Source organism: Anas platyrhynchos, chromosome 1, assembly GCF_047663525.1.
Source record: "Anas platyrhynchos isolate ZD024472 breed Pekin duck chromosome 1, IASCAAS_PekinDuck_T2T, whole genome shotgun sequence".
Lineage (NCBI taxonomy): Eukaryota > Metazoa > Chordata > Aves > Anseriformes > Anatidae > Anas > Anas platyrhynchos.
The window spans coordinates 5013075-5085163 of NC_092587.1; the positions used below are offsets into that span (position 1 = coordinate 5013075).

Consider the following 72089-nt stretch of genomic DNA (forward strand, 5'->3'; position numbering starts at 1 on the left):
AGACAGAAAGAAGCCAAACTGGGCCCTGAAGTTCTATACCTCCATCAATTTACTGCTGACCACAAATAGTCATCTTACGGTGTACACCAGTAACAGTTATCTTGGAGAGGTAGCAGTGGGTCTTCTGTGACTTACATGAATCCACAGAAACCTACAGTCAGTTTTTCTGCCCCTGTTTGTACATGTATTATAATCAATTTTTTTTTTCTTTCCAGATTACAAATTTGCAGCTACTTGTTCTGTGAGCTTCTCAAAATTGCATTTTATCTTCATTGTTCAGTGGGTGGTCCCCTCCACCATTATTTATTACCTGTTGATGACAGAATGATTGGTTTCCTCCTGGGCTTTTCCTTGGTTTTCCTTACTAAAAGTTGGATATATTCCAGTAATTATTATTATTTTTTCTCAGAATCTTCTGATTTTTCAGCACTTATATGGTTTAGAGACTTGAGGTGGGATTCTTCTCACCTATTGCTGGAAGAGTATGCTTCAGCTCACAGGTTAAGGCATCTATTTTTAGTTTTTTTTTTTTTTGTGTGTGTGCAGGTGTCTCCAGGCAAAGTATTTGATCTTGCCAGGTAAATGGAGATCCAGACTACACAGCTGTTGGAGCCTACAGCGTGATGGCACACATAAGTCTCTGCTCCTTTCTCTTTCTGAACTCACTGAAGACATTGTAGGGATAACAGGGAGCCCACAGACCCCACATTGGCAACCTTAAACCATCTACTTCCCTGCCATTTCAGTTCAGCATAGGCTGAGCCATGGCAATGGCTCTGTCATTTCAGTGTACTGGGTTAAAATAAACAGGATCCACCAACCTAAAGCTGCCAAAGTAATGGCTTAGTGACTTCTTAATAATTCGTTCTGGCCTTCCCAGTTAAAATTTGAAAATTACAGATAATTTCAAGCAACAGAAAAGGAGTCTTGCAACAGTAGGTGCTGTATAGTATTAATAACAGGCTTCATTAACACATCCACTTATCTTTTATAAAACAGATGCATTAGGTAAAAAAAAAAAAAAAGGAAGGAAGGAAGGAAGGAAGGAAGGAAGGAAGGAAGGAAGGAAGGAAGGAAGGAAGGAAGGAAGGAAGGAAGGAAGGAAAGAAAGAAAGAAAGAAAGAAAGAAAGAAAGAAAGAAAGAAAGAAAGAAAGAAAGAAAGAAAGAAAGAAAGAAAGAAAGAAAGAAAGAAAGAAAGAAAGAAAGAAAGAAAGAAAGAAAGAAAGAAAGAAAGAAAGAAAGAAAGAAAAATTAGAGACATGGAAAATAAAGAAAACACAAGATTCAGAAGATCAGAGACATGGAGATATGGTGCAAAAGGTATTAGGTAAATATACAAGCAAATTGTCCACAAAACTGTAAAAAGAGTTCAGCTTCTTAAAATCCATGTTTTAAGCTGTAAATAATGGACTTGTGGGAAGGTCACATACATTCTAGTAGTTATGAAAGAGTTTTGTGCAAAAATCTATAAATCAAAGAAATAAGCTAAGACCTTGAGTTTGTGAAATATGGCAGGGCTCTACCCAAGGCAAGCAAATTATCTTTCTGTACAATGGCTATGAAGGTATCTCATAGACTTCACTGATGAACCAATAGCTAGTCTATGATGAACCATCATAGACTATAGTTTTAAAATATACTTGCTTTAAAAAAAATACTCTTTAAAAAAATACAAACTGTCTGATCAGACCAAATTCACCAGAAACTTAGTAAGTTCTATTCTTTGGATGCACAAAATCCACAAACTAGATTTTGTCTGGTTCTCTCTTTGCTTGTTGAAAGTAGTGGCCATACATATTTCTCTTAGATAGGCAACACAGGGTCCATGTATTTCTCAGTGCCCAGCATGGAGCAAAAAACAATGATCTTGTGTAATTTTTTCAAATACCACCCTGAGACAGCATCCCACTGTCAGGAATGCTTTACTTCCTCAGCATCTTCTGTTTCTGTTGTAGAAGTAAATTGTAAGAAAATGCTTTGAGACATGGATTCTGTTACTTGATAGATACATAGCTGCTTCCACACTGGAACCTTCGTGTAATATACACGATTCCTTTTATTCTGAATTTTTTTCCTTTGTATCTGTATGATTGTATGTGTTAGGGACTAGGTGCAGGTGTCCAATATTTTCAATTTGCTGAATTAAACTGCAGTGTAGAAGTCAGTGTCAGCCATGTATGGTGGATATGTTGTTAACAGAGAACACTCAGCAAGAGCACTGTGTATATGTTTGGTTTTACTGTCTGTATAATTTATAACTCACTCAAGGCTCTGCATCTCATTAGTTCTGGGTGGGTCTCTCCCACCAAGATGAGCAAGCTTCATTTCATGATGTTTGGCCTATCTGATTTAATGCTAAGTGGATGCAATGAGATTGATGACATGTGAAAGTCCATAGGCAAACCTGACAGGATTATTCAGATAGTATAAGAGGGCTGGTAGGCTGCTTCCTTATTCCTCATTAGTTTTAGAGTGAAATTGGTGCAATTTACATTCCCTTAACAATGTTTGACAGATCAGTCGTATTCTAGTAAACAGAACATAACACAGGCTTGGGCCAGGACTCGAAGACTTGGGTCATTTTGGTCTGAACTTAGTATTTCAATCTCGAAGAAAAAAATAAATAAATGATCGTACAATATTAAAAAAGGAGCAAACAAAAAAAGCCCAGCAACACCAGAACATAAAGAAGAGTAAGGAGGAAGTGCAAGAGAGAGCCTTGAAACAACCAACCTTTGTCTTTTTCTTTCTGAGCTCTGAGGACATTGCCCATAGACAGCACAGCCATGAGCAGTATCTTGTCCTGATGTGCAGGACTCAGTTGACAGAGTGTATTGAACAGCTACTGAACACAGATAGCCATAAATCTGAAGGCTAAATGTTGCTTTGATGTGAAGAATTTGGACAACTTCCCCTTCATAACATGATGTGGGGCATACAGTGCATTAGGGAGCATCAATGGGAAAGGTAGTGTGTGTGGGGAAGAGTCATAGCACCTACATCGATTTTGATTGTCCAGGGTGCATCATGGGCTAGGCAGTTTTAAATCTATGGGTGTGCATCCATTATAGGTATGATTTTTCCCTTCAGGTATGAACCCTTTTTTCACAACTTGGTCACTCAGGGGAGTGATGAAATACTGAAACAAAGACTTGCATTGTCATGAAAGACTAGATGAACTCGATCTTTAGCTTTAGTATAGTGTCATAGAATGGTTTGGGTTAGAAGGGACCTTAAAGATCACCTAATTCCAACCTCCTGCTATGAGCAGGGACACCTCCCACCAGAGCAGGTGGCCCAAAGTCCTACCCAATCTGGCCTTGAGCACTCTCAGCAATGGGGAATCCACAGCTTCTCTGGGCAACCTGTGCCAGGACTTCACCATCATAACGGCAAAGAATTTCTTCCTTATATCCAATCTAAACTTACCCTCTTTTAGTTTAAAGCCATTTCTTCTTGTCTTATCACCACACCCCCTGACAAAGAGTCCCTCCCCAGCTTTCCTGCAGCCCCTTCAGGCCCTGGTGGGCTGCTGTGAGGTCTCACCAGAGCCTTCTCTTCTCCACGCTGAATGACCCCAACTCCCTCAGCCTCGCTCTGTAGCAGAGAGGCTCCAGCCCTTTGATTGTCCTTGTGGCCTCCTCTGGGCTTGTTCTAATACATTGCTGTCTTTTTTCTGCTGAGGGCCCTGGAGCTGAGCACAGTATCATAGCTGCACAGTGATTTGATTTTAGCTTGTATACACCTACATGACAATAACACATTTGATGACAGTTTTCTTAGGCCAGTAGTCTGAAATGTGTCCAATAACCAAAAATAAGAGCCAGAAAAATTCAGATGGAAAAGAAGCAGATTTTAACCATGAACCCATTTAACAATCAGAATGGTAAATTGAAGCTTCCAAAGATGTTTATCTTCTATTGCTGAGCACTTAAAAATAAGGGTTTATTTATTTATTTATTTATTTATTTTGAAGGACATGCTCACCTTCAAACTGAATTTAAGACTGCATTATGGCATGGGCTATGTGGTATCCATTAGCAACTCAAGAGACTTTCAGCACCTTTCTTCTGTGAGGGAATGCCTTTTCATCTAGAAAATATGAGTGGTAGAGGATGTTGGATGGAAGTTGATCATGTGGTTTTCCTTTTTTCTTTCCCTGTTTCTACAGGGAGCAGAGGTAGCAAATAGTGCCTGTAGCTTGTCCTCCATCCTCTCTGATTACCCTTTCTGCCAAAGATAGCAATGAAGTGGTGGGATCAGGAAGAAAACTTTGAGTAAATGTCAGGCACTGTACTTTCTCCCTCACACACAATTGTACTTGAAAACCATAAACCCAGCCAGTATCTGGTAGTTCTGAAAACTGGACTATATAGATGGAGATGAATGAGCAAAATGGTCTACAGCTGCCTTGGAGAAGGCAAGTAATGGACAATATATCAATATATATCAAATATATATTGCCGATTATTTGATTTCTGGTGCAGATTGGATATCTTTGGTCCATTTTTCAACTTTATTACCTACACTCCCTGTATCCCAGATGTGCTGACATCTGTTTGTGACACGTTTTTTGGCACATCCTTGGGGAGGCATACAAAGGGGGAAGATCACCCGGCTGGATGTGGCAGAAAGGAACAACCTGTAACTGGACAGGGTTTGGGGTAAATTCCCACAGAGCCATCCACCACAACCTGCTTTGGTTTGCCTTCTGTCTCTGTCATCAACTTGCTATGGGGCCATGGGGGCATCAATATCTTTATGTCTTACACCCCCAGGCATCCTATGGAGATAGCAGTATTTCTCTGCATTTCTTCAGTCCAAGGATGATCTGTGAGAGTACATACAACCCCAGCACAAAAGATAACTGTAAGGGGACTAATATTCTGACTATAAAAAGGCACATATGGGTGCCTTGGAAACACGATGGCTGAAAGACTGCTTTCTCCTTGAAATGAAGCAGCCTGGAATCCCTTCAAGGCTCTTCATGCTAACAGCATAACAGTGCAAAAAGCTTATGAGTGAGCATGCACTGAATTACAACCTCCTCCTACAGGAACTCAAAGTTCGCTTTAAAAGAAGTTGTTCATTTTGCTGCTGAGCTAACATGATTAAACAAGACAGGTCTGGCAGGGCTCTTCTACATTGTTAAATCTTGAACAAAAGGCATAATTTTCCTATTTCTTACAACTCCAAACAGCCTGCTTATAGAGATGGCAATTACTCACAGGCAACGTAACTCAAGATCTTTCTAGTGTTTATATCTCTGCATGAAGCATACATTTACATGGCAACGGCATGGGACAAGACATGTCTTTTAATTTTCCCATCATAATTCATAGCAGGGTCTTGCCAAAAAAACACTGGAGCTGATTACCAAGTGTGACTACAATTGGATCATTTAGCAATTTTAGTTTCCACACCTTTTGTGTAAGGCTGGGCTTTGTTTTACTTAAAGCAATAATTGCATTCTAATTTCATAATATGGGCCATGGTTGCTTCATCTCTCTTTGCCTTCAAGGAAAAGAAAAGGTGCACAGAACACAACAAACTTTTTTTTTTTTTTTTTAATTAATTTTTTAAAATGAGCTAATAAAAGTTTACCTGCTTCACAGGTGTGCTTGGTGCAAAGTAGCTTAATTATCATTCCAACAGTCCCCATAAGAAGGATCACAAAGGGATTAGCCACTGGTGTTATATCCAGTAATAATGAATTACACTTTTATGAAAAACAGAGTGAACAAAGCAGTGTTAGGAATATAAGCATGGAAAAGATTTTTGAATAAAATGTGTTAAAAAGGAGTTATGTTTTAATAGTATTTAATTCAGGCAGATTTTCAAAACATACTGAGTGGAAATGGATGATAACAAATACACTTGAACTCCATCCTGCACAATGACCAAGTTTGCCATAAAAGCTCCCTCAATTCATAAGATGAACAACAGAGAAGATGAGGGCATGTGTCACATCCCAGGAAGATGGGTCTAAAGCTAGTTGGAGACTTTTCACCTTTCTTCTCATCCAGAGCCTGAAAATGTGTGTGTTAGTTTGAGTGACATGGCTACATCAGTTTATCAGGTCATTAACATGTGACAGGTCATAGCATGTCCCAGCTGGTCTAGGTTGCCATTAGATTACTCATCCTCATCTCCAGTGCAACATGGGCTCCCACAAGTCATCAGTCCCAGGTACTTCATGAAAGACCTAGTCAATCAGCTTCTACCTCCATACCTAAGCAAAACTTGGAGCTGCTGAAAAGGGGCAAATGGGTTTTAGGGGCCTACTATGTGTCTATATATTATACATGATCCTTCCTTTGTCATGGGCTTCAGACTAAGTTTAGTTCTGAGTTCTCTTCTAGAGAGCAATGGAGATCAAGTTGTCTGAAAACAAAATACAGATCAACCCTTATGTAAAACTTAAAAAGGAGTGCTTTAAAAATTTTATAAAGTGCATGTTAAAAAATGTAGATGCTTTTCTCTCAGTTAGGAGACTATGGGTCCGATCTTATTTTTGACATACATTTTCAACTTTATTCTGAGCACTTGCCACATTTATAACACTTACTTTCTCTGAGGTTACCAAACAACATATTTTTCTGCATTGATCTCTGCCACGAACCTCATTTGAGGTAATCTGTATGTTTGTTTTTTTTTTCCCAAACAGACATAGTCACATCTTTGTCTGTGGTGCACTCCTATCATAAATGATGTCTGGAAATCAGGTAAGACTACCTCTCAGGCTGGATCCCTCATGTTCCCAGTTGATCAACCATTTTTCAAGAATTAAAACTGCATTGATTCCAAGAGCTTTTAGGTCCTAAAGGCTCCTTATGATGTTTTGGAGTTTCAAGTGTCTTTTCCCGCATTCAAAGGTACGATGCAGACAGCTACCATATCAGATGAATGCATGTACCCTGAATTCCCTCTAATGCGGTTTTGCACCTTCAAGACCCAGTAGGCAGACATTTCTGTACATATTAGCTTCCTGCAGCCAATTCTCTGAAACCTTTTCCAAAGCGTATAAGTAGAGATCATGCATGAAGGGTTGCTTCACTCGGGGCTGCACAGTTCACATGATGTGCTCTATGAAGTGTATTGGTATGACTTAAGACTCAGTAGCTCTTCTTACAACATGTTCCATGACCACTTTCATTAACAGTATGTCTTATCCCTTTTAGGACATTTTTTGGTTATACTTCAAAGGGTTCTTAAGTTACTGTATCTCTAATCCTTGCCAGAACTTGACAGGGAAGGTAACTGTGCTCAGTCACCTTTTTTTACAAATCAGCAATAAGTGCTTATGTGAATTTCCCACAGTACAGGAGGAGCAGCATCAAATTTAGGATTAGGAGTTCAAAACACCAAGGACCATCTTCCTTGTGTAGGTCTATAAACATCTGTGAAGGGTTCAATCATTTAAAAAGTCACTTTTCCAGATCAGAGGAGGGCCACTATTTACAGTCTGACCATAGCCATCTAGCTCAGAGCCTATTTGATGCAAAGAGTTTGTTTGTGTTCCTTTGTAGCCCCAAGGAAAGAAAAGATTCCCAAGAGCATCATTTAGAGCATGGAACAGGCCTCCCCTTTGAATCATGCACTTCTGTTTCTATTGGCTATACGGAGAGTTCACAATGATTAGCTTTCTAGTACAGCTATCTAAAGATATGTAATGTACATTTTCTAATGTTTTATGACTAAAGGCAAATATTCCATTGTGCTTCAACCATTGCACAATGCTCATGATGTATTCTACATTTCATGATGCACAATTTGCACAATTGTGCACTTTGATGGTCATTGCACAATGTTCATGATTCTATTATACATATGTAGAATATCTTTTAATTCCAAATAATTCAGATTGGATATTAGGAAAAGGGTGGTTGGGCACTGGGACAGGCTTCCCAGGGCAGTGGTGAAAATCCTTTGGGTGAAAGGATTTGGACCTGATGATTACTGTAGGTCTCTTCCAACTCAGGACATTCTGTGATTCTGTGATTCTATAGTGGCTGCTGTTTGGTTTTGACATACTGTATTCACAGAATCAAAAATTTATTTGCACAAACACAGGCATTTTGGGCACATATGAGTTCTTGCAATATGAACAGCTGTTGTGACTGCAGGGGTACAGGTCTCCCATAAATCCTCCAGCAAATCATGGATATCTCTTAGCTCCTCCAGGGTACTCAAACAGCACAGGTGCCTGTGTTTAGGCAACCTTGATCCATCTGTTTGTAAACAAGCTCTTTAATGTCATCAGAAGGCATCAACAATTCTTGGAAGTTTGATATTCCTATTTCTTCATAAGCTTTCTGCATACCAGTAATTCAAACAAATAGAATAAGCTTGGTTGCCATTTGCCAAGTCCTCCAAGCAAATTCATGTATCTTTACATTGTGTCAATAATTATAAAGAAAAACAAAACAAACAAAAAAATCCAACACTTACAAAACAACATTTTTTTTTTCTTGGTTTTAAATTCACTATGGAATCAAAACTAATTTTCACTCCCTTTCATTGTTTGAATAATAATTTGGTCATTTCTTTGTTTTAGGCTTTGGATTTCTTGGGGCCTGAAAAAAATAACTAAATGAAGACATGGGTATGTGTTTTAACTGTGATAGGCAGTTAATGTTTTATGATTTGAAAAGAGTTAACATCAGGCTAGCACAGCTCAACACTGGAAGAGAGACCTTAATGGCGGATTTTTTTATTTCTGCCACCTCAGTGGCAGATTTTTGTTTTATTTTATTTTTTTCTCAGAAGGCTAAAACTACCACAGAATTACACCTTTTGGGTAAATAACCTGTCTTATAGCAGTTATTTCCATGTCTCTAGCTGAAGCATGGCCTTTTCTCAGTTGCTGTCGGCTGTGCCCTGTCTAACAGGAAAAGAGAAGCCAGACTGAACAGAGCAGCATGGCCATACAGTGCACCTGCTTTGATGGGAATGTCCTTCAGCACAAGGCATCTCCCGATGTCATAAAGTAAGCAGACAAACAACAACAATACACACACACACAAATAAAAAAAAAAATAAAAAAAAAAGGAAAGGACAACTCATTACCAAATTTCCTTTAGTTTTAATTGTCTATACAGTCATTCAGTCTTACCTAATCTAAGCCTGTGGATGGCTACAAAATAAGGATGAATCTTGCCCTTAATGACTTGCCAAGGCTTTTCAGGAAACCAGCAACAAAGAGATCTGCAGAGTCCTAATCCAAGCCTGACCAAAAATGGAGCTCTCCCATGCCCTCCAAGAAGAGACAGCAAACTGGCATTAAAAAATAAAATAAAATAAAATAAAAATAAATAAATAAATAAATAAATAAATCCACATCCATTCTATCAACCACTGTCTATCAGCCAGACAGGTGAATAAACTGAGTAGAACAGTGAATCTACCTAGCCATTAGCCTATAAGGAATAAGTGATAGGCTGGGAAGAAATCTAATGTCTTTTTTCCTTTTTCCAAGCTTATTTCCATTGCCACAATTTGTTCCTCCAGAACCCAGCTTCTCTTTAACTGGGGAATATACTGGCTCTTCTCCCATTGTAACTGGAAATTCAGTTAATTGCTTTTCACTTGAAATGACAAACGGCATCTGAATCATCAAACAAAAGAAGTGATACAAAATCTAGGGGAGACCCACATCTTTCTAGAAAGGGGATGCTGAGAGATTTGGGACTGTTCAGCCTGCAGAAGAGGAGGCTAACTAATGAAGACCCAGTGTTTAATTCAGATATCTAAACATAGCTGTTATTGTAGTGTAAATTCAATATTATCTGTCTCAGATTGGAAAACAAACAAACAAAAACAACAACAATAACAACAAATACTTTACCACATTACAAGAGATTAAAACCATGCAGATATTTCAATACTGTTTTCTATGGCATGATAAACAATTATAAACTGTTTTGATGCTGCTTTCCAGTCAAAGCAGGAATCTGCTCGGGGATAATCCATACTTATGTGGCTTGCAAGTGGCTCTGCAATATGATCAAAATGACCCTTGCTGGCCCCTGTATATATCTATTCAGTCTACAGATTTTACAATACAGAAAGATAGAGACAGAGAGAGAGTAAAAGAAAAAAGAAAAAAAAAAAAAAGAAGAAAAATTTGCATGGCAACAGCATTGCATAACTAGTAATCATTGTAATAGAATTACTGGCATTATGGGCTGCTCAAGGAACAGTTAGTAGCTTGTCTCACTTGTCTGCAATTTACTCTGTGTCTATTTAGCCTTGATGTACAACCTAGGTCAATTGCTCTGCCACTTTTCTATCTTCCTACTTCTGAGTTATAGAGAGAAATGTATGCCTCATGAATGACTATCTCTTCTGGTCAAGCTTGTCTCTCATGCTGTTCGGCATTGCCATGTGCTAGTAGATAGTGCTGAACAGTTAATATCACCAGCTAATTGGCAAAGCACGTGTGAAGCAGATGTATTTAAATATAGAATGTGGAGGCTGAAGGAGTAACTGGAATGCATAAGTGATAAGGATTTATTATTAGAACAGATTAACAAGCCCACCATTTCTTTCCCCCTCCTTTATCTCTCATCCTTTTCCCTGGTCAAGTATATTTTTAATTCTTCCTTTTCAGGAAGATTTTAATTGCACTGTTGAGAAAATTATGATGGCTAATTTTTTGTTGGTTGTATGGCAGCACGTGGAAGACCAAAAAAACCCTTATGATATATATTAATTTTGTGGTATTTGTGGAGGCTCAGGTCTGTAGTAAAACAGTGGCAACCAGTTTATAAAATGTAGACAAAGAAAGGATATGTGAAGAAAGGAGGTAGAGATGCGTATTTATTATAGTGCAGATGTTATCAATTGCCTCAAAGATCCAAAACCAAAATATCCTTTTCTCTTTAAAAGACCTTTGGCTTAAGTCTCGGCCCCATGCTTGCTGTTTCCTACTTGAAAGCATCTTTCCACTGCCTGTGCTGCGAGACCACTCAGTGCTACAGTCCAGTCTCTTCCTGAGTGTAGTCTGCAATGAAACAGAGGTGGGTTTGAATGTATTCTGATTCCCACCTTAAGTCCCTATGTGGCTCCAGAATTAGAGACTGGCTTTTGGACTTTTGTCAAGATGTATATCCTCCAGTTTGTCCTCACATGGGGAGGTCTGAGGCTCACACCTTTTCCATGGAGGCTCCAAGATACTTGGATCACTTTGTAAGTTTCTGCTATATCCACTGAAGTTACTGTGTGTATATTTGCTTCTCCACTTGCAGATGTAGATATTGAGGTCCAGAGACTGTAAGACCAGCATTTCCTTAAGATGAAAATTAGAACTCAAAGACTAATGTTGAATGAAAAGCAGACAGAAAAATACATTTTCCCAACTCTGTTCTACCCAGCTACTGCTGCTCCCTGCACTGTTTTGCGACAAGGCAAAACATCATGTGAAATAAGTCATGCACTTAAATTAAACAAGAATGGTTGTTTAATATATATATATACATATATGTTTAATAACAAATTTAATTTAAATGTGTTAAAAACAAACTAACAAAAAAAAAAAACAACAAACAAACACAAAAAACACACGCTTTTATTTGTTCATGGCTTAATGCTTACTGTTGAGAGGTCATGGTCCAATAGCTATTTGATTCAATAGAAAAACACGTTTCTTGAAATTCAGCATACAGCCAAGTAAATGGAATTTGTTCACTGTTAAACTGGACAATTTAAGATTGTCTCACTTCTCATTACCAAATGGATTGATTTTAACCATATTTTTATGTGGCAATATGTCCCTGCAAGGCATTCAAGCTACATCTAGTCTAGAAGATCTGAGGATGCCCTAGCTGTGACATGATGCTGTACAGACATGGGGACCAACTACACACAGATCTCTTCATCTCCACAGTTTTCATATGAAGGAAATCTGTGCATGTGGATTAAATGGTGTGTGTTTATGTGAAACACACTTCTTCCTATCTCTAACTGGGCCGGGAGGGGACTTGGACACCTTGGTACAACATGGAGTACTTGTATCTATTGCCATATCCATTGCCTGAGCTACACACAGACTCAGTAGACTTTCACAGGCTTATGAAATAGGCATCATATTAAAATAATTTCAAAAAAGGTCAACAAAACCTCCTCCAAATAAAAAAAATAATAATAATGTGGGTTATTTCATCTTTAAGATAAGTGACTGCATGTATGTGGAAAACCACATAAGGATCCAAATCACCCTAAGTTATACCCATGTGACTGCATGAAAATGAAATGAGGGCAGGATTTTTCCAGCAGAAGTTTCCTTGGTTTATCCCAACCTTTGCAGCTTCTCATGGTTTGGTGACATGATGTGGAGTGTTATCCATTCCTGGGTTTGCTTAACTGAGCTTGCTTTTCTACAAACTGCAAACCAAAACTGCCCTAAGCTGCAGTTTTTGTTTTTACTGTTTGGTTTCTGTTAGAAAGTTATTTACAGTTATTCTAATATTACTCTTCATAAACAGATTACCATTGTGCATTTACTATGGGGAAGTGGTAAAATATTTTGGACAGGATTAAGGTAATCCTAGAACAAGCTAATAAAAAACACATACAAATAATCTATTTTTAAACAGAGAAAATATGAGACACATAATCTCTTTCAATAAATTTTCTGGAGCAATAAACAATTAAGCCCAATATACAATATATATGTGTATTTATGTATATATGTGCCTGTGTACAAGGTATTTTCTTAAATTTATCTTTGTCAAGATACAAAATCTGGTTTGTGAAAGTTACATCATATTTGTAAATCTATTGAGTGAAATTTGTCTAATACCAGCCTTCTATTCTTGTAAGCAGAAGTCTTCTTTGTCACATGAGTATTTGAGTTTCCCTTTTATATTTATTTATTTTTCAAAATCTGTTTCTTGAAAGATATTTTTGTTATTATTCTCTCATTTTTTTAAAGAAATATACAATCATTTAAAAAACTTGCCCTCTTTCTACCTGTAACCACATCACCAGTAAATAAAGGGCAGAATATTTTTCAAAAGTATTTATATAGATTGTTATTTTTTTCTCTTTTGAAGCACATAGTTCTTCTCCAATGACTTAAGAGCAATATCTTTGCTCATGTGAATGACAAAAACCCTGCTGGTTTCAATTGAAGGGAAAGATGTGCTTAACGCATTACGACCGCAAACTCCACCTGCATAGATAGTTTCTAAAACAAGGGGCAGATCTTAATGCAGATAAAAAATGCCATAGTTGTATGGGGCAATTTATACTACCTCCAAGGCAGAACTGTCATAACTCAATGGTGTAAACTGTTGCACCTTGAAAGTGAAATTGAAGGCAATTTATACAGGTTGAAAACCTCCCCCAGTGATTTAGATCCTGATCTTGTTTACACCAAGGCTGATGGCAAAATTGCTGGTGGATTCAAATGAAAGCCAAAGTCAAATGCTGCTGAAGCCTCCAGGAGTATTACAATTGACTTGAAAGGCAACAAAGAGAATGGCTGCACTTATGAATTTGCTATCATGGAAATCACTTGAAGGAGGCAGTTCTGCCCAGGCTACCACCATATGACCTCATGTGGTCACTCAGTTTTTCCTTTTTTTCCTGTAAGATCCAGCCTGATTTCAAACAAGCTCAGATGGTTTGTTATTTTTACGTCCCTGCTTCTTTAGATCTGGGAAGCACAATGATTTGTGTCTTGTGAGGAATTTCAACACAATTATTATTATTATTATTATTATTTTTCCTTGTTAGGTATGGCTTCCTATTTTTTACTGCAACCTCTTTAAATCTGAAAAGATAATACACTGCTCTCAAACTCTGCTTTAGGTGGCAGCTAATTGCATATTTGGCCAAACACTGGACTTCCTTCCTTATAATGTTTGTCTCAAGTGCTACATAAAAGCAATTTGTGGTGCATTTTGCTAGCCAAATGTATATAATATTACATATTATTAGAAGGCTATTAAAGCAAAGACTTTTGTTGTTCTTCAGCCAAACACAAAGAACTCTTTTCCCTTGTATAAAGAAATTTCAAAGTTAAAACTTCCTGCCTCTTCAAGCTTCCAGCAGTGTCCTGACCTTAATGAACTGGGGAAAGCTATTTTTCCCATTCCAGGAAGAAGCTGTAGATATTTTCCATTCCTGTGACTTAGAGCAGGACAAGGTATGACTACACTGTGTATGGATACATCTGAGCTAATTCCAGCTAATTTGTTGGCATAGTGCACGCAGGAGTGCTTAGAGAAAAGCCCGAATTGTAAAACATACTGGAGGAGCAAAGTTGTAACTGCTAAACTCCCTGCTGTCAGCAATGCCTGAGGAAGCTTCTTTCAAGCTAAACATGCTGTAGGTACATCTTAACCTTGTCTGAGCTGTTCTTTTACCTTTTCACCTCCTTTCAGTTCTCCTTGCAGGAACAGTCTCTGACTTTTACTTTCCATGACTCACAGTGCAAGAACCTTGCCTATTCCTGGTGTCAAAGCTATAATGGCAGAAGCAGGCATTCATTCAGGACCCAGAAACTGTTTAGAAAACAAGATCATTTTCCAGATCAAGAAACTGAAGCAGAAAGACTGTCTCACCCACAAGATGGTTTCAGGTGGAGCAGAACAGGAACCGTATAGAGGGGCTGCAGATGGACAAAATGACCTCAGTCTGCAAGGGGGAGTGGACATGGGACAAAACCATGGCTTCATGCACAAAATTATTTGCAGGCCAACCTTTACGTTCCTTATACTGGGGGATTCTTTTGCTTTTCCACCCCACCCCAGCCTTGTCCATTAGACCTCTGTACCCATTAGGATCACTCTTCATGGCTCATACATCCCTCACTCATCACTGCCTTTTCTTCAAAATATCCCTGTAGCACTTCCTACTGTTCTTCTGTTCTGGTGACATTAAAATTAGACCTATTTGGAATAGGGAAGAAAGAGGGACTGGATAGTATTCCTGCTTCAAATTAGATCACATATACATGCCAGAAATCACTTAACATATCTGCACATCCGTGATCTACTGAGGAAATACCAATGGCCTCAAGTTTGCACCATAAATGTGTCCTGTAAAGCTTGGTTATTTATCCTATTTTTAGCAACTATAAATACGGTTTTAGGCATTCCTACTGGAGAGTCACTGTAGACAGTTACTCTGTGTGTGACAACATTGAAAATTCAGAGAGGACTGCTGAGGGCAACAGAAGATATGGAATATACACCAAAATAATGACCCATTTTAGCTAGTTTTCATACACAGGAGCCATGGCGAACTGTATTATCCTTTACTTTGGCACCCATGTGCCATACTGGAATCTACTCAAGGCCACATCCACAGAGAAGGGTGGCTTTGCACATCAGAGCAGCAGTATGGGGCTGGTGTAGGAGAGATATAGCCATCCACCTCATTACTGACAGCATCCATAGTGCAAGTATCATTCACTCCACAGACCCATCCCTGTCCCAGGCTGGGGGATACAGTGAGAACTTTGTCCATGCTGCTCAAACTAGTCTTCACCCAATGGGCTACAAACGTCCATGCTACACTGTCCATGGCCCACGTTTCCTTTGATGAGGAACCATGGTAGCCCAATTATTTTTGCATGCGTAGAAATTCTAACATCACACTGCTCAAAAAGCTCTGAGGACACAACCTCAGAGGTGGACAGGTTGTTGTAGCTACCCAAAGTTATTGTCATGGCATCATGGCATAATATCCAGGTCATAGACCTGCTGAAATGGCGTTGGAGAGGAGACATCCGAAGTTGCTGTGATCTTATCCATACTGCTTCTTTAGAGCAGTCCCTGAAGTGAACTATTCCAGAGCTGTGCTGAGGGGAGCTGTGAGTTTGATGATGCAGACATATCCCTGGTGTCCACAGTATGCTTTTCAACAGCACTAATGGGTCTGTGTCACTTCCAGCTTGGGGCTGGCTCTTTGCCAAGCTGAGAAATGCCTTGACAAAGTGAGCTTGGGTTCAGGGAGAAATGCAGTCTCTGTTTGCTCACCTCCCACAACAGTGTTCCCTCAAACACCGGGAGATATGTGTTTCTGAGTCCTGTTTTGTTTTGGATTTTGTTTTAGATAAGTAACATGAGAAGGGCTCACAAACCCATCTTTCTGTTCAGACGGCACAAGACTTGAGTGGAAATATGATGTATTTCGCTCATCACTCAGGCTTTTAAACTAGTGTAAAATGATGATTTTGAAACATTAGCTTTTTTTCCCTCCCGCTTTGCCTTGACCTGAATTTTGGAAACCGACAGATTCTTTCCACCCTCCCTGTCCCCTGCAAGAAAAAATAGAGTTTTGGATTTCAGCAATTTTGATGTTATTGTACTTAAAAGATCCAGTTGGAAATGCAATGAATATCTTGTTGATGACATCCCAGTGACAACTGAAGTTAATAAGGGTTGTAAAAAGTCATTTACTTCAATTGACTTATTGAAAATGCACAAGGGCTGTCAGTTTCATTAATGCAAAAAATGTAGGAAAACCCCCGCTCTCTTTCCTTTCTTCCTTTCTTTTTGAAGTTGCAAATATGTTATGAATAAACTGCTAAATAGATTTAATATTTGACATAAAGAACCTCTGTCCCAGATGTCTGACATAATTTATAAATTACTATGCTTACAGAAAGTGTGTTATTACTATGTGACTTTACCTTATTTCATTGTAATGACTGGATGTTATTCCTTGAAGAACCAGGAATAAAATAAATCAGGAACAACTAGGTAATGCCCTGTAAAACACGGATATAAACACAAACTCCTGTACTCATATTTGAGTGACACAGGTCAAGGTTCACTTATATAGCAAAATATCTAGCACACTCATTTTAAGGGTCTGTCCTGAACTATTTTTAAGCCATTGCTTAATTCTGTTAATGTTTTGGAATTGTGTTTTCTAGAGTAGACAACTCATCAGAGGCCACCCTGTCCCCTGCTCTTTAAAGTAAGCAAAATTATTGTTGCACTAAGTCATTCACAAGGATGAGAAACAATGTCTTTAATGCTGAAGATTTCATCCATGACAATTAGGATTCCTTTTTCCAGTGACTGCATTTTCACCTTCAAATCCCAAAGGTCACCAAGAGGTAATGTTTTCATTAAAACATACCTGTTAAGGTGACCTAAGCCTTAACATAAACAAAGTCTTTTAAATGCAGACACCTGAAATACCTTGGTTTTCAATTCTGGCTCCAGTGTTTGAATCTCAAAGGTGAAGAAGGCATACCAAATTCCTTTGAAGCCCAGTTTTCTAACCCTAAACTACTTGAGGTAGATTTCCACTTGAAAACAATTAATCATGCATGTAAAAATTACAGTTTTAATGAGCTTTAAATATGCAGTATTACACATGCATATGTATATTTCCTATTTGTAAAGACGTGTATTTTTTAAGAAAAAACATTCCAACTTTTATTTTATATATATATAACTCATGTTTTTATATGGATAGCTAATATACATTTCCTGTTAATTAAGGTAAAGGGAGAGTAAGCCAAAGAGGCAAACTTTTAGTACAACATAAACTCATAAATTATTACTGAGCAACAACTGATGAAGACAAAATTGTGTCAGATTTTTAAAGGTGCAAATCACTATCAGACTACAATGTGAACAATTTACTTAGGTTAAGAATCTGACCCTCAGATCTCACTAGTTTGTGAGGGGATGAAGAAGCAGCTTTTCCAGGAGCTTTATGTTTTAATATTGTCAAAGCCTATGTAGTTCAACAGAGGTATCATCTATGCTCCTGGCTGACCTGCAGCCTGTATCATGCTTCCTCCAAACTCCTCTGGGAGGCAGCTGCCAGATTCATGTTCCTTCTGTTTGCACAAGGAAGCAGGATAAGTCTAACCTTAAGGATTTTCTGTCCCCACATCCTCACTGACCTTGTCTCCAGCAAGTTCTATTTTTCCTTTAATTATTCTGCTCATCGCTATACAATGTAAATTCTGTGCATGCATATTCCTGTATTCTTGTCAGTGGATGGGAAGCACAGAGCATTCAAAATCTGTGGTAGTGTAATTGATAGGTAGTGAATGCAGGCAGCATTGGATTCAGATTTTCTTCTAAGATGTTTCACATACCAAATTTGCACAAAACTGCTAAGAATAATGGTTTAAAAGGGAAATACTTACAGTTCTATCAGAGCTGATTCACATCTTACTAATAAAGTAAAATTATTTTTATTATTATTTTTTCTTCTAGCTGAGATCTAATCTGGATGTTTTCACCATTTTGCTAATAGAGATTTATTCAGTGGCCTATCTCAAATAGGCATGGTGTTTCTCAGGGGAGCAACTTCCATGATAAACAAACAAATATCAATAAAACATGCAAAGCACCTGGAAAGTTTGCTGTTTGAAGGTGAAAGTCACCATCCTTTAGTATATAGGGATGATTTTGATCTAAGAAAGCTTCTTTGATACACTTTATTTAGGACCCAGCCTAAGCGTGACTTCAAATTTGCATCTGTACATTAGGTGTTCAGTAGATTAACCTTCCTCAGATAGGGTCCAAGGTGGATACCCATTAGAGAGGAGGACATTTGGAAGAAGTCAGAGGGTAATGCTTTCCCAGTCTTGGTTTCGAGTGTTTGGTGAATAAAGCAATTTTCTTCTGGCCTCAAACGCACCTATCTATCTTCATTGCCTGTACAGCCAACTTAGTTACGGGAAAGTTCACATAAAATTTTAGATATCTAAATATCATCAGGTATTTTAGTCAAGTGAAGTGGAAAAATATAGTAGCTGGCTGAGGTCTGAAAGGACAGACAGAACAGCAGACAGATGTGGTGGTGTTCAAACTGAGGAGGAGCATACTCATTAAATGTATAGTGTCTTCTTGTTAAATGTATCAAATATTCAGGTAATCAGGTAAAAGCTGAAATCATCTTTTCCAGTTCAAGCTTTCACACCACTGTTTTTTGGAAAAGCTAATTCTTCAGCTTTTTTAATAGCACGGTCTTTTCAGTGTAGCAAATTCCACTTCTGTTTAGTCAAGCCTGAATCTTCAAGAGCAGTAAAACTGCTTAAAAAGAATAACTACATAATTATAAATTAAATATTAAAACAGTAACTGGCCATATCATTGAACCAGTGTGCTGTGGAAAAAGTAGAAACTTGGTGAAACATTTATTATTCAGTTAAACAGTGTAATGATTTAAGGAATTAATAGGGCTGCAAGAAAAACAGAATTGTGGGGCTGTCCTGCAAACATGAACAACTCTCCTTACCTGTATGCTTACTTTGTACAATAAAAAAAGGATTGCCCACATGTTTAATGTCTACAAAACTGCATGTTGCATATAGGAATTGGGTCCACTCAAGGGAGGAAAATCAAGCAAAAAATTAATTCCAAGGAAAGGAATCTGACAATTCAAGTCAGTATGCATTAAAATAGTAACTTAGGAAAAGACTGAGTGAAGGCATGTGTGACAAGAATGTCAATAACAGGTCACAGAAATGTGCAACTACCTTAGTTCTTGTTCCAAAGACAGTGGAAGCCTGTAGACTCCTGCGGGGTTTTGCACCAAGTCCTCAAAGATCCCTCAGAGTAAGTTCAACACCTTGCAAAGAAAATAAATGAATGGCACAGCCATTGCTGGTTTTCTTTTCAGTAGGTGATCACGATCATCATTGGACCTACATCAATCATGCCAGCTGCATATCCATCTGGATCCCAGATACAAATTTATAGTGGATTTGTTACACTGGACAAGATTTGAAACAGGAGTCTGCACTGGGATCATCATCCCTGGCTTGTTATTTCTGCTTCCTTAATGTATGAGAGAAAGAGAGGGGAAATAAGGTGATCAATCCTAATCACTGCAATTAATGCCCCATTACACAATGCTTAGACAGGACAGTGATGTAGGAATGTGATTGTATGGAAGAAGACTTAAAGACTTCATGCAGCCACACAGAAGATTCTGAGCTGGGAGTCCCTTGAGAAGGTCTTTGGGAATGACAATGAGCAAGCTCAGGTTTGAAAACTGAAGTTCTCATCCATTCCACACAAACTATTTGCTTTAAAGAGGAACTTTGGTTCATAAAATTGTTTCTCATATTTGTTTTGATTTGATTTTCTTGTAGCTTTTCATGTTCTGAGGGGGGATGCACTCTTTGCTAGGGTCTTTTCTTATGTTTCCTACATTTCACGCTTTCAGTCTCAAAGGTTCTGAAAACAGATGTCTGGTTTTCAAAGCAGGTTTTGTTTTTTTTTTATTTTTGGCAATGCCAGACATTTTACAGTAGAAAATAATAATAATAATAATAAATAAACCAAACCAAACAAAAAAAAATTACCAAAGCCAGTGAGTTCTGATATCTTCTGTTTCCTTATCACCCTTTGTTATGCTTGTTAATCACTGGTGACTGGGTATATTTTAAACATTTAAAATGTATACATTTCCCTCCTCCCTTTCCAAACATCTGTTTATTTTACAACAACATGAACCTCAGGAAGAAGAAGAAAAAAAAAAAAAGCTGCTATTATATGCTTTTTTCAAAGTGGAGAAGTAAACATGGAGCTTTCACATTTGCTACATCAAATGGATGCTATTTATTTAACTGCTTGAGGCAGGAGGCCTGATCAGAGGAGAATTTCTTTTATGGCCTAAGGTGTTGAACTATTTTTAATAAGAACAATGCTTAAGGAAAAGAAAATTCCTAAAAACCCTCTTCAATCAGTTGGAGAAGAGAAAAGGGAAATTCCCTCTTGTGGTAAGGAGAGGTAACAAGCTACTGCTCCATAAGAAATCCAGCTTGGGCTACTTTAACCTTCTTCTGCTGGAGGAGAGAGATGTGCCACCAGGCATCATCTCATCCAAAAGTAAAAATGAAAATGTATCACAAAAAATTGCATGCCAAAAAGTTCCTGTTTCTTTCATATGTAAGGGCTGAGGCAACGACAACTAGATCAGCTCTGAATTGCAATGCTGGAGACACCTTTGAGCAGGCAATGTCCAACCGCTTCTTGTTTTCCAGAGCTTTGTGCTTGTTTTGCTCAGTGATGCATGTCCAAACTTTCAAATACTCAAGAGAAAATAAGAAATGTTAAAAATATTAGACATGGAATTTTATTTATTGACCTCCCACAAGCAAATCAAATGTCCCAAGGCAGAGGTAGCTGTCTGGATGAAAGTCATCCAGCAGCCAGCTCAGGCCTTGTTCCCTGGCTTTTAGTTTACTATTAGAGATATAGCCCAAGGTCTCATTTTTTCAGACTACTTGCCAACAACATGCAAGCTAGAAATTAGTATCAGATGAATGAAAGCTCATGTAAACAATTTCAGAAACCAAGACTATTGAACCCATCATCAAGAATCATAAGACTCACAATAAAAACAAGACATAAAAGATTCCTTTTTATATTTTTAGCGTTAAGACTTAACTTTAGGCAATGGTTTATTTGTCACTTGGTTTCTATTTCAATGTGAGCAATTAATTAGGAGTGCAAAACCATTAAGGATGACTGATTAAGCACAGCCGAACTGAAATACACAATTTGAATGTGCAACAATGCCAGTATTGTAAAAATATGATAGAATCTGAAACTTCACAATTTCTTTTATACTCTCATTACTATATTTGGATAATGAGAAAAACTGTGGAAACTATAAACAGAATTTTAAAATAATAAATAATTTACTCTCTAAACTTCAGATTTCAGAGTATTTTAAATGGTTTTGTAACCACAGTGAAAACTTTGCCTTGTGAATACATTTCCCAGAAAGAGTTTTGGTTTTCTTCTGTGTTCAAAAATCTCCAAATAAGCAGATACACTCTGCCTTGCAGCCCATCCCTTTGGTGAGAAAATGCACTCTTATTGTCCTGACTAACAAATAATCGTCAATGTTAATGTGAAAAGATAAAACAAGACAGTGAAATGCTCATTTGGGTCAAAATGAGTTTATTTCCCAGGGCATAGGAAGTCCCAACTGAATTGGTTGCTGCAGTGACACAAGAAACATGCAAACTGTACCCTTGATTAGAATCTGGAAGACAGAGATAAAAGGTTTATCTGTGTGACAAGAGCTGTTTGATGGACTATTAGATGACACTTTTCTATGTCTGCTTACATCTCACAGCTTCTGTTGCTGCTTTGTTACTGAAATAATAATAACAACAATCTTGTCTTTCAAGGAAGGCTTTCTGGCAAAAAAAAATAATGATGTGAGCAAATATGCAAATATCATTAATATTTTGCTTCTAAACACATGCAAAGGCATGCATGCACGTGTGTGATTTTTAGGCACCATCACAAACTGTAACATGTAAACCTGTTCACGTGCCTTTGTTTTTCCCACGCCCTATAATATATCAAAGTTTTCAAGTACTCATATGTGATTGTAAGCTGGCATAGCTGTAGATAAACAAGCGATTACTGCATAAACCTATGAACATAGATTGAGGTACAAATACATACATGCTATACCTATACATACCCAAATATAAATATGTGTGTGTATTAATTCACACATAACTCTATGTATACATATACACATGATCAGACTGCCTTGTTACTGCATATATAGCATGTATATGTACTCATGTATATTTCTGCCTGTAATACACATAAATGTATATTTTCATTTGCATAATATATGTGTTCATTATATATACATATATATTAGATAATACATATATTGTGTGCATATATAAAAATATATCTACATACATATGAAAACCTAAGTTTAAATGTAATTTGACATACTTTATCTCAATTTAATGCTTTGTCTTGGACAATGGGCACCATGATAACCTGATGCAAATCAGCTGTGTGACTTCAGAGTAGGCATAGTCACACTGTGGTGGACTTGCACAAATCAGGCAGATGGTTCTAAATAGGGATGAAATGATAGAAGAAGAGCCCTTGAAGAATGTGATAGGGACAAGGAGACGTATAGTCAGTCCTTAATCAGGTCTCCCAGATTATCATATTATGTGTTTTTTTTGTGTGTGCTCTCAGGTTGGACAAAAAGCGCTGCCTCTTCTGCTGACATTCCTTCAACCACTTCCTGTAGCGTGCAATTATAATTCACTCCCACTCATTCTGCAGTTAGATGTGGAAGGGCCTACAAGGAAAGACCTTTGCTTCAGACAGCTTCATAAATTCCAGAGGAGAACAATCTTCCCAGAGATTAATTTGGCCTTTGTTTTCCTTTAAAGACATAAATCCAGGGGAATTTCCCACACAAAGAAATGTTAGAGTTGAAGCTGCATATGGACATACTACATGTATTCCATTGCTAAGCATCTATCAAAGCAGAATTAACCCCACAAACAGCTCTGAGGCATGTACTTTTTGCAAAATCTCATAACCAAATATATTTACAGGCTTCCCTTCACCCATTCTTCCCCAAGCTGCAGTTCACATCCTGTTCTTCAAGATTACGTTCCAGTACTTAATTAAGTGCACTAAGCATTTCTCATTGCTGATTTCCTTGTATTTTAGTGGTTGCATCATGCTTGGACCAGAACATGACAACTGAACAGATAGATGGAAAGTCAGCTTAGACCACCTATCTGATTCTTCAGTGAGCTGGAAATGACAGTATCTTCCCAGCATAGCTAGCAGCAAACCAAAATTACTCCAGATCGCATCAAGAACAGTTTTACTTCCTAAGTAGGGTTATGACTCAGAGTCTTTTTGGATTTTGATAAAACTAATGATAATGATGACACTGCCTTTCTCATCTCTCCTTGTCTTCTGCCTCACCTGTCTACCAGATGTTGTCTTTCACAGAAACAACCAGGTTGCCTGTTCATTTTGCTGCTTCATAGCCTCAGGTCAGCATGGTTTAACTTCCCAGATAGAGCTATCTGGCTATAGTATCCAAGGATCTAATTCTAATTTGCTTCTGGTATCTCTGCAATCAGGGAGATAATCACCAGCTAAGGGCCTGAGGAACAGCTGGTCCTGGTGTGGCTTCAGCTGCTGCAGCTAAACGGGAACCAGATGGGAGGTACCGAGAATACATGTATATCTATGCTCTGCATACCCATCAGCAGCTGAAATCTATGTCTGTGTTACATTTCCTTGGTGGTTAGTGGAAGAAAATATTTGCTTTTAGGGCAAAGTTCACCCTATCATAAAATTGTCATGTAGAATAGGCAATAGAAACATATTCCTTGACTATCAAGGGATCTCAGGAAGATTGGGTGGGATGTAGATATTTAAAAATAAGTGAAGTGAACTTCCCCAGTAAATTGGAATCACAGGGCCTTTATGTAGTCACAGTGGTAGAGAGCTGATGACCAGAAATATGTTAATTTAGAATAATTTATCTGGGTTACACTGCAGGTTTCTGTCCAAGGTGCTCTGAAATTCTCAAAGCTACATTTTTCACTGCTTAGTTTCTAGAAACGTTATGAAGAGAAGGATAGTCTTAGAAAAAAACAAGCCACAATGTTCCTTGAAGGTGAGTAATTTTTGTGCTTGAGCTTTTCCTGTTTTTGTGCAACTTTATGATCTTTTAGATATGTGCATACACATATACATACACATATAAATAGGAGAGAAAACTAAGTAACTTAAAATGAAAATGCACCAGAATTGAACTATCAGAAGTTATTCTACACACAGTGATTCCATTCTCCATGTCTATCTTAATCCATGCATTACAATTAAATCCACTTCTCTGTACCTGAGTCTATTCACTACATCAAATCCATCACAGTAAAAGTACTTATTTCACAGTAATTCAGCTATTAATTTTTATTTTCTTCCCCTGCTCCCCCCATGCCAGCCCTCTTACTGTCCTCCTGGAATGATTTATCATGAGCCGTGAAAACTCTCATGTCACCTTGTAGTGTGGAACAACTGAAAAGTGTGAACGGTGTTTGGAAAGACTCATTGTCTGATTTAAGTTACGCTAAAAATAAGCACTTCTGCTCAGGCTCTGCCTTGTAACAATTTTCTTCATCTGTGTGCAGTGCAGGCACTACTGCCAAATTGTGCAGAAATGCAGAGTCAGCAGGACCAGTTCTTCTTCAATTCATAATGCTACTGATTTTTCTTTATTTATTTTTTTATTTTTGTATTTACTCTTGATTTGCATCTGTTTAAGGGTAAGTGAATGAGGTCTAATGACAACCAGTAAGGTTGCTTTTGATTTATATTGCTGACTGAGCATCAAGCAAAGTCCAACTGAGCTGTACTAAATCTTAAAATATTCTGGATATTAAAATTACAAAATTTGATTTTCTTTTTCTTTTAAATGGAACACAAGAAGATATAAAAAAGGGCTATAAAATTATTTAAAGTGTTAAAAGATGTCACTTGTTCTCATAGGATATAAATAATTAGAATGCACTATGTAGTCAAGAAAGCAAAATTACCTATGGCTTTAAAAATATTTTGCTTTGTAAGCCAACTATCCCTCTGCACCAAAATATTTACAGTGTCACTGTTAAAAAATAGAGAGGCAACATACCCACTGGGAATGTCCAGAACACCTGGATGTTGCAATCTGTGAGACATGGGAAGGACCTTGACACGAGTACTTGAAAATGCAGAGGCCACCGTGAAAGAAGTGTGTAAAATGGGAAGAGTGAATCTGCATTAAACTGCCATATAGTTTCTAACACTTTGACTCTGATATCAGTTGCAGGGTCAGAGAGTGGGAAAGCTGTGATTAGAGTTCATGGTTTCCATTCTTGGGGGAATTCCAGTATTTGGAAATGAGACCCTGTTCTGAATCACATCATAGATTTTTTTTTTTTTTTTCTCTCATGATTTTCTGAGGAACTGAAATGAAGCAGCAAGAAAAAAAAAATCAGATCAATCTAATCATTTAATGCCTTTTTTTTTTTTTTTTACATTTTCCCCCTCTCTAAATAAATATTGTGTTAAATAAATATATTTTAAAATTATTTGAAACACAAATATAAATATTACATTGTGATACAATTGAATATATATATATATTTCTTCTTGTAGAAATGGTAAAAAAAATCATACAGTTTCATTCAAAGCTTCTATTTTGACTAGAGCATTTTATGATAGGGGAAAAATGTCAAGTTTGAGGAATTTTAAGCTAACTTCAGCTTTGCCAGGAAAAAGCAGAGACTCGTGGGTTTCTGCAGAAGAGTAGTTCGTAAGGTATTCATTTGATCTGGACTTACTATCTATCAAATATAAAAAAAGAAATTATGCTTTTAAAAATGCTCAGAAAAAAAAAAAATCACTGCTTTTAAGTAGTGGGTGTATCACTTTGGTCAAAGGTCCACCTTTTATTTGTGTACCTGTGGCTTTCTTCTGTAGCACATTAATGGTACTAGAGCTTTTATTATTTGCTTAAAAGAGTTCTTTGCCTAGCTTCATCTGTTCTCTAGAAAGCTGAAAGACAAAATTCCTGGACAGAATTATGCCGTTGGTTCAAACAAGGTAAATGCAGAGAAACAGTAGCATAAGTGCAGAGTCACCTACTGGTGTAAAAGGAAAGCCAGTATCCTCTGTGAATGTATTGCAACACCAGCATGGACCTGCCTGTCCTGATCGCATGGGTTAACAGCAAAACAGTGCCAGCCAACACAAATACCTCTCAGTTAGACATGAACACAGATAATTGTTTGTGGAATCTCTTGATTTGTTTGGTTCTGAAGAGAAGGATGTAGGTACTTTTGGAAATTGTATGTAGGATGTGACTGGAGCTGTTTGTTTATCCATTGATTGGGAGTTGAGAGACTTTTTTTTTTTTTTTTGGCTAAATTTCAGTGTAAACAGGTCATAATATGTGCTGCTTGTATGGAGAGAGCATGGATCTCTGTCCCAAAGCTCACTATCATACATTTTCATGTCTGTGGTGGAAAGCAGTAGTGTTCAGCTTCCAAGGAGGCTGATTTTGTCAAAGTCACATAATCTGGAGGAATAAAAAAAAAAATAATTTTTCAACACACAATTTATTTGGCAGCCTTCTGCCTCACCACTGACACCAATAGCAAAGCCAGGAGGAGCGCCTGTTTATGGTAAGCACTATTCAAGTGCCCAAGAAAGAATTATTCCTGTCCCTGAAGCTCTCACAACCTAACCAGATGGTTTGCAAAGGCAGTATTGCTACCTGCCATTCACTAAAAGAGGATAAATGCGCACAACATATCTGACAGAGATAGTCAGATCTCCCTAATCCTGTGTCAGTAGTGAAACCGAAAGGCCTCTTTGCTTTCTGCTTAAGCTTAGTTGAAGTTTGTGCTGAATTGGGATCTAGGACTTCTTATCCAGAGACTTTGAATGGCCCCATGCCTCAGTTTCCCTATCAGCAGTGAAGGTAATAACATGATTTAAATCAGATTTTAATTTACATCAGGTTAGTCATTAAAACATTATAGAATTCTTTAGCATTTGTTAAAATGCTACAAGAGAACAAGATACATCCTGTTCTGATTACTCATGGTTTAGGATTACTCACAGGGTAGGTTTTTCTCCTGATCAGATGCCCACTGTTCTTTTAACCAAAAGAATAACGTGACTAACAAAAAGTACTGTAATGTTGACAGTGAATACCAAATGCTTCTATTCCATGAATAATTCTTCATATGTAAAAGAAATGACTGAATGACTTACTGAAAATGCTCATCTGAGCTAAAGCCACTTACTGCAAAAAGGCACAAGCAGCAAATTAAGAGTGCACAGCAGATTTTGATCTCAGTTCAATGAGTTTTGCTTGGGCACAGGTCCATTGGCTTCTTCACCCATCCAAGTGAGACACAAATCAGGCTGACATATGTATGCATGTCTGATAAAAGTGCACAGGGTTATGTCCATATTAGTCATGCGATAACAGGACAGATACATGTTAAGGTGGAACAGTGTTAGCAAATTATCTCACAAAAGGCTATTTGTCTTCCTTGGGATGTGTGCCACTGTTTTAACAAGTCTGAATAAATCTACATTCCTGACTTCCTGTCATGGAGACTTAATCCAGCTCAGTCAGCGAAGGGATGCAGGCTACAATAAAACGCTTGGAGAAGGAAAAAGCAGCAGTAGGCCTTGTGTTCTTCCTCCTGCTGATCCACAGTTCTGTTCTTAGGCCCACACAATTGGGACAGTGAAGGAAGGGACTCATCAAACATTGCAGCTGTGATGTAGCCAGCTGGCTTCCCTTCATAACCATTGGCCAGATGTTGAAACATAATTGACACATTTCTTATTCAAAAGTAATGACCCAAACAGGCCGTACTGTGGCAGTAGCTATTTCTGTATTGACCAGCAGCCTTCAGCAAGGTGTAAACCCTTCCAGTTTACCTGCTCCTGTATTAACTGTGGTAACACTGTGACATGCCAGTCCTCTGCACTGTGGTTCACCTCTCTGTGACACAAAGAGAATCATCACAGCAGAAACAGCAGGAATTTAAGCTCCCTGTTGGCTTTGCTTAAACAACCACTAATGTGCACTAGAAACACTCCTGTGTTCTGTCTTTCAGCAGTAAAACAGCAGTATACATTAACTCCTTAAACTTCAGATAAATGCGCAAAGCTGGCCTGCCTACACTTTAAATTAACCAAGGATTTATTGGGAGGAGTAAGCAGAGAAAAAGACTTACTGTCCCCTCCACTCCCCAAAACTCAGCAGAGGGGAGCAGAACATCCTGGATTGCATCTGTCTGTGCTCACAATCTTTGCCTGTCTGCTGCTTTCGGGTTTTGAGCTCTTTTGTAACCAGCCTCTGCCATGTAGGTATTTACAAAACAAATTTATAACGACGGGACCCCATTGTCAGCTACCAGATATTATTGCTATACTAATTTGAGGACAGCCAGTGATGGAAGAAAATAGCTCTGTTCAACTCCTAACCCTGTTTGCTGGAGCAGGGCCTAAACCGTGAAGTTTACATATTGTTTAATACCGTGACCTCTGTGCACTTACTAATCCCTCATCCACCACTCTGCAGCTTCTTTCTTGCCCTCAGCCTCCAGACTAATACCCAGAAAGATGCTTGGATTTCCAAAACTGCAAACCACGCAGTTGTCAAATTGGCAGGGGACGTTTTGCGGAGTCAGCACACCACCATGTCATGACCAGGGCTGCAGGATCTCTCCTTCCTGTGGATAATCACATCTTCAAGTGCATCAAGCCCCTTCCAGCTGCATCAGGATTTTGATGCCAGCAGAAAGATTGCTTCTCACTCTCAGGGCAAGCTGAAATACTGCAAGTGGGAAAAATACTTTGGAGGCTATTATGTGGATAAATAATTTTTCCCAAATCAATGTTTATATCCTTTAAATCACCAACTATTCCCCATTGTGATGTTTCTTAAATACTGTCAGATTTTATTATTGATGGTTTTACACTCTGGAATATTTAATTTGTGTTATAAACTCAGGAATTTTCTCTTTTAGTTAGGAATGCCCAGTGCTTCTTTGGTGCAGACTCTGAGTATGGGCTTACAGGCAAGTAGAGAGGCCATAAACCCAGGGTGTTTCACTCCTCTACAGTACCTGTACACTGACATGCCCTTATCCTACAGCATACAGCATAGGGTGATTCATCCCTCCTTTGTGGAGAGTTTAGCTGCTTCACATTTTTTCTGCATGCATGACAAGCAGCAATCAGGACGCAGCCACTGGGTTGAAAGTTCACATCCAAGCTACATCTTAACCATTGCTTGTATAACTGTACCTTAAAAATCAGTGTTTAGGAGACTGGCTGCTCACACTTTCCTTCTCTTTAAAGTTTCTGGGGGAAAAAAAAAATAAATATATATATATATATATAAATAGGGAGACACTTGTATTGGCATGCCACTAAATCTGAACCAAAATTTCAGACCCCACAAAGTGAGTTAAAGAAGAAGACCTTTCCTGGAGGACAGTCACTGACAGAGAAATCAAATCAGGTAAGCACATAGATCCCATGTCAAAATGACTGTATATAGAAATGACTTTTTTTCTAAAAAAAAAATGTGCCCAAAATAGAGCACCTGGCACTGCTTGTCATGCAGTTTCACTGAGGAACACTGATTCAGCAGTTCTGCACAATGTGTAAGAGAAAACCCCTTTCACTGCTTCTACAATTAAGCTCATCGGAATACCTGATTATCAGGAAACACTGAAAATACATGCATGCACATATTTAGTCCTAATGTAGAATACTTTGCCTCCAAAAAAGTGCCTTTTTGCCCTTCCATCTTAGAAAAAGTTTCCTCTCTTCTTAGAAATAGAAGTTCTCCCCCTGGAAATTCTGCTGTTTAAACCTCAGTTTTCCTGAAACATAACAAAAAAATAATGACATTACTTTCAATGCTTTGACATAGTTCAAAAGGAAATGTTTTATTTGGAAGCATCTTATTAAAAATCAAGCATCTCTGAACATAAACACTTTCCAGGGGGAAAAAAGTGACTCAGCCTCATACCATTGCTGAAAAAAAGAAAAAAAATAAAATAAATCTGAGTTTGTTTACTAACTGTCCTTGTGACTTTTTTTTTTTTTTTTTTAAAAAAAAAGCTATCAGTAGGAACAGTGCTAAATAGGTGTGTAGGAAATGAAAAAAATTGATAAAAAATTCCCGAGAACAAAAAAAAAACAAAAAAAAAAAAACACAGAAAAGGAGGGGGAGGCTTTGAAATTATGTTATATAAGATGCTATGCTACAAAGAAGTATTAAGCAAAGGACTTCCCTGAAAGAAAACCATGTCCATATTGAAATTAAGAACCTTTTAAATATAAGGCAAATACTTCACAATAAATATTCTCCCAGGGCTTTGATTATGAGGTGGCAGGAAAAAGCTTTTAAATAATATAATATGGTGATTTCTGTTTAATGCAGATTGTTCCAAGGGCTGCAATCACATAAGCAAGTTATTCTTCAATAAGTAAGAAAGAATTAGGAGCCAGAGTGAAGGTAAGTATTTAATTGTTGGCTTTTTTCTTTTTTCTTCAGTATTCTAATTGAGCCTGGAATTTGGATATTTCTGAATAGTTCTAACAGTTGCAGGTTAGATCCTGTCTTGAATCCAGACCTTTTTTATGCCTCTCAGGCCAACATTTATTCTGTATAATGAAACAAAATTTTCTTGAGGAAATGATACCTTCAAAAACCTTTGCTTCAAAAACAGGCTTGTACCTTTGGCCTGAGGCATCATTTTTGGAGACCATGCCACTTGAAGCAAAGAAATAGCATCTAAAAAGAGCTGTGAAAATCACAGTAACATTAAGTTTGTTTAATCAAGTGTTCTGATATAGGGAAATTTCTCTGGATCGCAAGTTAACCAGTTATTCAAATAGGTGTACAATCTTTAACATGAGTTGAAGATATTTTCTCCACTTACATCCCACAGCAATGCATTCCATAAGTTAATTATCTTCTGTCTTAAAAACAAACAAACAGCAAAACAACAAACAACAAGAAAACAAAAACATCCCCCTCTCCCCACCCCCCTTTTAATCCATTTCACAATAGCTATGCTGCTCAGCCTTAAACATTTAACATTTTGGAAAGGATATTAACTCAGGTCTTTTTAAAGCCATAAGGATTTATTTTCTCATCTTTCTTGACCTCCTTAGTGACAGAGGTCATGGGACTTCTCTGAAGTAATTCTTGCATTAACTGTTCTATGTTGCTATCAATAGATCCAGAATTCAGAGGACATCACTCTAGATTTGAAAGTGGGCAGTGGTGGAGGGAGTTGTTCCATTATTTAATTACCCTGGTTTGTTCCAGCCCATGTTTGTTTGGTTTCTAATTCTACCTTTTGGATCATGTTATAACTTCTTTTGGTAGAACAACTGTCCTTGTCCGTTGGTGATTTCTGTTTGAAATGTAATATTTGTTTGATTCAGATCCTGATTTGCCCTTTTAATTTTTCAACTCTCTTCTACTCGTCGTATTACTAATATACTTTTATCAACACCGACTTAAAATAAAATGTCAAATAATAATTTCAGGTCCACAGTGCTTAAAAAAATAACTTTTTATTCAATGACCTTCTCAACCCACTTGTTCATTTCAGGGCTTCTGCACTGTCCCACATCAGAATTCTCTCCAAAGCTAAGGCATGGGGTGTTCCAGATACCACATCTCTTTCCCCAGGCAAATTAATTGTTAACAAATACCAGTCCAACACAGATTTCTAAAATTTGTAATCCCTTCCTAATGGTGTTCTGTCAACCTCTGATGAAACTTGTTCTCGTGTTTGGATTATTGAACTTCCCTTGAAAGAGCAATGCTACTGCTTTTTTTGGAGACAGTGGGTCTGTTAGTGAGGGCAGAGGTATTTCCTAAGATCAGCTGTCTCACCCTGATAGGGGTATTGCATGACTAAATTCATTTTAAGCAAGCCAGAACAATTCTTTCTATCTGGAAATTTTGACCTCCTGTGTGAACTGGATCCTGAATGACTTCCCATTCAAACTAGGGAACATAAGTTCTGCCAGAAAGGAGACCTAAGGAAGTAGGTACGGAGAAAATCAAGAAAGGAGACATCCTCAGAGTATTGTGACTCAGTTAATTATATTTTGGATTTCAGGTGGCCAGAACTTTTGCAACCAAAAATAGTCAATGTATTCCTCAGTATAAAGATGTCAGGAACTCTCCCTAGGGTGTTGCATGTCCCAGGCTGTGGGACACTATTGGTGTTTGCAGTCACTGAGATCTTGGCTGAGATTCTAGGTTGCTCTCAGAAGAGTTCAAGGGGACAGACAGGACCAGTTTTAGGTCACTTGGTGTTTTGAGACTGTGTCCTTGATGGCCCTTCACAGATAGGCTGAGGCCCAAACTCTGTTATCCTCTCACTGTATACAATTTCATATCTGAACTTTAGGTTTTGTTTGTTTGCTTGTTCGTTTTTCAAACAGAACAAAACTGAGAAATATAGCACCGTAGATTAAAAGTGATTATGAAAAGATAAAACAGCTTTCACATTCGTGATCATGTTATTTTGTAAATATATTATGCTAGATTTTTTTATTTTTTTTTTCATTCTGACACATCTAGAATATAAAGACGACCTTAAAACACAAGTTTAAATATCCCAACAAAGTGTGATTTGATGCTTTAAAAGAAGTAATATCTCATTAAAAAAAAACATATATCAGAGATATTGTCACTTAGATTATTTTAGAATATCATAGGGAAATAAAAACTTGTGCTTTCTGTGACCTGTTACAGCAGATGGAAAGATAACAATGGTGACCATACATTTTGGATATGAAAACACCTAAGAGAGCTGTTTTCATTCCTCTAGCAACTGACAGAGAAATGGTCAAGTCAGCTCTTCAGCATATCAGTCTACCTACAGTTTTGGAAAATCACTTAATATCTGAAACTTAGCTAAAATAGAACAACACTAAACCTCACACATCTACTAGTCAGCTCAACATAGCCACCTCACCAGCCCATGACAAGGATGTTCTTTAATTATAGTTTCTTCTCCATGCTTTCAGGAACTAAAACCCCATCCAACATTTTCTTACCTTTAACTGGTCTTGTCAGAGGTCCCACAATAAGCCCATAGATGCTGGAAGGAGCTTGGTTGATGGGTTGAATGCTGGTTGCAGCAGGTTATGTTACTCTTACACTGGGAGAGAGGCAAAGGTTGTTGTCTTAACCAGAAGTAGAGGCAAGACAAAGCTAGGTGTTTACAAAGCATTCATCCTTGTACATCTGGAATAAAAGACCACCTGAACCTTCTGCCTGTGCTGGCGGGTGGATATCTGTATGCTGGAGTGCATGTGCCAAATGAGAGTGTGCCCTGATGCAGCCGTAGCCTCAGGAAAGCTAACATCTCTCCAGGGCTCTGCTTTCTCTCTGCCTCATGAGAGGTGGCCGCACAGAATGGAATGATTGATTCAAGTAGGAAATTTTCCCACTGAAATGATACAAGTCAGTTGGCTGAAATATTTTGTGAATTCATGCTGATCGAAGAGAACCCTTTCAAATAAGGAAAAAAAAAAAAAAAAAGCTGTAGGAAAGTGGGAAAAAGATTCTGGAAAAAATGTAAATGTTTTTTATTTGGACTCTTGCAAAGTAATTTGAGGTGATGTTTCATTTAAAAATATACTTCAGTTTTATTTAGAGTAGAATAAACATCCTTTCCAAGGGCTCAGAAGTAAAACATTTCATTTCAGTCTGGAAAAAAAAAAAATAGACTTGAAATGAAACTTTTTCTTTTGCTGCTGTTTGCCTTGCTTCCACATCTCTTTTTAATGTCACTTCAAAATAAAATCAGAAACCATATGAAAAAAAGTGACAGTGAAACCCATGCCTTTCACATCTCTTGTATTTAACTGTAAAACTGTTGGGCTTCTTAGCATTTTTCATTCGTTTAACTGTATTCATGTCGGTAGCAACAGTGCATGATCTTAGAGGAACTATCTGCTACCAAAATGAGACAGACTCCTGCAAAAATAAAATTTGCAATTTTGGCTACTGATGATGTTATGTGGTCAGCAGAAATGTGAATGAAGGGCCATTGCTTGTGTATGGATCTTGTATTGTTTTACAGAGCACCACAAAATTCATTTTCAGTAGTTTTCTCATTTCTTTCCTTTTCCATGCCCAACTTCCAAACAGGAGGTCAGGTCAAACTTCTGGCTGGTATAATAGCTAATTACACTCCTTATTTGGCCTAGGATGCAGAGTGAGGCATAAATTAGGACCTGATAGCTTAGTTGGTGCGGTGGTGGGCTATTAGATGTGTGTCAGTGAGCAAAGATCTGATCAAAGCTCACAGTGAGGCAGTCAGAGGTCGTGAAGCATGGCTGGGGCCTAATTGCTGGGCTGGGCACTAAAAGGAAGTTTGCAATGAAAGGCCATTAAGCTGCAGCCTTTCCAATCAGTGGAGCAGAGCTATGGAGAAATGTTGTTTGGTGAGTAAGGCAGGGAAATGAAGGGTCTGGTGCTAATCCTGCTCCATGTAATGGTGCTGATGGCTCACCTCATTTCTAAAGAAGGTCAGAATCTGTCCCTAAACATCAGTTCTGGCAAGAGCCTATTTTGAACACTTTCTCTTAATTTAAATGATTTGGTCAAAAGAAGGAATCTTTCTTCTTATTTTGTATTATTTATTTATCTATCTATTTATTTATTTATTTTTATTTAAGAGCTGGCACTCAGAGAAATTCAGCTGGTTGTAAATGAGCTGGTGGCAACTTGGCTCATAGGGTAGAGGATGGTGAGGGCAGAGAGTTTATCCTTTTGAAGAGCTGCACTTACAACAAAATGGGGGAACAGTAATAAGTGCTCTTTATTCTCAAAATTTCCCTAGACACTCTGTGCAGCCCATAAGCTTATTTTGCCCATTTTAGGAATGAGGAAACTGAGGCAAAATGAAATTAGCATGCCTGTCAGAGTACAGTCTTCACTCTTTTTGTATTTTTACACTCAGATCCCCACAGGTCAGATATTTTAGAGTCAAAATGACATAGCTTAACTGATTTGAAGAAGAATGAACAACCATTTTCCTATTTTGTTCCCTTCTATCATAGAAGAAAATCATTTGTGACCTACCAGTCACATCATCAACCTTGTTTCCTTTCAGCTCTTTTTCAGAACTCTGAGAAATTTTCCCGGTTAAACTTTTGTTGAGGATGGTATCAGTCTCAATTTCTCTCTCTTATTCCTCACAAAACTTTGCATAAAATAAAATAAATGGTGACTTTTTGTAAGTTCAGTGAAGGAGGACAAATGCTTCTATTTTCTAAAACATCAATATCATTTTTATATATGTCAACAGTTTAAATGAACTAGCTTTTTAAGTTTTAACATGATACAAGACCTAAATAGCAGAGGCCAAATATTTTCATGTCTGTTTGGAAAGGGCACCTTGAATATAAACAACAATAAATAATACAGAAAGGTCCGATGGTTCCAACCAAATATGGGTTATCAGAACGAAGGCTGGAATTTCAACACAGAGAAATTTCCACTCTGTCAACATTTATTTTCAGTCTGGTTTCAAAGAAAATGATTTTTGGGGAAAGAAAAAAATCTAATAAATTCTTAGGTCAGAAATGTTGAAATGTATTGGTAACACTTCAGCTTTCAGTTACTTCCAACTATGCTGTTGCAAAGTAAGAGAAACTGTAGTTTAGATGAGTCATGTTCAATGTTTCTTCATGGGTTCTTTGCCATAACTACATTTCTCATGAACTCACGTGTCCCAGCTCATGGTACATATTCTTGATTTGTGAGTCAATATCCAGCCTCTTAGGCCATGTCCCTTAATTTAATCTAACATGAGAACTCTACAAGAAACAAATATAATTGCAGTAAAAAGATCTTACACAAACTCCTACCTGGGTGGGAATAACATTTCACCCCATTTCTCCTTTTTCTTTCTCCTACCTGTCCTTGGGGCAGGGCATGCAGGTGTCATTGGCAATGGTAATTATTCACTAGTATAATGTAATTACCAAGGTATATCACCAGCCTGTCAATGAAGTCATATCTTTTAAATTTATAATTTATTATTTAAATATATAATTTATTATTTAATAAACTTTAAAAATAGAATTTGTAGCTATAGTTTTCTTTCTTTGGATCAAAGGAACTGTAATTCCATTTAAATGAATGAATTTAAGGAAAAAATACTGAAACAAAGATTAAAATCTTTTGCATGGTATTTCACAGGTGGCACAGAAAACAAGAACAACATTTAATAGCTTTCCCAGCTGATTGCAACATACTTTCTTTCAAAGAAAATCACTGTGTTAAAGCACTAAGAGAAAGGAAAAAAATATTGTTGCTGGATTTGTCTTTTTCTTTTTCCCGGTATTGAAGAAAATGAGAAGAGAAATCTGTTTCATGTCTCTTTCTGTGCTTTTCATACAACTTAACTAGATTATTAGAAATGTTCAGTAATAATCTGTAGATGAAAGGAATGTTAACTCTTGAGTCTTTATTATGATTTAGGCTTGAAGTCATTTGAAAATTGTATGTGGAACATGATCTATTACATCTTATGGCAAATAGGAGCTCATATATTTAGGCTACAGCTAAAGAGTAACATCTGCCTATGTATTGAAGAACTAATTGCTAGCAAAGGAGAAATGAATATGTTTGTGACTTTGTATGGTAAACTCGGCAATAAAGAGAATAAGGTCCTGATGTGGAAAATTGAAAGCCAGTTCTGCAGAAAGAAACTATTCTTCTGTGAGGAGTAATGTAAGAGAGCTTTTTCTTTTACATCCTGAGACAGAAGGCAAGCACAAGACTATATGTTTTAAGCTGAACTTCCAAACCCATGACCGATGAGTTGGTTTCAATAGATGTTGATGGTAATACTGCCAGAGACAGAGGTGTTCTGGCAACAGACCTCATCCTGTTGAACTCAAAAGCAAAATTTCTTAACCTACAGTATCTGTCTTGGTATTTACACATTTTAGAAATAAGCCAACCTCCCATATTTATCAGTGGTATTTGAACTTCCCTAAATGCAGACTTAACTTGTTACTGGTCTTTGTATTCTGCTTGCTAGGAAGTCAAAATTATGTCATTTGAAAATTTCATATCTGGATCCAGTTTTTAATTTGAAGTACTCTCAACACTTCATCTTGATCTGTTCCAATGTTTTAGTTCAGGTCTCCCTATTCTCAGTTTTATACATTTGTACATGCAATTGCTTAAAGTCTCTAAAATTGCTAATGTGCCTGCAATCCTATGGAAAAAAAAAAAAAAAGGTCATCTATATATTTTTTTGTTTCTCCAATTTGTGGTACCATACATGGGAAAAAGAAGCAAAGAGGAATATTATCCTTCGCTTGATCTGCAGCAAGTACCACTATCATGTAAATACAGCCTTGAAGAACACAAAAATTACTCAAATAGATTTGAAACACTGCAGAGCTCAACTTCATTTTACAAAAACACCTGTTGGAATCTTATACCTCTAAAAATTAATTCGCTTTAAAAAAATAATTATTAATTAAAAATAATAATAAAAAATACACTTGTATGAAGAAAGCAACTTTCTAAGCAAATTCTTCAAGTGATGTAGTGCTCAATCAGGAGAATTAAAGGAAGAATATGGATTTCTTACTCATAGCCTTCCAAAGGTTTTGGTAGCACAGTTACTTAGGTATATTTAAACTTATCAGAAAAAGGTCCTTTGCTTTAAGAATATACCATTGTTGACAGTTTGGTAGATAAAGCACATGTATCTGGAACCAAGGAAGCATAGGTATGGGGTTTAATAGATGTATATGTATACCCTCCAAATACATATAAACAGCTACATTGTTAAGGCGTATGATACAATCCTAGCATATACATGTGGGTATACAATCTGTGTGGGTTATTGAGTTCAGTTGAAGCTGCTGTTATTCAGATACATGACATCACTGAGATTGATAGTAAAATAATACTATCATTTCTGGTACTCATATTTAAACAGGATGCGGACAAATTAGTAAGTGTTGAATGCCATAGACTAAGCTGAGTTCCAGGTCCAAGTCAAAAATATTCACTCCTTAGTGAAGTTCTGTGGTCTGTCTGCTGTAGACACTCATGCAAGATGATTGCAGCAGCCTCTTAAGAGCTAAAAAATTTAATAATGAGTTTGTTGTGGATCATTTTGATCTACCATTTGCTCTCAGTTGGATGCAAAAGGCTTGTTTGAGCAGTAGGAAACACATACTGGTGACCTGTCAACTCACTGGTAGCTCTCAGGTCCATGGCTTTTCTTTGCTAACCCTGCCAATATACCCTGTAGTTGATGTCTATATGTACAACATAGAACAGAGTCCATTGGTGCTGGAAAAGTATTATAAAGGCTATGTTTTCCTGGATGAAGTTAGATCCTGTAAGTCTAGCCTGGAATAAACAAGTTACTGGAACCTACTTAATAGACATATATTGAGCAGGCAGAGAACTGTATGGATAGATAAATAATTTCCCAGTCTGCACAAAAGTGGTAAAAAAATCACCAAACACATGGAGGAGCTGCAAACTTATAAGGAGGTTCTTATAGTCAAATGGGATTCAAAATATTACATGGGTATTAAAAAAATATAAATTAAAAAAATCAGCATGGACTGATGTCTTCATGCACAGCCAATGCAAGTCCTGGATCATACCCAGGTGTAAGGTAAGACTGCCTGGAGCCAAAGATATCTCAAAACTCCCAATACAGTCAGCATTTCCTGACCCCACTCTTCTCAAACTCCTTTTCCACAAAAGAAAGAGCAAATCAATACCTAGTTAGTTTAAGCATTTATGCACATGACTCTCTAATGTCAGACTATAGATACATTTGGGGCAATGCATTAATATCGACATGGACTCCACTAAAATGTGAAGTACTATAAGTATGGAGGACAATGAATTTATACAAATATGACTATGCAAAATATAAATAGTTTCATGTCTGTTTAGTGGACACGGAGTATTAACACAAAATAGCCAGTCACGTAACCCTTCCTATTCTTCAGCACAGCTGATCCTGTGTGTAAATGTTGCTGTCTGTATTCTGGGTGTTCTGAATTTAACTCACTATTGACAGGGTGTAACTTACAGTTTGAAATATTTAGTTGGAAACTGTCATTTTAAATTCCCATTCAATGTCTGCCACATCTCTTTCTTGATAGAAGTCGTTAATCTTTATCAAAATCCTCTTGATGAATAGACTTTAAGAGTGGTATTCTGGATTTGCACTACTGGAAATGAGAACAGCGTTTGATGCTCAGTTACTGGTGTGAAGATAGATCTTTATTTGACGTGAAAACAATTCTGGCAAGCTATGTGAATTTACCCCAAATTGTGGCTACCCTGTACAGTTCTTTCCTCCATTTCCATCCAGAAATACAGCCTCCTTGTTGGAAATTTCCATTCTCCCAAAGCAGCTCCCTGGCAGGTTTGCACTAGTTCGAAGCATATCTAACATGGCAATTGAGAGGTTTGTTGGGTTCACATGCAGCGCAGAAAGCAATTTTACTTTCATACTTGATGTTCTTGTGCACATCTGACCAGAGTAGCCAAGTGCACAAGTTGTAATCTTTCCAAAAGCAGTAGGTTGATATCAAAGACTTTGCAGTGAAGCAAGGAATTGTGGCAGTACTTCAAGGAACAGGTTTGCAATTAACTGTTAAATACAGATTGAAGGAATGCCCTGCTTGGTTGCTGCAGGCTTTCCTTGCATGCCAGAGATGACTGAATCTAAAGCACAGAGCATAGCAAGATGATAACCTGTTAGCAGGGGGAAAAATACAGGGAGAATTACTGAGTAGTTGATAACATGCTGGCTGGTTAATGGTTTCAAAATATTGCACAACATAACAAATCAGACCCTCTGAATTACAATTCTTTTGGCCAAAAAAAAAAGGAAGTAAAATAACCAAATCATATTGTGTATATGATGTTTCTTAAAAAAAAAAAAAAAAAAAAAAGTAAAAAATCAAAGGATGTTAGAAATTGCTCAGCCTACACACTCTTTCTGCCATGGAATGACAATACAGATGACAGTGTATGCAACTTGGAAAACAGAACAAAACACTTTGCTGCAAAACTAGAGTAAACTGAGATTGTTTTTATACTTGGCAATGTAATCTACGGTCTATTGTGCTCAGTGGTTCTAATTTTAGGATGAGAGATATGGAACAGACTATTTTGATTCTGTTTTCTGCCTGGGGTTTTATTACACTTTTTTTTTTTTAAATTATTTTTTATTTTCAGTGTGAGCTCCTATTTGGACTGCAAGCTCCATTGTGCAAGGAATATCTTAGGTGTATAACACCTCTTAGTATAGTCAAACACCGATTTCCATTTGATGCGACTACTGTATAGAAGGCCAACATATATGATATGGACCAAGTGGAACTGGGCTTCCAAGGCTTTGCTTCTCTAGAAAAAAGAGAGAAAACCTCAAGTGACTTTTTTTTTAAATTTATTCCCACAGTGATAGTTCTGCTTATATCAATACCTCTGTCCTTACTGCTTTTCCTTATTAATTTTTACAGTGTGACCTGTGCTTCTATGAACTCTTTCAGTAAGTGAGTGTCTGCTTCTTTTTTAATTATATACCCCTGTGGATAAGAATTGCTTTTAATGAGAATAATCATCACAGTTTGGGAAGGGCTTTGAGATTTTTATAATGTCATTCTTTTGTAATATCAACGTATCATTGGGTAAGGAGAAACCTGGAATATGAACATTGAAACCAAGAGCTAAATACAAGAGCAAAAACATTACCTTAAGGACTGCTTCTTTTAGACATTAGACATGATCAAACTCTTGTATTTCTGCAGCTAGACACTCCTGAGGGTCATAGAGTCATACAGTGTATGAACAAATATCTTATTTGTATTATTGAAAGAAAACCCTGGATGCATTAAGAATCACACAGAAATAGGGCTTGAAATAAGAGTTTGTTCCTGTAGATGTTACTCTCCAGACTAAAACCAGCTTTGAAGAGGGCCAATGATTTGTGAAAGATCTTGAAAAACAATTTTATCATCAGCATGGTTTGCAAAGAGTTTCTCAACATGTATCAGGTTTTGACATCAAGTTGTCAATGGTTTTCATTTGCTAAGCAAATAGTGTTCCTGTGTGATTTATGACTTGGCATGAGCCTGAAAATCAGCACTGAAAAAAAATAGGAAAATTTTATAGCAAAAAGTTATGGTCATTTCTCTACTTTCAGTACTCAATAATAGCACAAAGTGCAAAAGGCAAGACTAGGTGACTTTCATCTGAATTATCTTATGATCATAAAACAAATTGTTTATTACTATAAAGGACTGCCTGTTTTGACATTGTCTGAGCTACCACTCAGCCTTACCTGAAAAATTAAGTCAGATTTGAATCAATTCCTTCAAAGATCAGACCCCAGTACCCCGGCATTCATATCTCAGGAAGCTAACTGATTTTATTTATTTACTTTTTTTTCCCAGAAGTGGAAAAAAAGTACCCTTTGAGACAAATACCTCCCATTTATATCTGAATGACACGTTTTGTGTCATTGTTATAACAACCAATCTGCCCCTGCATTGTTCTGCAAAGATCAGGGTTTAGTCTCTCATCCCAGTTTTGTAATGTCTATTCGGTCTCCAAGTTCTTAACCCAAGAGGTGCATACCAATATCAATAAGTAGCACTCACAGTCACTCTCTGTGTTCAAAACTATATATTTTCTACATAACTAAATGTCAGGAGTTGCTGATTCTTGGAGTGAGAGCCCACGTAAAGAAATTTATTAAGTGAATGACTCAGATTAGATCACACCTCATGCTCGTGCCTTCTGTGGAAATACTTAGTCACAATTATTAAGAGTTTTCAATAAGTTTTACTTGAAACTTCTGTCTTTTTTTTTGTTTTGTTTTTAATTGTCATTTAAAAAAATGTTGATATTTGCACAAATAAAATGCTCTTCAAACTTTAAAAACTTTTATTTTGTTTGATCAGAGAAGTCAGACAACTCAATCAAGGGAATTCAGGGAATTCAATGGAAATTTCTAACAGCTACATTCAGGGGCTATTGGTTTCCCACTCTGCTGTCTATCAGTTCAAATGCTTACATATTTCTAAGGATCCAAACTTCAAAACTGCTTTACATACTTGAGTGGAAGTGCAAATATTCCAAGTGGAGCTGAGATCTGCTCATGAAGGAAATGATTAACACAAAGCTTTCATTTATATTTTGCATGAAGAAGCACTACAGGACTGTCTCCTTTTCTGTCCAAATAAGAATAATAACTTTGTATTGGTTAGAACAGCCTTTGGGCTATACTGTCAAAACATGGGAGCCTGGAAGAAGGTAGAGAAAGAAAATCTGAAAGGAGATCCAATGGAATCAAAAAAAGTGAAAAGAAAAGTTTAATACATGTTTGTAGTCCTCTGCCAGATTAAAGTAACCGTGTCAGGACCTGTGGTAAAATCATTTTGCTAGACTTGCTGTGTGCATGCAGAAGAAATTGTAATCAATTCTGTAATCCAGAATTGGTTTTATTTCTTGACCTCTCTCTTTCTCTCTCTCTCTCTCTCCTATGTTGTTGATCTCACACACATACAAAGTCTTGGTAGATTTCTGACAATAAAAGACGCAAAGGTAAATGAACTCACGTTTTCTCATTAGACAGGACAAGTCTGCAGCATTTTTCCTTTCAAAATTGATTTTTTTCCCTCCATATTTATTGCAAATGTAAGAATTCTTCACTCTTTTTTTTTGCATGCAAGTAAAAAAAAAAAAGGCAGAGACCGACCTTTTATATGCTGGGTGAACTACAAGTGTGGAGAAGTCTTAAAAATATAACCCCATCTCTGATCTTGGAAAGTCTGACCTTGAGCTCTGCTGGAAATGCAGCTTGTCAGGTAGTGTGTTGCCTACATGTCAGTAAATGAGAAGATCAACAAAAGCTCTGTCTGCAGGGTCTTATGGTCTATCACCCTGATCAGATGCAACCTCAGTATAGGTGTGCTGGGAGGCAGCAGAGTACATGACCTACGCTGAGCCCTTCATGGAGGATGTTGTGAAGCACTTGACCTTCTCAGGCCAGCAGTTTCACCTTTGCCTATCAGCAGATCACAAATGCTGTGAGATGCTTTACCAAAGTAGTACAAGAAAAGTAGTAACAAATGCTAAAAAAAAAAAAAAAAAAAAGAGTAGTTAAAAAAAAAAGTAGACCAAAATTCTCCAGAAAGCCTTTTACAACCTATTATGGTCAGGCAACCAGTGTTGTTAGCACGGTAGTCTTGGGGGAAAGGCACTATCACTAGAAACTCCAAACTGTAACATACATAGCTAAATTGATGTAAGGCTATCAGATTAAAATGTATAACCTATGTATTATTTTTCTCTCTTTACACACACACACACACACACACATATACGACCAAAAATAATGAATGCCAGTAGTTTCTCTGACCAGCGTTCTTTAACAATTTAACTACAAAGTTGTCCAGGGGCTACAGAGAAGAAATCCTTGCCTAAATGCCTATGCAACGTGTCTGCCTTTTATAGAGTTTGAAAACAGTTTAGTCAAAAGTTAGCCTGAGATAAATGGGATGCTGGAGTTTTAGATCATGTTCCCAATCACTTGTTAACTGCAGCCAGTCACTGAATTGTCATGTTCCGGAGATTGCTTTCACATTCTTGTGAATTAGTGTAGCATGTGTCAGCATTCCTTAAGAGGTATCATTCAGCTCAGAATCTTTCAGCCTGTTATGAGCTCTGTCCTCCTCCTCTGGAAAGAAATTCAGTAGATGTAATAACATTTCTTCAGTGAAGCCATCAATCATAATAGTGCCATAGTCTCTTACCAGTAGAAATGGGGAGAGTATTGATTAGATGTTACTCTTTCTTGAAAACTTTCTAGAAGACAATGAATAAATATATATAAAGACTAGAAATTACTCCAGAGTACATAGTTTGATCTGTTCTTAAATCCATTAGTTTTTTTTCTCAGTCCAGAGGTATATGGATTCATTGTGTTGGTCATCTTAAATCAGGTCCCACAAAGAGTGAAGGGTGAGATGCATGGCACATAGCTTTAAATATCAGTAGTTTTTGCATCCACAGCTGAGTTACTGTCTCTCAGCTGCTGTTGTTACCAAGTGAAGAAAAAAAAAAAGTAACAGCGAGGAATAATTTTTCATATCCTGACATAGCTGCAAAAATAAATCAGATGAATCACAGCACAAATAACTCCATTGCTTACTAATGGAGTTTAAGAAATCTAGTTCAGATGTAGAAGTCTACATTAAAGATGCTCAATCGAGGTATAATCTTCATTTTACATGAGGAAAAATGCTTCCACCTCCCTAAATTCTTTCAAGTTACCAAGTGAGTCACTTCTTGAGAAGGGACCTAACTGCAAGTAATTGTAAGAAAAGACTTTCCTGTCCTTTGGAAGCAGAGTGATTAGACTGTGCAGAGAGATAGAGAGGGGAGGAAAAGGGGTTGGAGAGAAACAGAAAGGAAGAACAAACCAGGCAGAAACTATTTCTGCAGACTCATAATTAGATCACTCTGGAAAAAGGTGGGACTTGTGATAGCTTCTCTGTGCTTGCTGGATGGGTTCTGCTTTCAACCAAATGATCATCAGTGCAAAATGCCATAGATGACATTGGAAAGAGACCTCACAACAAGATTGGCATGTTCCTTCCAAGTGAATGCTGTAAGCCCTGCAGTAAGATCATAATTTTTCTGCCAGTTTGACCTCTCTGCTGCTAAATTTGTACAATGTCAGGAGGAAGTGTAGAATATTCCTCTGCTAAATATCTTCTGGCCCTGACACTACAGACAAATATCCTGGGAGGAACAGCATGAAGCAAATTAGGAAATGAACACTTAAATTTTCCAGTGCTTAAACAAATGATGTAGCCTAAAGGTTTTTATATAAATGCCAGGGTAAGTCCAGCAGTCACAAAGTGGTAGTCATCAGCCTTCTTTCAGGGCTTTCAAGCCTGTTGATTCATGTAAGGAATGCTCTGATGATGCTTGCCAAGCTGACCTCTTCATGAGACCTAGGCAGAGGAGCAACTTGTAGACTGTGAAGCTGTCTAGACACAAACTAGTATGGTTCTACCAAGTCTTGCCAGAAAAGCAGTTCTGAGCATGTGTAGTATTAAGTACCCAAGTGACTTAATGAAAAAGAGGTGAGGTGAGGCTGGGTGACCTCAAGGATTAGGAAGAAAAATTTAGGATCACAGTTTGGAATTTGGGAACACAAATTCCTTTCAGTCACTTTGCATGATTTATTGAATGCAGAGAGACACAAGTCTCTGAACTGTCTCTGACATCAGTGGGAACAGCCTTATCTGAACTCTGCGATTTTTAAAAACTCAAACCTTTGTAATTAGGCAAAACAGATATAGGAATAATTTTTCCTTCTTGCAGCAGAACCCAAGATAAAAGAGATAATCTGACAGGAAGCAACAAGAGGCCCCATGTTTGTTTTGAAACTGGCTGATGGCCAGGAAGAGATGGCACAGAGGAACCCCAATGGACTTCAACTCAAAAACTGCCAGGAGACCTGTCCACCACACTTGCATGTGAAGTCTTAGTGTAATCTATTACCACACATGCAAGGTTTGAAGGTTTTTATCTGGCAAAGAATCAGCTTTAGTTTGCATCTGCCTTGGGGCAACAATAATCTGTTCTATCCTTCTCATAAGAAGTGGGTCCTACTGCTGTTCCAAATGCATGTAGACTTTTTGAGAAATAGAAAAGATGAAATGTCTTGAAAAGGGCTTAGAGTAGGTACTGGCTGTCAGTAAACCTATTTAAGGAGATGTTGGCCTCTTAAAGAAGACATTTTTCACCTTCACCTTACAATAATCTCAACTCACCTTCCCAATGAAGGGGAAAAATCCACAGCCCAACATCACAGTGCCATGAAGGAGTAAATGCAGGGTAAATGGAATTTTCAACTTCTAGGTTTAAAGTTCACTTATATTTCTTGCATACACTAAGTTGCAGGAGCTTTTTTTTTGTTTCCCACATGTTTCTAATTGCAGTGAAAGGGACTGTGACTGAGATCCAGACCTGATGGACTGTGAACGAGAGCATGAGTGTGAGGAAAGAGAAGAAAAACTCACAGCAGCTGCCAAGAGAGAGCTGGGGGCTGAGATCTGTCGGAATTAGATAGTCTCCCAAAAGGTGAGGGGCATGGTTTCTGTGTTGAACCAATTTATTCCAACAGAGGAAAAAAGTTCACCTCTAAAGAAACGGGAACTGTTATTTTGAAGCTTTGAAAAAAACTCTTTCATACACTGCTGGGCAAGCTGGACCTGGTGCATGGTTGGCAGCTGGGAAGACATGTCTGTGCCTAGACACAAGGGGCATCAGAATTTTAGAATTTGTTCCTCTTTCCACAATGGGGCTTCAGCGTCTTTCACAGAAGGGAAAGAATTTTAAAGAATGGTAGTTGCATGCATGGAAAACAAACAAACAAACAAACAAAAAAAGAGAGAAAGAGAGAAAAAAAGAGAGAGAGAAAAGAGGTAAGATGACCACACAAAAAATCACTTTAATGAAATTTTCTGAAGCTGAAAGTGTCTGTTTTCTCAAACTGATGTCCTTTAAAAATATTCTGGGGTGGGAAAGAGGGAAAGAGTGTGTGTGTGGGGAGAGAGTTATAATCTTAGTGTTGCAATAAATCATATAACAGGTCTTTCAACCTGGCCCTTCAGTATTTGCATATTAGGCTTAAAAGAAAAATACCCTAACAGATGTAATAAATTACACCAACCAGAACATATAATTGTTAATGCCTCTGAAATACCATGAAAAAGGCATATGACACAATGTTCTCTATACAATGCACTTAGCATTCACTGTAAGGAGGTTTCATATTTTCTAATGGAAGTTTGACATCTGGGCTCCTATAATTTTTGATTTTTTTTCATGGTTTTAAGGAGATGAAAGATGAAGAATAGTCATCTAAGAAGAAAGGAAGGAAGGAAGATAAGAAGGAAGGAAAGAAGAAGAAAAAGAAAGAAACCTGTGATTATAATGAAATCACATGGCTCTAACAAGAGGTATTTTTTGAAAATGTCAAAATTAGAAAATTAAAATTATCAGACTCTGGCAATTCATATGATAAAATCTATGTTCTTTTCTGTTGACCAGAGTTAGTGCTTTTATAGAAAAAGATGAAGTTTTAATAAGAGTGAAATAAAATTGTAAACAAGTGTAACATTTAATATATAATAAAAATTCCTATTTCAAACTCTAGGAAGTAAAGCACTGGTAATATAAATACTTTTTATTTATTTATTTATTTATTTTTACAGTAAGACTTTTGTTTAACTCTGTTGCTCTATTGTAGCTTTTTCCTAACAAAGTAAAATTCAATCTTCCATCATAAAAGTATCTTAGTGTTTATAAAGCATCTGGAAAGGAGTTTCACTTCTCCATTTAAAATGTTAAAGCACAAGTGGGACGAGGAGAAAACATGGCAAAAGATGTTTGATGAGTCTTAGGTATCCATCATTACTGAGTCCTAGTTTTGCAGCAGAGAGATTTTTACCACCTAATTTAAGATGCTAAACACAGAATAACCCAATTAAACACAAAGAAACTTCTTCTGGCCAGATCAGTTTTTGGATTTGTGTACTATTCTGTACTGTACAACTGTTTAAGGAGTCCTGCAGTACAGTGGTAAGGTGATTTACGTTGATGTAAGAAATCTGATGTAGACCTGGTTGTCCAGCTCCCCACCAAGTATTTCTCTTTTGCTCTCTTCAGTCCAAGAGATAAACCACCTCTGTCTACCCCTGCCCCCCTCATGATTGCCTAAACCTCAAGAGAACAGCAAGAGCATGAGGCTGAAAAGATGGTGCTGCTCTGCTTCTCTGTCGGTAATAAACCATGCCTGAAGTAAAACATCTAGTCTCAAATTGTCATTTCCCTAACGGCTACAAGGCATGTTTGGCATTACCTATATAACTAGATTATCCACCATCATGGCCCTTGTAGGGTGAATTATTTTGAGTATAAGTAAAAAAGCTGTATTGTGAGTTAGGACTAAGGTAACGTTTTAAGGACTTTTATGCTAAAACAAAGAAAGATAAGCGTGACATGAAAGTAAGGGTCTTTTATCTATGTATATCTTTGAAAAGTTGGTCTACACAGACTCAAAGCAGCTGTTAATCAGATTATGGGCCGTATCATACTCCCAAAAAAGTTAATAGCAAAGCTCTCATTGATTTCCTCAGGACAAGAACATGCCCTAAAGGAGCAATCCACTTGTTCATAGACCTGCCTGTAGGAGAAACATTTGCACTATTCATAAAGCAAAGTAATTTCCTGGAAGCAGAAACTCCTAACTACACTCTTATGAGCTCAGGTTATTTTAGGAACTGAAAAATTCTGTCCAGCGTTAGGATTACATTTAAGAAAATGTTTCCTTCATGTTTTCCATACAGTTTCTATGCCACCAGTAAAGGAAAGGAGCTATTTTTTTGATTCACAGAAGTAACACTTTGTGTGGATCTTTCTTCTCCTTCAGATTATCTCTCTCATAGTTGCTGGACTTGAGCCTCCAGTAAGATATATGCTGGGAAGTGAAATATTTTTACCAAACTCTGTAGAGGTTGTGGACACTGAGAATGCCTGTCCTCATTAGGCAGCAGGATCATAGCCAATGTTCATGTTTTATCATTCTGACAGTGTTACACGCTTTCTAGTCCTTTTGTTCCAACAACTATTTTTTAAGGTCATTCTCGATTTTGGCACTTCTTTAGTTCTATTTACACCTCCTTTTATTGTATTTTAAACTTGCCCTTGCTTATATAGCAAGAAAGAAGAGGCAATTTCTACCTATATGTAAGTTACAGAGTTTAAGTTGCTTGTAGGATTTTTGTCAATGAGTAACAGTAAAGTGACCTTAGCTAAGAAAGCCCTCTAAATAAAGATTTGGATATTTCCTTTCAGACCTTGTGTTGTTGAGATCCTCTATTACTAAACACATCTGCTAAATAATTATAACAGGGCTACTATTTCTTTGCATTTTCCTCTCCAGAGTCTGATAATTGGGTGCTTTTGAGATACCTCTTTGTGGATACTGAACGTCAAGTGATATTAGAAAATTTTGAGCACAGTGATTGATCTCGGTGTCCTACCCATTTATGGAGAAAGGACACGATGGTACAAAAAGTACTTCTAAATCCTGGATCCATAGATCTTTCTCACGTCTATGTAAAATGCAGCTTTGTTGTTGCTTGAAAGGCTGTCCTCTCTCCGGCCCACCATGACACAGAGGGACACTTCTCTGTTCCACTTGCAGTGGGATCATTGCTGTTACACTTCGGGTTGCCTCAAAAATATTTTAGTAGTTAATTTTAAATCTATTAATTCCCACAGCTCAACAGCAGCAAACAAGTTTTCAAGGGCTTCCTGAGTGCAAAATCTGGACCAAAATCTCTAGCTATATAATTTCATCAGCAGGAAGTACCTTTTGCAGACCTCACTGCTAGTCAGATAAAAACCACAGATTCTGCTTCTGTTGATAAACCCCCTACATTAAAGACTTCAACCTTCAACAATTTTCAATTCCAAGCAAAAACCCTGACAATTTTATTTCCCATGTGCTTCTCATTTTCCAAGATAAATGCAATGTCCTCTCCCACTGCATATCAGTTTGTCAGCCCCCAACAGCTGGGAAAACTTTCAGAGGTTCATTTTCCAGAATGCTTGTTGCTTAACATTGGTTGGTAACAAATTCTTCCCCTGCATCTGTCCTGAAACTGCATGTATCCTCCACAGCGTTAATTCACAATCACGCAGAAGCTTTAAACAAACTGCCTTCAGGCCGTTCTGTTTCCACGCCAGCAGCCTCTATTTCCATTTGTGTTATAGAGTCTCTGCATTAACATAAATGGGAACCAGGACAGGCTCTAATGAAATTCAACTAGTTTCACTTACTGTCTCAGAGAGATCCCAGCCTAAATATAGTACCTTTTATTATATTTATATAGTGCCTGTACACTTCTAATACTCAAATATCTGAGGACTTTTTGGTACTGCATTAAGCCACGTAACTGATATATGCCACATAAAAATCCTATATGCCCTGTATGAAGTGCTGCCACAGAATGGGATCTTCTAGCCAGCACAAAGGACTGGGCAATTGCCTTCAATAAAGTATTATGAAACACCAATTGTTTTGCCTTGAATCCCACCATTTCTAAACCTCAATGCAGTTGACTTGGTATGTGAGGAGACATCTCCAACCAGTCAAGACCCCAAATCAACCCTTGCTGAACAGTGGAAGGGAAGCCATCCCCAAGGGTGAGGTAGAGAAAGATGAATAAGGGTAAGCATGGTTTATCTTCCTAGGATTTCCTAGGGAATGCAGAGCTTATTACTTCTCACTGCCTAGCCCACAATCTCACTTGGATCAGCATGCTCCCTTTTGTCAACTAAGTACGCAAGTCTACCTTGGTATTAGTGCAGTGGTTACAGCATGCTGCAGGGCATAGTAAATGTGATCAGGTCTTGCTGAAGCAGAATTTAAACTTCCATTTTCCTGAAAAAAGTCTTAACCTTTAGCTCTTTAAAGACTTTGAGTTGCTCTGTACTTACTGCTTAAAGGTGTCCAGAAATGATTTTTCACTCCCTTTGCCAAAAAAAAAAAAAAAAAAAAAAAGAAAGAAAAAAAAAAAAGCTTAAAATAAAGCATTACTCTCTAGTGATTAAGGGATCATTTGGATGGAAAGAGTCCTGCATGTCAGTACTTGTGTTGGAGACTGCTTTTTGTATATTGTCTAATGACTGTTACATATGAAATAATCAGGAATCACCCTTGGATTATTCACCAGCATCTAGGCTGCTTTATGATCACAACCAAGCCATGTAATTACTAGGCTCTTATGTTCATGTGTTGCTGTTCAATGAATCCTGTTTATTTGTGTTTGTATGTTTTATTCTACATGAACAGTTTCTAAAGAAGGATACATCAGCATACACCCCATTACTCAGTCCACCACCAACTTGTCTGTAGCTTTCTAAGTCCTTTCTTAAGTGATATGTGTATAGATACACAGAAAGAAACAGTGAATCTGGTCTCCCATGTCCTGCAGTGTCTGACGTGAGACTGATCAGTTGTGGATAGCACATTCAGACTCTCTCTGTTTTAACTGCTCTTTCTTTCTTTAGAAGCAGTGTGGCCAGCAGGTCTAGGGAAGTGATTGTCCCCCTGTACTCGGCTCTGGTGAGGCCACACCTCGAGTACTGTGTTCAGTTTTGGGCCCCTCGCTACAAGAAGGACATTGAGGTGCTCGAGAGTCCAGAGAAGGTTGATGAAGCTGGTGAGGGGTCTGGAGAATAACTCTTATGAGGAGCAGCTGAGGGAGCTGGGCTTGTTCAGCCTGGGGAAAAGGAGGCTCAGGGGCGACCTTATCGCTCTTTAGAAGTACATTAAAGGAGGCTGTAGTGAGGTAGGAGTTGGTCTATTCTCCCATGTGCCTGGTGACAGGACGAGGGGGAATGGGCTAAAGTTGCACCAGGGGTGTTTTAGGTTGGATATTAGGAAGAACTTCTTTACTGAGAGGGTTGTGAGGCATTGGAATGGGCTGCCCAGGGAAGTGGTGGAGTCACCATCCCTGGAGGTCTTTAAAAGATGTTTAGATGTTGAACTTAGCAATATGGTTTAGTGGAGGACTTGTCAGAGGTTAGACTTGATGATCTTGAGGTCTCTTCCAACCTAGACAATTCTGTGATTCTGTGATAAATGAACAGTCTATGTCCTGTTCTATCACTTATGGATTAAAATGTGTCATGGTCAGTGTCTTAGTGATTTTGTTTATCTAGAACTTGAGAATAGTCTTGAATAATAATTAAATTTGTGGAAATGGTGTAAATCTGCCTTCTTAAAACATTGGCTGGCTTTTTAAAATTTAAAGTTTTTTCATGACATTTATTGGATGCTTCATCTTAGCTTCCATGGTGGCAAATTTTTTTTAAAATTATTTTTTAATAGAAATAATGGATTTTTAATGCTTTTTATCTATATACTTAAAGGTTTACATTCTTTTCATGGCTACATGAAAGTACTTATAAACAAAAATATTTAAAGAAGGGATAAGAGAAGGTGATGTACTGAGGAGAGAATTCTCTTCCTTTTAGTTACTTTTGTGCTTTTTTCCTTACAGGTGTATTTTAGGCCAACCATCCTTCTTAAGCTCCTTCTATTGTCAGTTTAGCAAGACTTTTTCTGAGTTTGTTTCTGAGAAGCCATTTGCTTTGCATGTTTTCAGTCATGTTTTGTTGAAGGCAGTGTACATCTCTTTCAGAGGCCAACCGCAATCCTCAGTATGCTTGAGCTAGGCAGTAGGGAGGACCAAAGTGGCTGCATTACCATCTCTCGGCATCTGACACCCCGAGGAAGGTGACTGTGACTTTTCTCATTTTCTTATGTGACTATCTAAGTGGAGTAGGTGGCAATGTGGATTTTCTTTTTGTCTTTCTGCTCTTTGCTCAAACAAATATGTTTTCCCTATTTCTGCAAATAAAGTAGTTAAATTAAAGAACAGCCCCAGAGATGAAACAGGGATGTAATTCTGATGACTTTTGTGGTCAGTTGTGACTGGCATTGAAAGGGAGTTGGCTGTGGAGCCCTTTTTAGGGTGTTCTGACATTTGAGTTATGATATCAGTTGAGGTAGATGCGGATGTTAATGTCACTATATCTGGTGATAATCTTGGTTTAAAGTGATTTTGTTGATAAGAGATGGGTGTCTTTGAGTAACCTTAGAACAAGCTTTAGGTGAGAGTCATGCAGTATTGTGTAAGCTGGTATCTCTGATGCAGTTATGCAAAGTGAGAGAAATGCAGAATTGTGTGTTTTGAACAGTAAATTCACAAATAGTGATTAAAAAAGTGTGATTTGCACTGATTGGTATCTGGCTTGTCCAGACATTGGTTGGTAAATACAGTCCATATTTTTCTCTTCTGGCCTGGTGCAAAACAAAACAAAACAAAACAAAACAAAACAAAACAAACAAAAAATATTAAGAAGAGCTGGAAGGTTGTATTTGGCCTGAAGGGCTGACTATCTTTCAAACTATTTTGAGATGTGTTGGTAAGTCTGTGTCATTTCCAATATTTACATTGCTTTTAAAGCAAAGAGTCCATTTTGGGGTCATAGATTTCTTGCACTATATACTGTGGTTGGGATTTATCTTGTTTAACTTTAGGCTTCTAAAAGTTAGGCATCAAAGCTTTCTCTCTCTCTAGTGTACAATGAGAGGTAGGCAGCTTCAGAAGACAATTCATTCCACCTCTTTTAGGATAATTTAGGTCCTGATGACCTCCTACATCTTTCCTCTCTTTACAGAGATGGTAGAGCCGGTGATTCATGTAAGCTCATATTCAAATCAACTACAGTGTGAAGTCTATGGCTGAACTACCCCCTCTCAATTCCCTTTACAGTCCATGGAAAACATTTTAGGCATGATTCATCCCACCTGTTTAAGATAACAATTTCAGAATGAGATGCCATTTTTTCCACTGAGTAGACTAAGGAAGACTGGTACGTGTGGAGACTCTGACTTTGGAGATTGATATTTACTCAGTGTAATCTTTTCTAAGTACCTAACTTTTATCTATTTCAAGTTAGGAGAACTCAACTTGATTTTCTATGGAAATATAAAGAAAGATCATAAAGATACACTTAATCTAAGTTGAGAACCAAGACAATGTGACATTGGCCCACGTATGTATTATCTGCCAGAGCAATTTGAGCATATGTTGAAAAATGTATTTGAGCCCTTTGGTAAACTGTTAAGAATCAGCTTGACTTTTATATTTTTATTTTTTTTTCATGTCAAAACCTCATTGAAAAAAAAAATAAATAAACTTTTTTACAAAGTCTTTTTACAAATAAACAATGAATTATCATCAGAGTTAGTGTTTTACTGCCATACAAAGATGAATTTTATGACAGGTATGGGAAATATGCCACATCTTTTCTGTGCCCGACCACCTCTGAATCAAAAATCCAGTTTCTTTCTAAACTGCACGGTAATGACATATTATGTTCTTTTCTCGTGAGATCTGAGATAGCCTAGCAAGACATGAATTAACATCAATAATAAAAATTAAATTTTTCTGCTTGTCTTGATCTAAAAATATGCATTTTTTTAACAATTAAAAATGTTTTACCATTTAATTCAATTTATTTATTTATATATTTTTTTTCTGTGTGTGTGAACAATTTTTAAATACAAACGTGAAGCAAAATTTCTCTAAGGTGACCTTTTAATACAGAAAAAAACATTGTACAAACTCCTTTGCTTATCTCTACCCAGGCTATATCTGACTGTGCAAGATACTTTTTAGCTTAAAAGTTAATATTTCAAGAACCTTGACAGAGTTTTGTAGTACTAGACCCTTTTCCTGTTCAAGGGATTCATTCAAGGGATTCATTTTGGCGGTTTTAGGGAGGTGTATCAGCCCTAGCAATGGTGCTGGATATTTAGAACAAATAATACTTTAACAGGGATTCACTTTTTTGTTTTGTTTTGTTTTGTTTCTTACAAATCTTCTTGTGGATGTGAGCTTTTCTCTCCAATTTAAACACAGGAATGAAAGGATGTCTCCCATATGCAAAATAACAGGAGACCTTCCTTCATCATAATATTTGTAAATATTACTTCTCCACTACTTCTCCATACTGCTATAGTATTAATCATCATTAATTTCTATTTATTTATTAATTAATTTATTTTACTTTAATGTGATGACTTAAATAGTTTTATATTTGATTCCCCAAGTAGCTGTAATTTACATCCTTCATCAAACATTTTGGCATTTCAGTTGTGATGTAGTTTGGAATAATATGAGGAAGGGTTTAGAGCTCTGTTTTCCTCATGTATTTGTTTTAAAGTGAAGGATTCTGTGGCTGAGGTTTTTCTTGGTTTTGTTGTCTTTTGTTTGTTTGTTTTTGTTTTGTTTTGTTAATTCCTATAAATAGAAGTCTTGTTAAGTGCTTACAAATCCCTGGTACCTTTAAACTAATCATCACTGTACATTTTTAGTAGAAAAGGGCCTAGTAGCTTGGGCAATGTATACGTACAACTAAGTGCCTATTGCTTTAAAAGTAGATACAGAACAAAAAGTTGTAATTTTCTTACTCTTTAATCCTATATCATGGACCAATAAACAGAGATTAAGGAATTAATCTCACAACAAGGAAATTATATATTACAATGGTCAGTTGGGGTTAGACCCCTTTTAGTCTTCTCTTATTTTCATTGCTCTGTATTGTTTTTCTGCTAAAGATATTTCATTGGAATGCTTTAGTAAAGCTTTGCAGGAGTCTCCAGAATAAGCTGTCAATAGAAGAATTAGTTTTATTTAGTTCTTAAAAAACAAGAGTGTTACATCACTTCACAATTGGAGATAACAAGATATGGAGTCAAATGTCTTACCAGATCACCTATCAGGTATTTTGCAGACTTAAGGAAGATTTTGGAATACTGGACTTTTTTTTTGGCCCATGAGATTTGAACTGATCTTTCAAGTTACCAGAACAGTTATTTAAATGACATGGTGCTCCACATAGATTTAAAATCTGTAGAGCAAAAAGGCAGTATGTGAATCATGACCTTGACTGAACTTGCAAAAAATATGAAGGGAATAAAAAAAAAAATAAAAAAAAAACAACCACAAAACAAAATAAACACAGAGTGATATGTAACGATTAATAACCGATGTCATGTGTATGATATTCTACAATTCCACTGTAGCTATAAATGTAATATGAATGAGACCATGACATATAACCAATAATAGCTGTTTGATTTTGGATACTGCAACTAGATAGGGAAGCTGTGGCATCTTGACCACATGCCTGCTAATGCTAGTAAAATTTTCAGAGCAGAGAAATTCACAGAATAATTTGACTTCAGAAAGAAGATGCGAAGTTGAAGGTGAAGCTAATTGTTAATGACACAAACGTGGCCCTCTTGAATTCAATAATCATTTTACTATTGATTTCACTTTAGGGAAGAAGTTCACCTCCAGGTTGTCATGTAAAACACGGGCACCAGCTGTTGGAGGAAAGAAATCAAAGAAAGGATAGGGAAATGTGTTAGACAAGCTAAACAGGAAGGTAAAGAAAGTGGATATCTGCAGGGAAGTGAGTACTGCAGTGATTGTTTTAAACTATTAATAAAGTTGTTTCTCATAGTTGTGGTTGAAAAGAGGAGCTTTCATAGCGCAAGTGCTACTACAGTCACTTAAACCATGACAGAAGTAAAAAGTATCTTGAATTTTTATTTTGTATACTTTCATTATTTGTAAGGGAAGTGAAAAGGGAATTTATTCATGACTGTAATGCTTGGAACTTGCAATCATGCTGCAGGGCTCCAGTACAGAATTTGCATTGTGGATGCCCATTCCCATGGGAAACCTGCTGAATACTGAACTCATTTCAGAGGTCCTCATAGTTTTCAATAACTCATCCAGCTGGGCCAGAACCACCACTGAACATGCTGGATTCTTTATAAACAGTTCCTAAGTTTGTGTGCCATCCAGGATCCTTATACTAATTTTTGATCTCTTTTTTAAGTGGTCAGCTTTTAAACTTGATATCAAAGGTCTGTCTAGAACACATAAAGCGTAAGGTCACCTCATGTAATACTTTTTCTGCATCAGTGGTGAAGTATTAATTCAGAAGAAGGTGCATTAATCCTACGGTATCACATATGAGAGGCAAATTGTCTTCTCATTATGCCTACTCCTGTTTTCCAGTAGTTGACGTGGTCACTCTCTGAAGGCTTAGGCTCCCTCTCTATCCCTGTTAAAACTCTGGGTTGTAAAAAGACACCTTTGCTATGGTGTCCTTCTGTCTGTCTTTTTATTATTATTTTATTTTAAATCTCACCCTCCTTATTTTCACTGGATGTCCCCTCTCCTTGTTCCAGAAATAATCAGATTATCTATTCTCTTCAGCTTGCAGGATCTACCTGAAGGCACATTTAAGTTGATAGTTTCTTTCCTCTGACATCAGTGAAGTCTGAATGAGGCCCAAAATGAACATGATTTAACTCAGTTTGATAGGATATATATTAACTATACTGATTGTTACTGGAAACAAATTTCTGAGCCTCTCACTCTAGGAGCCAACCACAATAATTTTAATTATACAAAAGGAAGTATTTCTTGTGTAAAAACATTTCAACTACTTCCATTTCTTTTAAGCTACTTCAAAAGTGGGCAGAACTACAAAGTAGTATTGAAAACTCAGGATGGGGTGGAGGGGTATTTCCCTTCCTCTGAAATTCCTCCCCCAAATATGCATACTGTTAAACCATCCCTAGCAGGGATTACTTTTATCTCCAGCTCATGAAGAAACTTTTGAAGAGCTTTTTGCTTTTGTCCTTGGAATATATCACATTGAGCAAAATGGCATGTGAAACATTTTCTTGAAAAAGGAGATTGAACGGTTCCCGTCATGTGCATTCTTTGTCCTTCCTTTGCCAGTGTCAAAGTTGTTGTGCAGGAATATAGGGCACCTGCATTTATGTTTAAGTAGTTGAAAGAAAGTGAGCACTGTTGAAGATCATCAAGCTACTGGAGATGTACACAGAACTGCTAAATTGCATATCCTGCATGTAAGGTGAGTAGATGCAGCAAATTTAACCTTTTTCTGTTTATATCTATGCCAGTACCTTTTACTGAAAGTTTGTATCATCTGTGAATCTGAGAATTTTAGTGGCAGTAGCCATACTGGTTTGATCTGGAGGACTGTATTTTGACACATAAGGGAAATGAAGAAAGATAATTTTTCTATATCATCTGATCTGTAAGTCTTTCTGTCCATACTAATAACAGCCGTGGTCCAGCATTTGCGGTGCTTAAGCAGCAGTTCAGGATACATAAATTCGGTTGTGGGAAAGACCAACAGACCTTCCAAGAGATCACAGAACATGTAACAGTACAAAACCTGCCTCAGTTCCCTTTCTGCTTGATGGTGCTCCTGTTGAGCTGTGAGCTAGAACAGGCATTACTTTGTCATTCAGGGATTGCCTCTACCTATCGTGGTGTGACTCCAGTCTCTGTTGGATCTCTGAAAATTACTCTTCCTTTTTCTTTCATTTGTGCTTTCACAACAATGCATGTGAAGAGGGAAGCAGGAAAGAGTTTTTTTTGTAATTATTTTTATTTTTATTTATTTATTTTTCCTTCTCCTCTTGCATCTACCTGCTTTTTAAAATTTATTATTTTTTTATGTGTATTTTTATGGATAGAAAAAATAGTAATGGGGTTGAGGATTATTCTCCTGAGGAGATGTTTGACTTACCGTCTCTAAGCACACTATCAAAACAGTTTCTACTCCGTGGAGTGCAGAAATTCCTAACGATATGGAAAATTTCAACAAATGTACTCATCTTCCTTGATTAGAATCTTTGTACTCACACAGACCCAGAACAGTGCTATCACCTTATCTTTCATCTGACAATTTCAAAGGATTTGACAAAATTTAAGAAACCAAGCATCTTTTCCACCTCTGCCTTGGGAGATGGGAAAATCTAGGGACGTGGTATTATCCCAGTTTCTCCCTCTTTCCCATGTACCACAAGAATGCTTCACTTCTTCTCACTGGTAAAAGGAGTAAACTCTTTACAAGGTAAGCACACTACCTTCTCTATCCTTCTCTTTCACTTCTGAATGGAGGCAGCAGCAGAAGAAGAGAATTTGAGAGAAAATGGCTGCACCATGAGGCTGGTAAATATTCCTTCTGTCCTTTTTCCCATGAAACTAGAGGAGAGGTATCAAAATGGGCTAGTATGGAGCTATGAGTTCAGGAATAGCTTGTTGCAGTTCTGGAGGTCAATATTCAACATACATAAGCACAAACAAGCTGTGATTTCCTAAGGTAATGACAGAAGAGAGGAAAACAGAACCCAAATGTCTTGACTCTTACGACACTGCTAGACATGACTAGTCATTCTAAATCCTCTCCTCTGCCAAAACAAACTGAATACCCTGACCTCTTAAATATATTCTCCTATAATGATAATATTTTCTGCAGATAAGAGTGCCATATGCATTATATATGAAGCTAGAACAGTCAATAGTCTATTCATGCTTTCCTTCCTCTTCGCTATATGAGACAACTCTAAGAAAACAATCTTGATGTGTAAGTGAAAATTAAGAGAGATATAAGGAGAAGAACTACATAATACAAGCACAGGGGTATTGGTTCAAGGGAAGGTTTTGCCCCTGAGAAGCAGCTGGTGCCTTACTTTTCTTTGGAAAAAAAAAAACACTCCCACTTACACTTTTCATTTTTAGTCTTTGGGTTGTAACAAAGCTCCCTGTCATTATATTGTATTGCCAAATACCTGTACTGTAATAGAAAGAAAGATCCACACCAACGGGGATAGAATATAAGCATGGACCGAGGGGGTTATTTTCTATAAGGAAAATAAATATAAACATTTTCAGAAGTGAAAAGTAGATAAAGGAATACATATTTTTTTGAGTCCTAGCAGGTGAGCTGAGATAGACTCGGGAGGGGGACTATACTCTTTCCTGTCTCATGCTCAGTGCCTGTACATGAGATGCAAAGAAGAGGATACAGCCATAACTTTTCCTGGAAATTCACTTGAAGAAAGAATGACCACCTCTGCAAGCTCAGAGGGGATTTTCATTTCCAGCCAGATGTTTGGGTATCAGACCCATGTACAAATTTACATCTAAACACTATTGCAGATGACCAGAGACCCAGGTCTGATGGGATCTATGTTCTCTATTACTCCCCAGTACTCTTATTTCAGGGGACTTGAGATCACAGAAATTTCCGGAAATTTTATATGACAGATTGGCATGCTTAAGTGATGTTCCCTGAAATTAATTATTTCTGTTAGACATTTAATTTTATTCTTAAGCTTTCAAAAACTGATTTATTTTCCAGCTCTAGGAGTGAGGGATGAAAATAAATAGATGGGATTTTGGAACCTAAGTCAAAGTTACAATGTCAATAAATTCCAGTTAGGCGACCTTCAACCAAAGGTTGAGAGAGCTGTAGGAGCTGATCAGAGCTGTAGCACATGATCAGGAGCATGTGCTACAGGATCATTCTTTGGCATAGAGGCTAGTGAACATGACATGGCTGCCATCCATGTTATATGATTTCAGAACAGCCTAGTTGCATCAAAATTGCTTATTGGATCTGGTTTCTAGCCTGTGCTGAGTCCTAGACTGTACCTGGTAATTGTTGGAGAAAACGCAAGTTGGCCCCAGGCCTAAGCAGTGACATTTTAACAAAGTTGTGGTGTAAAACTTTAACCCTAAAATCCAAAGACACCTCCAATTTAGGCTGAAAGTTTTTCTTACCAACCCAAAATATTGCCTTCTTGACATGGGCTCACAGAATTGAATTCATAAATTATTTCTAAGAAAAAAATAGAGTTGGGATTCACTCTCGGTTTGAGATGTCTACCTTTAAGAGTTTTGATGTAAATAACTGTATGTTGATGATATAAATGCTGATAACTGAATAGAGTCTGGGCAACAATTCAAATTTAACAAGTTTTGGTATCTGTTTTAAGGATATGTGAATACCTCTTTAGGTTCCCCTGACCACACTGACTGAGAAGGACCTGATTCAGTCATCCACACATAGGTGTCTAGTGACACTTAAACTTCCTTCTGGACATGAAACCTGGTCTGCAGCTGTCATTACAGAAAGGCACTTGTCTTCTATGTCCTTCTCTCATATTTCAAGCCAGTACCATAAGGAATAAGTCATACTCAGCAGGACATAAGGCTTACTCAGGACCCTTAGCTTATGCCTCAGTACTAAGGTTTCTGAAATGCATTAAATATCAGTGTGGGAGCATCTGAATCCTGCATATCTCTTGACTATAATGGCAGATTAGATTCCCTGTGCACATGCAGACACCTCATAAAGAAACTTTCCTGTAGATGTCTTATGCATGAACTGAAACCTACCCTACAGGCTGCTCTTTGATAGCCTTGCCCCTGTGGGTGTTTTGAGATCATGCTTAACGTGTTGGCCTCATCAAAACTGAAGTGACTGCTTTCTGTGGTAGTTCATGATGGCAGGAATATCGTCATCTGGTAGAGTTAATGTCATTCAGTTTTTGAAGATACCCTATCAGCTTCCAACCACTCCTGAGAATGTCCTGTCCTACTCTTGGTTGAGCAGAGGGATGGACTCCACACCTTCTTCTGAAGATCTCCCACTTCATGGAAATGCAACCAAACAACGAAAACAACCAAACCTCAACAAGATGCCTTGAGAGAGGACATAATACCTACTTATATAAATATTTGTGTAAAGCATAATCCTCATCAGCCCTAAGACAGCCTGTGCCTTTACCTTAGATTACAGTGCGTATGACATGGTGGCAGCAAGGAGAGTGAAACTGAGGAACATAGGAGCTGTGAAGGTGTAAAATGCAGGGAGATGTTTCTTGAGTGGCTTGGCTTGCTGTCTGCTCAGCTGGTGTCCCATGGCATCCCCCGGGATTCCCATCCTCTTGGGCAACGATGCCTTTCATGGCATCCTTACTCAAACTCTAGTTGGGGCACACACAGAGGTGGAAGAGAGGAGGAAAGTCTCAGCAATTCCTTGTTGTTGTAGGTATATTTTAACCCAATGACTGTTTGAAAAAATATTCAGATTCCATTAATGTTTTGGAAATACCTATTTATAATGTGTTCCAGTCCCTGATTCTGGAGATGTGGTTCCCTACAGTGCCCCAGCAGCCTAAGTTAAAATTGATAACCAAGTTCCTCAGGTCGGATGCAAAAAAGAAATAGTAGTAATGTTAAACAATTTAATAACCATTTAATACCTTAGCTTCCTCTGGCTCAGAGGAAGGAAGGGGCCAGCAGCTACAGTAGAACAAATGAAAACTGGCTCAATCTGATAGCTTTTCCATTCCCACAGGGAGCTGAACTGCTGCACTGCCAACAGCAGATATTGTTCAGTGAGGCTATAAGCAGTGGGGCATCCTCCACAGATCTGAAACACACTGTGCCACCAGCATGTCCTGGAGCTGTCTAAAGAAAAGTAAGAGATTCTCTGCTAGTTGATCCAGTGTCAGTACAGCCAGTAAAATAACATAATTTACATGGAATATTTGCAATGTTTTTGCTCATTTTTGTAGTAAACCAGACATTATTTGACATGGCTGGTGGAATTTCAAGTTCATAGTATCATAGAATGGTTTGGGTTGGATGGGACATTAATGATCATCTAGATCTTACCCCCCTGCCATGGGCTGGGACACCTCCCGCTAGATTAGGTTGCTCAAAGCCCCATCCAACCTGGCCTTGAAAACATCCAGGGATAGAGCTCAGAAATTCACGCATAGGAAGAACCAATTGCTGCTATGTTCATGAATAATGCCTTGTATGTAATTTCAGTGAAGAGATTTGCCAGGTGCTGTCTGTTTAAGGGTTTTGGAGAATATGTCTTAATGTTAACTCTGACATAGATGCTCACTTGTGAGTTTTTCTCGTTTGGGACATGTTCTGTCACAATACTGAATTCCTCAACTAGACTAGCAGATAGGTTAATATATATATACTCAGAGCTACTGAAAAAAAAAAAACTTTATTTTTGTTCGTGTATGTTCCCCTGTGTGTATGTGTATGTTCAGAAAGTGAAGAAAAGGGTTTAATTTTGAGTTCCACACATCTCATGGACTGGGATTTTGATTTATGATTCAGATTTTAAATGATTTTTTTTTTTTTTTTGGGGGGGGGGGGGGAAGTGGGCATTAGTCATAGAAATTATATCAAAATTCTTTATTTGTTATGGTCAATAGAGTTTATATGTAGCTGGTCTCCTGTCTCACTATTTGTGCAGTGGCTGTCAGTAACGAAAGTAAATGGACAGACATCCTACAAGTGGTAGTAGCAGGAGCAAGTAAGAACATCAGTAGGGAAGATAACCTCCAAACAACCCTACACCATTTTTCCATCTCCATTCACCCTTCAAACAGAAACCATATACTTATCCTTAGTCCAACAAGCTGAGAGGTTTTTCAGTTTGCCCTGAAGGTCAGCAGACCCGGGCTGGCTTAGAGAAAGAGATCAGACAACATTAAAAGCAAAAAAGTTGGCTGTACATGCATCAATGCTTTCCTGCTTAACAAGCATAGCCCTAATCACACAGGGAGACCCTTGCAGGCAGACTGCAGAATTCAAGGTGTAAATTAATATTTCAAATGAGCCAGACCCTTTTATTTTATTCAGAACCTCATTTTAATAAACTTATTGTGCCAAGAATAAACAATCCTTGTATGGCATTGTAAACCTCCCTCACACTTCAAAACTGTCAAGGTACTCAGGGAAAATATTCATTAGACATTTCAGGAAGTTACCATATATCTTTTACACCATGGCCTTATTCCAATTTCTTCCCTCTCTTTCCTTTGGTGTTTGAAAATTTTAAATCCCAGTGACAGTCAGTTCCAGGTGTTCATTTCTGACTGGAGTGACAGCTTTGAACTCTGTGGAGGAAAACAATCCAGAGAAGGAAAGGTGAAAAAAATAAAAATTAAAAAGAAAGAAAGAAAGAAGAAATCTCTTGCTTAGGTTAGGTTGGGAACCTCTTGGCACTGTCCACTTTCTTCTCCAGCACCTTGGCTTCTTGCTTCCCATCTGAAAGGGAACAGAAAAAAACAGATAATCAACCAACTCCGGTGCACTTTCACAATTTCTGTATAAAATTTCACTTAATGCAATTGTGGCGCCAGGGCTGGGCGTATGATGGTACCATTCAGAATATGTTTATATAACATGACTGCATGCCACTGCGATCCTTTAAATTCTTTTCTAAGAGCTTTACTCACTCCAGGTTCACTCATCCAAAACGCTTTATAATCTCAAATATCTCTGTTACTTTCGCCTTTGAGCAGCAGGGCAGGAGAGTGGGGGGATGGGGAATGGTAGAAAGAAGAGGGAAAATCTGTAGCTGGTGTGGACACTGGGAGAATTTTCTCTTTTTTCTCATTCCCAGGCTACCCCTAATAAATAAATAATCAAAAAAAGCTTTATTGTGAGTTCTTTATTCCATTTTTCCTTCTTTCTTTGTCCATCTGGCATCCCACAATGCATTTATCGGTGATATCAGATAGGGTATAATGGTGTATTACAGGGCTATAATGGTGTAAACAAAGGAATGTCAAGTAGACTTTGCTTAGGCAAAACAGTTCTCTATAAAGTATTTTTTTTTTTTTTTTAATATGCATGCTCTTCCAGGCCTATTAATATAACATCTACATGTATATTCCAACATTTGACTCAACTTGCATAATTTCTTCACAGTTTGCTTTAAAACAATATTATTGCCAGACATGAAAATAAGTGTGTCTGTTTCCAGCAAGAACAATGACTGTCTTTCATTTGGATGGTACATTGCTCAGTCATTTTAACCTAGGCTTGGGGATTAAGGGATGCAGTTTCTCGTCATATGTCAAAAAGTACATTAGGCAAGTGAAAGATATTACACTGTGGGGTATGTTACTTATTTGTATAAACAGTTCTTATAGCAACAGCAGTACTGTATAAATAAGAGTTTTGTAGGGTATGTTGCTGTTGTACATTATCCAAAAATTCATTTATGAATAAGGAAATACTTCCAACAGGTAGGTGGGAATGTACTATTGTGTAACTGTGGCAAAGAAAAATAGAAAACTCCATCAGGATGTAAAGTATTATTCTTTCAGAGGGGTGCTGGTCATCTCCACGGATTTACTGGTTAAGGGAAAAGAAAGAGATCCAGTTACTCATTTTGCAAGCCTCTCCCTGAGTTGATTCAGCTTGTCTGGACTCATTTTACCCATCCAAACAATCTGGCTTCTCTTGAGGACTGCAAAAACTCGAGTGTCAAGGGCAAGACAGTTGCTTCACTGAAATGAACGGGAACACGAGCACTGGTTATTATAGGGCCAAGGTTTTATGTCTTGCACAGAACAGAGCTTTTGTCTTATTGCTGGTCTTGTAGATGCTTATTTCACACTGAGGCATGGATGCCTCCCATGGAGTCAGCACACAGTGGTATTGCCATTAGGAGAATGGCCACTATCCATCGCCTATAGAAAATGTAGTGCATTCAGCCCTCTTAAGATTTACAGTATCTCTAGATTAAAAGCACAGTATGGAGTTATGTACCTGCTGTCAGGATTAAGAGAAGACTTATGGCTTTGTGTTTGTCATTAACGTTAACTAGGACTTTGTAAAGCAAATAAAACTAGTACTAAAATTGAATAGATTACCATACATTTCTAACTCATATATGTATGTATTCTCAAATTGTAAATATACGCTCTGAAATGTTCAAAAGAAGAAAATCCCCTACATTTCTTGTTCATTTTTTTTTTTTTTTTTTGCTCATAAAAACTTACAAAATCAGGAATAAAAGTATATATATATTATATATTATTATTTTTTTTTTTTGGAAAGGTATTAAATTAGCCAAATATACTTTTTGGATATTTGTTGTTTGTTTGTTTGTTTGAGGGGGAAGTTTTTCTGGAATCTCAAAAATGATCATGGAATGTGGAGTTATCATTTCCACAACTCAATTTACTATGAGGGGTAACATATTTGAATTCTCTGGAAATGGTCCTTTGAATATCTGTGTATCTGGATGTGCTGTGAACACAGTGAAAATAGTATGAACTTTAAATGCATGCCTTAATTCTTATCATAGTAGTGCAGGAAAAGAATATTTATTTCCATGCTGTTTTTTTCATGGGCTTTTTACTAACAAGTAAACACATCCAGTGATCATTCTGTGGATGTGTATGTTTTAATAGGCATTTTAATAAAGTAATGTAGAATATGTTTACTGCCATTCATTAAGAGTTTGATATCAAAATGTCTTACAACCTGTCTAAATTCATAATAACTGCATACTTGTGAATATTTTAGCTTTGCCTACAACCACCTTAGAGGTTTATCACATTATGCATAGAAAAATATTGTGGGAAAGCACAATAAATATAATCTCAGCAGCTATTCCCTTCAAAGACTTCCAGTTTTATGCATCTTGAATTCTAAATAGGTTTATTGCCAATTATACATGATGATGAAGCAGTAACACGGAGTATATGCCATATTTAAGAGACACACCAGCAGATGCTCTTGTAAATATATTTTGCTTCAAACCAAGAAATCAGTGTTGTGAAATCCCCCCAAAAGCTTACTGCTGCACTTTCTCAACTCAAAATTTGTAAGCATTCTTGCTCTTTGATGGCTGATTCCTTATAAACTCTGTCCAAAAGCAACCACAACACAAAGATGCTTGTTTACACCCAGTTTTGCCATATAGCAGTAGCACTGGAGGTGTGCACAAAGCACACCCAATATGAAAACATTTTACATCCAACAAAAAACCACAGTGTTAGAAATCACAAATGATTGGGCCAGAGCAGACATTGGGAGGGTCATCCAGTGTAACCCTTCCTTCCTTGTCCTTCTGACAAGTAAATGGCGGGAACAGATTACCTATTTTAGCTACCTTTTTTTTTTTTTTTTTTTTTTTTAACAGATGACTAATGCCATTTTTCTTCCATTCTCAGCCTTAAGTAAGCCCCAATTTTGCCATCTTCTCTCCAGTAGTATGACACGTTTTTGTTGTTCCTCTGGATGCTCTTCTTTCTCATCTCTTTTATAAAGGACTTTCCTCAATACCGAAGACTGAATTTCAAATGAAGTAGAGCAGAACCAAAGGGCTGTTTCACAGGTTTTATTTATATATACAATGCAAATAAACACAATAAAAGAAGGAAGTATTTTCTACTTAAAATTACGCATTTAGAGGTGAGACAGAGAGAAATTAATGTTTTGGAGAAATTAAGGTTTTGGTCCTGTAGATGTAAATGCTCTCAATTAACTTCACTAACTGAGATGACCTATTGGACCTTCAGTTTGGTTAACTCCAGGCATGCACCTAAGTGTTGCTGCAGACTTGAGATGTGAAAGAGTTTCCCAGCCTCACACTGAAGTAAAGCTGTGAACAGAATCCAACACTGGAGTCTTAATTCAGTACCTTAACCACAAAACCACAGTTCTTTTTCCTGTGGAAGAAAGGTTTCCAGGCTTTTCAGAAACAGAAAAATAATACCCACCTGTCCGTTACAGAAAGTTCAGCTTGGTTTATCATCATGATTTCAAGGTTTGGTTTCACTGTTGTTCTCAGAGCTGGCAAAACAAAAAAGAGCACCCTAAGGTCTATGATAATTTTGAATGTGTTCTTCCATAATGTCTCTCTTTGTTTGTGACTTGGCCCAAGGATCTCAATATCCACATTTACAAGTATTCTAATGGATTAAATAATTTTGAAGATTTTGACTGTTGGTAAAATTTTTAATTGACTCCTCACCACATGTGACTGGCAACTGAGTAACCACCTCAGCATAAGCCCTACATCTCATTATTCATCTAGATTTCCTTTAAGAAAGAAATCTCACTTCCTTTCACAAGACTTGGAAAAACTGATTTTAGGCCTGTAAAAATATATGACTTTCTGTGCTAACAGCTGAAACTTAGAGAAGTTTTTATTCTGAAAAACATACACTGACATACCTAAACATATATTTAACTAAGTATAGACAGGAATGAGAGGAAATGTGCCAGAATCCAGAGTAACAACAATACTTTATTCACATTTGAAATATGAGCAAAATTTTACATGGAAATTTCAGCCCAAAGGTAGTTTTATTCACCCCACTATTCAATTCTTTTTCTCCTGCATTTCACCCTATGAACTTTAAGTAAAAGAGTCTATCTCCATTTGTGTCCATTAGTACATCTAATGTTAATATTCTTAACATCAAATAAACAATAAGGAAAATTCATTGCACATCTGAGAATGTGTTTTCCATTCAGGAAAATACATGGAAATGCCTTTAAGCCTATCCATATTAAGGACAGCATGTAAGCAAATAACTTTAATCTTGTACTAAGTATGTGCTTAAATAAATGAGGATGCCTTTCCAGCCTATATTTTTCACATTGCTTATAAGCACATCAGAACTTCTCTAAGCTTCACTTATTGGCATAGGAAGGATCTTATTGTTACAAGCCCGAAGTAGGAGGTCTAATAAAATTTCTTAATCTGATGAACCACATAAAAAGAACCAGAACAAATATAATTTTATATCTCTACTGGGGGGAAAAAACAGATGATGTGGCTTAAAAAGTTTGTTCCCCCATCTTTTATTAGGCTGTAACTTATACAAATTATATCAAGCACTGCAGTAAAATGAAGCTGGATTTATTTGTAGGCACAGATCTTCTTAAAAAGATGTAATTTTTTAAATCCTGTAGGAAATAGAAGCCGTACATAAAATTACACCAGATTTAGGAGAAAAGCAAATAAAACACAGATGATGCTATTATAGTGTTTTAAATATGTATTTATCACATGTTGTCATTTCCCTTTCTGAAAACATATTGTTTCAGATATTTTAATAAAAATAACAGTTGTGTACAGTCTGAGAGTAACAAACTGCATAAGTAAAGCTGCTACAAAAATATGGTCATAAAGAGACAACATGAGATAACAGTACTCAGAAGAATAAAACAAAAATTCTAAATGAGAAGAAAAAAGAAAAATTTGGAAAGCATCCAAGCTTTATGTTTCAGGCTTCAGACATCCTCCCACTGATGAACAGGTAGGAGGAAGTTTACCTAGTAGTAATCACTAAGTTCTCATTCATCCTGCTAAAGTTTAGGTGTCCAGGTATCTAAAAATTAGGTGTCTAGTCATGGCTAATTATCTGTATTCCGTCTGTAGTCAATAAAGAGAGATAGGCACTTCTGGAAGATGATTCAGTCTACCTATCTCAGGACATTTATCTTGGGATGCAATAACTCTGTCTCTCTGTGCCTATTTCTGTCTGTTGATGATAGAGGGAGTCTAGGTGGTTAGCTTAGATTAGATGCCTGACTTGTAGATAACTAAATTTAGCTGAGATGCCTCTCCCAATAAGTAATTACTATTATTGTTGATACTGAGGATAATTTCCACTGATATCAGGACGTGATGCTTATCTGTACACCCTGCAAACACCTCAGTTTTCCAAATGTTAATGCTTTCCAGAAACGGAAAGTCATGCCTGAATTTGTACTTGCCTAGATCACCCTTCTAGTGACTGTGAATAGTAAAATAATCTGTGCCTCCCATCTTAACCTACTATATACCAGTGAAATGAGCAACTCCCACAATCCACTCCAGAAACAGATGCATTTCAGTGAGGAGAGAACTTACTGATTTACGCATCTGCAAAACTGGCATCACTTAAGTTCTGTCCATTATAAAAATGGAGGTAATGGTCTTTTGGGTCATTACAAAATCTAATTTCCTGCTAAACTTCTCAATAGCCTCAGATGAAAAATACAGCAGTACTCAAAATGTAGCTTTGTCATCCGATGGCTCTGTCTACAGTGTTAAAGTACTGACTGTTCATCCTGCTCTTTTTAGTTTACAAAGCTTAGTTTTCTAATTCCATATGAAAAAATAAAACAGATCTGGGTTCAGTTCTGTGGATGAATCACTCCCTGGACTGCTTCTTGCTGTGTGGTAGAGTTGAAGGAGTCTACACAAAGAGGAGGTCTCTTTCCACATCCCTAGTTCTTCAAAAGGAAGACCTGAAGGCTCTGAAGCACAGCCACCTATTTCTATGACAGTCCAAGGCACATAGACTATACCCTTAATGTTGTGCTATTAAAAAAATCCATCTTAAAAGAAAGAATAAATAAATAAATAAAAGTGACACCATTTTCTCATTATTTCAGGCATTATGAACTGATAAAAAAAAAGTGGTGATAGAGGTAGACATACAACAAGAAGCAGGAGGAGACATGAGCTGAAAGCTGTCTAATACAGATGTGGGTGGCCCACTGCACAGGCAACCAACTCTGTAAGCCAAGCAGGGAAGATTGGCCAGAAATAATTGATTTTAGGAGCATAAGCAGAACTTTTGACACTAGGCTTTCTTTTGGTCATTAAAGTTCATAATGAAATCAACATCATTATTATTATTATTATTATTATTATTATTATTATTTATTTATTTATTTATTTATTTATTTTTCAGTGGGACTATTTAGCAAAACTGGAACTGAGTCTGGGACAAGCTTGATACATCCATATTTCACAACATAAAATATGAAGAGAAAGAAGTTTTTAATATCCATTAAGATATTTTCAAGAAAAGTGGCAAAATGCCTTTTCTGGTTTCTAGCTTTTAAATTTAGCTGTTGAATGCTTCAAGCGATGAAAGTACCCTGTAAATTGTCCTGACTGGACAATTTGACCTTTGTCTTCCTCAACCATTCCAGCAGAGTTCAAACCTTAGGGTTTTGTATTTAGTCTTGTGAACAACAAGATGAAGAGCAAGCCAAGAAGCCAGTGGATTGAGTAGGACAAATTTTCAAGACATTTCTAAACTTACTTTTGGTCTCTGCAATCCAGAGCTTAAATCTTGGCCCCGAGGAAGTGTCTTTGTTCAAAGTGACAAATCAACCTAGAGTTGGCTCCTAAGGCTGGGCAGAAAATTAAGGCCCATCAGAAAACTGGCTGGAATTGTCTATGAATGTAATGCAAATTTTAAAGAAAGGTGATGAGACTAACTGAGAAACAAACAAACAAAATCAAACCACCATACCTCTTACCTTTCTTATGCACAAGCCCTTTGGCTGAGTGAAGATCTACATAACCCTTCAGAGCTTTTTTTTTTTTTTTTTTTTTTTTTCCAGTTATAACGATTAGTCTAATCAAAGCTGTGCCTTCTCTCTGCAGGGCTTATCTTTGACATAACAATCCAGACATGTTAGAGACGTCTGTCTGAAAACAATTTTCTTTAGTAGCAGTAGCTTCTAAGAAATTAATTGGTAAGACCTCAGCCCACTTTTAACTGAGTAATGTCTGGGTAACAATTCTTTGATAGACATTACTTTGGTCTCTGCTGAATAATGAAGAACTATGTAGTTCATGGATGGTTCTAGTTTGGGACATGATTCTTATAGAGCATTGTTAATTATTCTGTTGAAGAGAGTTTGGGCATGTGAGCAAACATCTTTCAAACATGATGAGATTAAGTTACACAAAATTAAGCAACGTATTACTGCAAATTCTTTGGGGCAGGGATCATCTTTCTGCTCCAAGTTTAATGGCTTAGAGCAATAAACTTGTGGCTCTTAGCAACTGCTGAAACATAAAAGATAAATATGAGTGCTTAGAGCTTGATCATAGGCCTTTACTCTACTTAGTAATTGTTTATCTGGGTGACTCCCATGTACTTCACTGTAATTGCAGGCCACATTGTCACCTAGGTACATATTACAGAAGTTGTTCATAAAAACAGACACTGCTACATCTTATTGCTTTCTGTGGACCAAAAAGAAAAAAAAATAATCAACCTACAGGACTATTATTCTGGCCTTTCTTTGATCACTGACTTCGCTTAATTTAAAATTAAAGAAAGATCAGAAAGAATAAATGCATATTAAATTAATAGCACCTATTCAAAAGGCTTGCACATTGCAGATAACAAAGTAATGTTCACAGAAGAGATAGAGATACAGAATAGGATGGAAACATGTTATCGTTTTCAGATGTCTGTATTCATGCTCATTTAATCATTACCATAATCTGTATAGAAAAATGGCCATGACAATCTATATCTCACTATACACACATACACATGTATATTAGTTGGAAAGGA

General features: G+C 37.3%; 2 long non-coding RNA genes across 3 annotated transcripts; one reads left to right on the forward strand and one right to left on the reverse strand.

Annotated features, from left to right (window-relative positions):
- Positions 1-22717: 22717 nt before the first annotated feature.
- Positions 22718-23853, reverse strand: LOC140001408 (uncharacterized). Its single transcript, XR_011806622.1, has 2 exons — positions 23713-23853; positions 22718-23068 (listed from the first exon to the last, which is right to left on the reverse strand). It is a non-coding gene; the product is annotated as an uncharacterized lncRNA (long non-coding RNA).
- Positions 23854-24026: 173 nt separating this feature from the next.
- LOC106016349 (uncharacterized) lies at positions 24027-47589 on the forward strand. Of its 2 annotated transcripts, XR_011806623.1 has the most exons (5): positions 24027-24415; positions 29762-29830; positions 30761-30835; positions 46381-46522; positions 47281-47589. It is a non-coding gene; the product is annotated as an uncharacterized lncRNA (long non-coding RNA). The 2 variants fall into 2 exon arrangements; XR_002401142.4 differs by lacking the exons at positions 46381-46522; positions 47281-47589 and adding an exon at positions 36563-37801.
- Positions 47590-72089: the final 24500 nt, after the last annotated feature.